Source organism: Scyliorhinus torazame, chromosome 14 (genome assembly GCF_047496885.1).
Source record: "Scyliorhinus torazame isolate Kashiwa2021f chromosome 14, sScyTor2.1, whole genome shotgun sequence".
In the NCBI taxonomy this organism is placed as follows: domain Eukaryota; kingdom Metazoa; phylum Chordata; class Chondrichthyes; order Carcharhiniformes; family Scyliorhinidae; genus Scyliorhinus; species Scyliorhinus torazame.
This window is the reverse complement of record NC_092720.1, coordinates 206,337,653-206,399,446: the sequence shown is the minus strand read 5'-3', so window position 1 is coordinate 206,399,446 and position 61,794 is coordinate 206,337,653. Positions and strand designations below refer to the sequence as shown.

The window sequence follows — 61,794 nt, the reverse complement described above, 5'->3', positions numbered from 1 at the left end:
CTAAATGACCCTCTTATGGACTGACCTCATCAACACTACACCCCTGTATGCTTCACCGATGCCGGTGCTTACGTAGTTACATTGTGTACCTTGTGTTGCCCTATTATGTATTTTCTTTTGTTTCCTTTTCTTTTCACTTAATGACCTGTTGAGCTGCTCGCAGAAAAATACTTTTCACTGTACCTCGGTACACGTGACAAGAAACAAATCCAATCCAATTGGAGGGACTTTCTGCAAGAAAAGCTAGTTAACAAGGAGAAGATAATGCCATGTAATTAACCGGAGTGCATTATTCTACCCTATCAGGCTCACTGTCCATATTTACATTTCATTGCAATTGCCTGTGAATTATCTCTTCCATTAGTAATGTCCGTCACGTTAAATAAATATTAATCAGCAAAACGGAATGATTCTGGGACATATTACTGTGAAGGGTATTCACGGAACCGGAATGGGCACACGGGTAACCATCAAAGGTGCGTTGCTCTTGTGCTAATGTCTGTGTTTCTTTCCATCTATTCTTCAAAAGCAGATCAAAGTACTTACTCCTCCAACATCCACTCTGTAATTCTGAAATAAGAGTTATGAAGAACATTTATAAATGTGTCTGATCGGCGGGAAATTTTTGATTGGCAGGGGCAGCACGGTAGCATAGTGGATAGCACAATTGCTTCACAGCTCCATGGTCCCAGGTTCGATTCCCGGCTTGGGTCACTGTCTGTGCGGAGTCTGCACGTCCTCCCCGTGTGTGCGTGGGTTTCCTCCGGGTGCTCCGGTTTCCTCCCACAGTCCAAAGATGTGCAGGTTAGGTGGATTGGCCATGTTAAATTGTCCTTAGTGTCCAAAATTGCCCTTAGTGTTGGGTGGGGTTACTGGGTTATGGGGATAGGGTGGAGGTGTGGGCTTGGGTGGGGTGCTCTTTCCAAGAGCCGGTGCAGACTCGATGGGCCGAATGGCCTCCTTCTGCACTGTAAATTCTATCTATCTATCTATGATTGGCCTTTTCAACTGGTTACACTTGCAGTTGTAAATATCAACAAGTCGAAGAATATTATAGAAATTTACTCGATGCAGACACGGCTTCCAGATATCTGAAAACATATCCATGTGCCTGTCTGTTATAACAATTTCCACGCGTTAGGTCCATAACTATGGACTATCAGGTGTTTTATAAGTCAGCCTCATCCAGGACGACTGAAAATACTTCAGAGGCCTCTATCTTATTTACAGTCCATACTTTTTGCAGAACTAGTAAACGTATGTCATTGCTACTTTGCAAGCTGTAGTTTTCCCATATTTTTCGATAAATATGTTCCCCGACTTAATGTGAGTGGATGTCTTTCTTCTCTGATTTACCAGCAGTAAACTGAATTACCGGACATGCATGTAGAGTCCTTGCGTGAAATACAACCTATATATTTTACATCATACAAGATAGCCTTTAAACAAAGTCTTTGGCTCTGAATAATAAGATTTTGTTATTATTAACCATAAGACCATAAGACATAGGAGCGGAAGTAAGGCCATACGGCCCATCGAGTCCACTCCGCCATTCAATCATGGCTGATTTCAACTCCATTTACCCACTCTCTCTCCATAGCCCTTAATTCCTCGAGAAATCAAGAATTTATCAACTTCTGTCTTAAAGACACTCAACGTCCCGGCCTCCACCGCCCTCTGTGGCAATGAATTCCACAGACCCACCACTCTCTGGCTGAAGAAATTTCTCCTCAACCGAGAAAAATGCTCTAGAAATTTCAATAAATCTTAATACAATTATTTCGCAATGTCACATAATAACATTTAATACGTGTCATTTTTGAACTTTACCGAAATGACGTGGATTTTGGTATCAGCAACGGACCAACTGCTCTCCGTTGGTTGCGCATTGAATCGCCCGAATGTATCCTGTGGGGCTCTGTGTTTGAAATTACAGTGATTAAAATTCGAAAAGAGTGACAGTTCTATTGACAGAGTGTAGCTCATTGTATTATTGCCTATCGACTACCCTCTCTGTTGGGAGGTTTAACTAAACTTCTCCAACATGGCTGCTGAAACTGACTCCACATTGTGAGACTTCCCTCCGTGGAGGGCTAGGGATATGGCCACTCTTGAAAATCGAAAACAATTGTCTATTTTCTTATTCAATCAATTTTAAGCATCATAACTGAGACATAATGGGCGGGATTCTCCGCCCCCCACCCCCCCCCCCCCCCCGCCGGTTTAGAGAATTGCCTGGGGTGTCGTGATTCCCTCCTACGCCGGCAGCCGAATTCTCCAGCACCAAAAATTCGGCGGGGGCGGGAATCGTGCCGCGCACGTCGGTGGGCACACCCGGCGATACTCCAGCCCGCGATGGGCCGAAGTCCCGCTGCCGTCATGCCAGTCCCGCTGACATAAATCACACCATCTACCTTATCGGCGGGACTGATGGCGCGGGCGGGCTCCGGGGTCCTGAGGGGGGCGCTGGGCGATCTGGCCCCAGGGGGTGCGCCCACGGTGGCCTGGCCTGCGATCTGGGCCCACCGATCTGTGGGCGGGCCTGTGCCGTGGGGGCACTCTTTTCCTTCCACCTCGGCCACAGTCTTCACCATGTCCGACGCGGAAGAGAGACCCCCGTGCGCATGGGCAGGGATGACTTCAGCACCCGCTGACGCTCCCGTGCATGCGTGGACTTCCACCGCCCGCAGTCCTTTCGGCCCCGGCTGGCGTAGTTCCAAACGCCTTTCTCGCCGGTCGGCGGCGCGCCAACCATTCTGGCGTGCCTAGCCCCTCACGTTGAGGGCTTGGCCCCTAAAGGTGCGGAGAAATCCGCAGCTTTGGGGCGGCCTGACGCTGGAGTGGGTCACGCCACTCCATCCCGCCGGGGGCTGCCATGAATGCCATCGGAATCGCGCCGCGCTGGTTGGCGAGTCCCCCTCTTTCCCCCCCCCCCCCCGCGTTATTCTCCGGCCGCGAAGGGCCGAAGTCCCGCTGCTGGAATGCCTGTCCCGCCGGCGAGTATAAAACCACCTCTCTTCCCGGCGGGATTAGGCGGCATGGGCGAGCTCCAGGGTCCTGGGGGGGGGCGATCTGGGCCCGGGGTGTGCCCCCACGGTGGCCTAGCCAGCGATCGGGGCCCACCGATCCGTGGGCGGGCCTGTACCGTGGGGGCACTCTGTTACTACGCGTCAGCCGTGTTGGTCTCCACGACGGCCGAAGCGTAGGTGAACCCCCCTGCGCATGCGCGGTGATGACGTCAGCAGCTGCTGACGCTCCCGCTCATGCGACTGGCGTGGTGCCAATGGCCTTTCCCGCCGGTCGGCGGCGCGGAAACCACTCCTGCGCGGAGCTAGCCCCTCAAGGTGAGGGCTTGGCCCCTAAAGGTGCGGAGAAATCTGCACCTTTGGGGCGGCCCAACGCCGGAATGGTTCACCCCATTCCATCCCGCCGGGACCACCCCCACCCCCCCGCCCCGCCAGGTAGGGGAGAATCCCGGCCAATGTGTCTGAAATTGGAAGCATGAAGTAGAATATTTAATTCAAAGCAAAAGCATGTACAGTAAAAAAAAACAGCAGAAACGGTTGGAATTTCGAGTGATGGAGTGATAAAGGAAAGGAAGGACAAGAATAAAAACTTTAACAAAAGAGGCAGCACGGTGGCTCAGTGTTGAGCACTGCTGCCTCACAGCGCCAGGGACTGAGTGTAATTCCGACCTTGGGTGACTGTGGGGAGTTTGCACTTTCTCCCCATGTGGTATTCCCCCGGGAGCCCCGGTATCCTCCCACGTTCCAAAGATGTGTAGGTTAGGTGGATTGGTCATGATAAAGTTGGTGGGGTTACGGAGATCGGTTTGGGCGTGGGCCGCGGTAGGGTGCTCTATCAAAGGGTTGATGCACATTAGTTGGAGCTAATGGCCATTTTCTGCATTGTAGGGATTCTATGACATGGAGTCGGTAATATATATCGTCCTCAGGCGGAACGGGATGTAAGTACGCAAATGTTTAATGGTTTTAGTATTTGTCCTTTCATTATGTTTACCTCGCATTTAATCATTAATTGTAAACACATGATATCTGTCATGATAAATGAAACAAAATACTGACAACAAAGAATACGATGATGACAGCTTTGTATAGATTGAACACAAGTTTATCGGAGATCAGAAAATGGACGAAACAGGAGCTCTGTGGTCGTGTGTGGCACAGAGTGGGATGTGTCTATGTTGAATTCTGCATGTAACTTGTTACAGCGGCAGGTCAACAAGGATATTGCTTGTGTGACAACACCAGCCATTTCCACACATGAACTACAGCAAGGTAACCCAACAATTATACTCCCCTTGCGCTAGTGAATGGCATTGCAGTTTCCAAGATGTGCAGCTGAGCTTCCTTTTGGAAGGCTAAACCGTAGTAGTCACATTGATCTAAAATGATTATGCATACAGTTAATTCAAATTTAGGAAGATGTGTTTCGGCCGAGAGCCTAGTGCTTGAACCTGCAACCAGCATTCTATTAAGCCTGTAAGCACAGTTTATGGATGTCACCATATACAGATCAGATACCTTGATTGACAACTTTATTGGGACTTTAAATTTGCAAGAATAGTCGATAGGGTCACGGGAAGAATTACAACAATTTGTTTTTCATCTCCTTTATAATGGTTACTATCTGTGTAAACCAAGTACGTTATAATTCAAATCTGCACCCATGTTGACAAGATATATGTGCAGACTTTTCCGCGTTTTTATTGGCCACCCAGTAACCGCCATTGAATTCCATCCAAGTGGCTCATACGGTTTTAAAATATCCCTTATTCCACTAATCTTGGGCCGGTCTGAGGATTGGTGCACTGGATTTTTTTAGTACAATTTACAGCGCAGAAGGAGGCCATTCAGCCCATCGAGTGTGCACCAGCCCTTGGAAAGATCACCCTACGTAAGGCCACACCTCCACCCTATCCCCGTAACCTCAGCTAACCTTTTTAGACACTAAGGTCAATCCATCTAACTTGCTCATCTTTGGACTGTGGGGGGCAACCGGAGCCCCCGTAGGAAACCCACGGAAACACGGGAGTACGTGCATACGTCGCACAGACAGGGTCCCAAGCTGGGAATCGAATCTGGGATTTCCCCGTGTCTGAGAGTAATGTTACATAGACAGCAGGAAGAAGCTCCCGGAATATAAGAAATTAATAATGAACCCTATCTATTCGAATTTAGAAGATTGAGAGGTGGCCTTATTGAAACTTATAAGGGGGACTTGACAGAATGGAGACGGAAGGGATATTTCACTTGTGGGAGAGACGGGAGCTAGGCGATAAATTTTAATAATTAAGGAGTATCGCAATCCAGCTGGAGAATATAAGTTTATTTTTTATCTCAGAGGGCTGTGAGTATTTGGAACTCTCTCAGAATCTCCCTGAAGAGGAGTGCAGGGAGGTTAATGAATATTCTCAAGTCTAATTCAGATGGATGATTGGCTAACGTGGAAGTCAACGGTATAAATGGTCGACAGAATGTGGAGTTCAGACCACAGACAGATCAGTCGTGATCTTATCGAATGGCAGAGCAGGCTCGAGGGGCGAATTGCCTCCTCCTCCTCCTCATTCGGATGATCGGAAACGTTGAGGTCTCACGTTTACCCATTTTCATAAACTATCCCCTGTTCCTGAAATACAAACAATCAGTGTCGCACTCTTTGTTTCTCGCGGTACCAGCAGTTTCAGAGGAAGTATCCGCCTACTTTGATCATTCCACGAGTATTTCATAAATCCATGAGTTAACAAAGTGGGGAAACGTGAAACAACGATTCGACAACTATATGGAGAGGGACATTTTAAAGGAGCAGCAATCATTATTATTACTCGACTTAATTTTCAAGTACATATACACCGAGCAATGACAGAAATGAAACAAAAGATCGCTCAGGTACCCAAAATAAGTACAATTACTTGGAATAAGCTTAACAGCTCTATGAGATTCGGTTCCTACTTTCTCATTGTCAGTAATCCTGAATATGGACATATGCTGCATGTAGGTTGCATAAGTAGTGACTTTCTGTTTCTAATCCTCGTTTCTTGTTCTTCAAGGAAATGTTGACGCGCCTCTTTGCTGTAAAAAAAATACGTTTGCGGCATGTGTTCCACACATAATTTTGTTGCTGCACAGGCGAACGGGAAGTGCAGAGGTTTATTGCATATTTCGCTGTGCAGTTCAAGTAAGTGGATTTTTATAGTTATTTTCTTTAGTAATGCAGAAGCCGTGTTCAGAGTTTATCTGGGCATTTGTTTTAACTGTTTTAATTGTTTAATGAGAAGAAACAATCATGGAGAATTGGAAGCTTGAACATTGTTTATTCATCCATGGCATGTGGGCAGCGCTGGCAAGGCCAGCAATTGTTGTGCACCCCGAATTTTCCTTGAAGTTAGAGGCTCCTGAGAGCACCTCAGAGATTCAGTTCCGAGTCAACCACAGTGCTGTGTGTATCGACTCACATGAAGGCTAGACAGGGTAAGGTTGGCAGATTTACTTCCCTAAAGGACACAAGTGAAACAGAAGGATGTTTACAACAATTGGACAGTATCCTGCTCTCCATTTCTGAGGCAAGCTTTATATTTCAGAATGTTCCAATTTATTAATTGCATTTAAGTTGAACCGATGTTCCCAGATCATTAATACTAAATCAAAATGCTACGGAGGCTGGTATTATAAAATAGAAGCAGAAAGTGCTTGAAAAACGGAGCAGGTCAGGCAGCTTCTCTGGCGAGAGAAACAGAGTTAATGTTTCGAGTCCAAGTGCCTCCTCTTCCGAGCGTTAAGCCTTTTTGTCTGGGATGTTAGCCTGGTCAGCTTATCACTTAGGCACTGTCCTGATTGATGTGTTTCTGTAAATAGTGCTTTCATTTATTAGACTATTAACGTGTGCGATATGACAACGGTAAATGCTCATGAGTATATGAGAGGACGTATCCTGCCACCCTTCCAAGACAAATTAGGAGTGGACAAGAATACCTACGACTCTCAAAGCCCATAAATTAATAACATATATATATTAAGCAACTATCATATTGACGCTCGATTCAGAAATGACTCAAGTAGGAAATTTGACTGCCTATTTCGAAATCTGTCCATTGCCCAACACCGCCTTACTACCGTTAAGCTCCACATGGCCAGCCTATCATTGCCTTGTCAATAATCAAGGGGTGCAATTGCCCATGAGAGACACAGAAGTGCACGGAATTACATTTCTCAACCAGTGTACCACATGTCTGACAGTTGGAAGACCAAACTGGTTGCAATATTCGAGGTAATTGCTCCAATGCAGTAACGAGGGTGAGCTTACTTGCCAGAGCTTCTATTTTGTGGATGGTAGGTAACCGGGATCTCTCGACCCTTTCAGGCGGACTTAAGAAATTCCGTGAAACTTATCGGAGGAATAGCTGGAGGAGCTATTCCTGATGCCCTGGCACTATGTACCTGAATCTGGCCATTGTCACAATGCTGAGCGTCCTACATTGCAACAGTCACTGTACTTGAAACGTACTTGAAAAGCTCAATGGGAATTTTTGTGGGCAATAAATGTGCTATGAAGTGCAAGCCATTTTTAACCGATGTTATGCCACCTGCTTTTCATGCCAGTTCATATTGAATTTCATCTCTACGCTATGGATACATGTTACTAATTTATTTCGCAGTACAAGGCAGACTAATAAACGTTACTTTGATTAGGTCAGTGATAATTTCAGAAAAACCTAATTGGACACACTCGGTGGCAAACAATACAAAATAAAAACCATTTGTACCCTGGGCTCTGACAGCAGAATAACACAGTTCTCAAGTGAAAGCTAATGACCGGTGAATATTGAAGTGAAATACTTCTACTTGGCAAAAACACCCCAAAAGCTCGGAATCTCTTGGAAATTATCGCTTCTATATGTAATGTCTGTCCAATTTATTAAGCATAAGAACATATGACTCACAAGTCGGAATAGACTATGCAGTACTTCGAACCTATTTTCCTATTCAATAAGATTATGACTGAACTTGTGGGCCCAACTCCTTGCCGCTCGTCCCCCAGAACTCTTGATTCCCTAAAACATGTCTAACTATGTCTTGAATAAATTCACGACCAGCCGCCACAGTTTTTGGAGGGAAGAAAATGTCACATGCCAACTGCACTCTGGGAAAAAACTGTCCCTTCATTTCCATCTTAAACAGTAGACACGTTATTCTTAAACGTGTCATCTGACTCTAATCTCTCCCAAAACTGAAAACATTCTCCTGGTAACAAACCTATTAAATCCTCTCAGGATCATTTTTGTATAAATACGACCACCTCGCATCCTTCCAAACTCCAATACGTATAGACTCCAACTATCCAACCTCATTACATTGAATTTTCAGGTCAACAACCTGATAGTATAGTGATATTGAAAATATATAGCTATGAAGTTAAGTTCATGGTCTCCCTTTCATCGTTGTAATTGTCTCTAGAATCCCTAAAGAGGCAGTTTATCGGCATAAACGGAGAAATTATGAGTAGGGCAAGAGTATGGATTTTAGTAAGGCATTTGATAAAGTTCCCCATGGTAGGCTTATGCAGAAAGTAAGGAGGCATGGGATAGTGGGAAATTTGGCCAGTTGGATAACGAACTGGCTAACCGATAGAAGTTAGAGAGTGGTGGTGGATGGCAAATATTCAGCCTGGATCCCAGTTACCAGTGGCGTACCGCAGGGATCAGTTCTGGGTCCTCTGCTGTTTGTGATTTTCATTAATGACTTGGATGAGGGAGTTGAAGGGTGGGTCAGTAAATTTGCAGACGATATGAAGATTGGTGGAGTTGTGGATAGTAAGGAGGGCTGTAGTCGGCTGCAAAGAGACATAGATAGGATGCAGAGCTGGGCTGAGAAGTGGCAGATGGAGTTTAACCCTGAAAAGTGTGAGGTTGTCCATTTTGGAAGGACAAATATGAATGCGGAATACACGGTTAACGGTAGAGTTCTTGGCAATGTGGAGGAGCAGAGAGATCTTGGGGTCTATGTTCATACATCTTTGAAAGTTGCCACTCAAGTGGATAGAGCTGTGAAGAAGGCCTATGGTGTGCTCGTGTTCATTAACAGAGGGATTGAATTTAAGAGCCGTGAGGTGATGATGCAGCTGTACAAAACTTTGGTAAGGCCACATTTGGAGTACTGTGTACAGTTCTGGTCGCCTCATTTTAGGAAGGATGTGGAAGCTTTGGAAAAGGTGCAAAGAAGATTTACCAGGATGTTGCCTGGAATGGAGAGTAGGTCTTACGAGGAAAGGTTGAGGGTGCTAGGCCTTTTCTCATTAGAACGGAGAAGGATGAGGGGCGACTTGATAGAGGTTTATAAGATGATCAGGGGAATAGATAGAGTAGACAGTCAGAGACTTTTTCCCCGGGTGGAACAAACCATTACAAGGAGACATAAATTTAAGGTGAAAGGTGGAAGATATAGGAGGGATATCAGAGGTAGGTTCTTTACCCAGAGAGTAGTGGGGGCATGGAATGCACTGCCTGTGGAAGTAGTTGAGTCGGAAACATTAGGGACCTTCAAGCAGCTATTGGATAGGTACATGGATTACGGTTAAATGATATAGTGTAGATTTATTTGTTCTCAAGGGCAGCACGGTAGCATTGTGGATAGCACAATTGCTTCACAGCTCCAGGGTCCCAGGTTCGATTCCGGCTTGGGTCACTGACTGTGCGGAGTCTGCACGTCCTCCCCGTGTCTGCGTGGGTTTCCTCCGGGTGCTCCGGTTTCCTCCCACAATCCAAAGATGTGCGGGTTAGGTGAATTGGCCAATGATAAATTGCCCTTAATGTCCAAATTGCCCTTGGTGTTGGGTGAAGGTGTTGAGTTTGGGTAGGGTGCTCTTTCCAAGAGCCAGCGCAGACTCAAAGGGCCAAATGGCCTCCTTCTGCACTGTAAATTCTATGATAATCTATGATTAATCTAGGACCAAGGTTCGGCACAACATCGTGGGCCGAAGGGCCTGTTCTGTGCTGTATTTTCTATGTTCTATGTACTAAACCCAACTAGTTCATGTTGGATTATATTTCCAGGGGTGGCTCCACCTTTATGCCCGAGTTTCTGCAGCTTTTCCCTTGACCTTTGGGTGTCTAGGGCGGGAAAGCCACGGAATGTCTCCTTCATCTAAGCAAAACAAATGAACAACCAAAGTCGAGAAAAATACATTGAACTGATGGTTGCCTTTTCAAGAAGGCAAAATGTCAGATGTGAAGAACTTTCAATTCAAGATGCGAGATTAAATGCAAATTAAATCTGTAGCTGCAAATCTCATCTTCATTATTTCATTCACAGGGCAAAGTAGGAACATGCATCTAAATATTATCATTGGCGTATTGTTAATTTCTGGTAAGTCTCCAATTTACTTGAAAGAAAACATTTATATTCGTTCATGGGATGTGGACCTCAGTGGCAAGGCCAGCATTTATTGCATACCTATTATTCCTTATAAAAAAACAAATTTAGAGTACGCAATTCGTTTTTTCCACTTAAGGGGCATTTTAGCGAGGCCAATCCACCGACCACATCTTTGGGTTGTGGGGCGAAACCCACGCAAACACGTGGAGAATGTGCAAACTCCACACGGACATTGTGGAGCCGGGATCGAAGCTGGGACCTCGGCGCCGTGAGGCAGCTGTGCAAACAATTGCGTCACTGTGCTGCCCATACCTATCATTCTTGAGAGGATGGCGGTGAGCCACCATGTCGAATTACTGCAGTCCTTGTAGGGGAGCTATCCCATAGTGTTGTTCGAAAGAGGTTCCAGGATTTCCACGCAGCCATATGATGGGATGGACATATAATTCCAAGTCAGGATGCAATGTATCCGGGAGGTGAAAATGTTGGTGCTGCTGTTACCGTGCATCTGGTGCTATTTTCTCTCGAGGCCTCAGAGGTCGCAAATTCGAAAGGTGCAGTTGACGGACGCTTGGAGAATTGCTGTAATTCATCTCAAGATAGTACTCAAAGCAGTACCTATGCACCAATGGTAGAGGAGTTCAATGTTGAAGGTGGTGGATGAGGGTGCCGATATAGCAGTCTACTTTGTCCTAGATCGATCCAATCAGCCAGAGAGTTGTTGACAGCTTTCATTTCAAGAAGTGGGGATTGTTCCATTTTTCATCTGACTTGGAAGTTCAGCTGTTAAAAACAATTTTGGGAGACAAGGGGTGACATATGCAGAGTAGAATTCCAAGCACTTGACACTATCTTGTAGGCGCAGCATTTCAGCAATCAGATTCCAGCATCTGCAGTAATTTGCTTTTGGCCACTGTTTAACTCACTGCCACTTCTTTTCCAAGAATGTCTACCCTGAAGAAGTACTACTCTTCTCTCTGACAGGATTTCCGTATGTCTCTCCCCCACTATCAACCTTCACTGCTTTCCATTTTTCTCTTAGTGTTGGACAAGGTATTCACCAAGACTCTCTCCCCACAGCCATATTGCCTTCCTCAGTGACTGTCTTCGTCTCCAACTTACCCCACGGGCATTTCAACTTAAATTCCACCCTGCATGTAACCTCCAGGATATACAACATTCTTCCAACTGCTGCTCCCGCCACACCCTGAAAGCCAAACTCAGTGCCATGAGCCGCCACATGAAGACAGTCGACATCTCTGTCCAGCAGAACCGTCTTACACTCTCTCAAAGCTGTCCCTGCCCCATTTACATTTCATCCTTTGCATCATTCGACACCTTAACAAGAATCTTTTCCTGTTTCTTGCAGATGTTAAGGAACGCAAGCTTCAACAACTCGTCAACACCACTGCCCATCCCAGGCCCTCCACCAGTCCAAATCCCTCGTACCCCATTTCTCCCAGCCCTTGCCACGTATTCGCCATACCCTCCAACCTTCTCCTCTCTGAGGCTGAGCGTGCTGTTCTCAGCAAAGGACTCAGCTTTGTACCCATACGTCCCCAACTTAATAAATTCCGGGCTCGACATGATGTTGAACACTTCTTTTGTCGCCATCGTCTCCGTGCCTACTTCTTTGGGCAAGAATACTCCCCCCGTTCCACTGATCCTTTCATGTGCCTCCAAGTGCTCCTAGCCCACCGAACTTATTTCCTCTTATCTTGACTCCATCCTCACTCCTCTGGTCCATTCCTTCCCCACCTACATCCGGGATTCCTCCGAGGCACTGCGTCATATTGTCAGCTTCCAGTTCGCGGGCCCTAACCGCACACTATTCACCATGGATGTGCAATCTCTCTTCACTTCTGTCCCACACCAGGGTGGCCTGAGAGCTCTTCGCTTCTTTCCCGAAAACAGGCCCGGACAATTCCCACCCACCACCACTCTCCTCCTCCTGGCTGAACTTGTTCTATCGCTCAACAACTTCTCCTCTAACTCATTCCATTTTCTCCAAATCAAAGGTGTAGCAATGGGACCTGCATGGCTCCTAGCTACGCTTGTCTTTTTATGGGGTATGTGGAACATTCCTTGTTCCAGGCCTACCCGGGTCCCCTCCCACAACTCCTTTACCGATACACTGATGACTATTTTGGTGCCGCTTATTGCTCTCCTCCGGACCTGGAAAAAATCATCAACTTCACTTCCAGTTTTCATCCCTCCATCACTTTCACCTGGTTCATCTCAGACACTTCCCTTCCTTGATCTTTCTGTCTCCATTTCCGGCATAGCCTATCGTGGGTTTCCTCCCGGTGCTCCGGTTTCCTCCCACAGTCCAAAGATGTGCAGGTTAGGTGGATTGGCCATGATAAATTGCCCTTAGTGTCCAAAATTACCTTTAGTGTTGGGTGGGGTTACTAGGTTATGGGGATAGGGTGGAGGTGTTGGCCTTGGGTGGGGTGCTCTTTCCAAGAGCCAGTGCAGACTCGATGGGCCAAATGGCCTCCTTCTGCACTGTAAATTCTATGAAATCTACTAATATCCACTACAAGCCCCTCTGACAGCTATCTGTGACGAATGTGATACAAAATAGTTACTTTAAATATATTAGTAACAGTAATGTAGATGTAGGCCGGTCTAATTCATGTTAGTTCACAGACAAAGGAGTTCAGAGAGCATGGCAAGGAAGCGGGGAGGGGTGTCTAGTTTATGAGGAGAAAAGGATGCTGGGTAACAAGAGGCCAGGGGAAGGAATGAGAAGTGAGCCAATTAGGATGTATGGCCAGGTCAGGAGGGGTATAGGATGACCTATGGGAATCGTGTATGTGAAACATGATGCCATTTGAATGTATTTGTAGAGATTTCTTTGTTTCCAACAGCTCTCGATTCTGGAGACCTAGGAGACTGGTTGTGTTCTGGGTTTTTGTAATACGAGTCAGACTTGCAAGTCGAATAAAAATAACTAATGCTGTGCCTACAAATCCATCTCGAGTTTTATTGAGGCCAGACTGACGGGTAAAGAATTTAATGTTTTGTCATCTGGACTACAGCTCTTCGCACCTTACACCCTATAAGGACTCTATCCCTTCCTCTCAACTCCTTTGCCTCCGTCGCATTTGTTCCAATGATGCCACTTTCCAAAATCGTGCTTCGAAAATGTTCCTTCTTCCTCAACCGCGATTTCCCACCTACAGTTGGTGACAGGGCTCTCAACAGTGTGCGGTCCATCTCCCGCGCCACTACCCTTGCCCCCTCCCCTCCGTCACAGAATAAGGATAGACACACCCTCGTTCTCACATTTCATCTCACCAGCCTCCATATGCAAAGCATAATCCTCCGCCATTTTCGCCAACTCCAGAGTGATACCACCACCAAACACATCTTCCCTTCACTCCGTCTGTTAGCATTCTGCAGAGACCATTCACTGTGAGATAATCTAGTCCACTCCTCCACCATACCCACCGCAGAGACCATTCACTCTGAGATAATCTAGTCCACTCCTCCACCATACCCAGTACCTCTCCCATCACCCATGGCACCTTCCCATGCAATCGCAGATGTAACACTTGTCCTGTTACTTCTTCCATGCTAACGTCCCAGGCCCAAAACACTCCTTCCAGGTTAAGCAGCGTTTCACTTGCATCTCTTCCAATTTTGTCTATTGCATTCGCTGTACCCAATGTGGTCTCCTCAAATCGGAGAGACCAGACGCAGACTGGGTGATTGCTTTGCTGAGCATCTTCGGTCTGTGCGCATTCAGGACCCTGACCTTCCCATTGTTTGCCATTTTAACAAACGACGCTGGTTCCGTGCCCACATGTCCAACCTTGGCCTGCTGCAATGTTCCAGTCAAGCTCAACGCAAACTGGAGGAACAAAATCTCATCTTCCGGTTAGGCACACTACAGCCTTCCGGTCTCAACATCGAATTCAACAACTTCAGATGATTAGCTCCAGCCCACCTCAACCCATTTGTTTTCATCCCATTTCATTTTAACTGTCTTTTACCATTTCTTTCATTCTTGTCATTCTAATTATATATTAACACCCCCACCCCCACTACCATATTATCCACCTTTCCATACCCTTTCTCCTCTTTGCTTCCCGCTTCCCCTCCCCCAAATCAACATCTGTCACTGTTCACCCTCTTCTGTTAGTTTCTCTGCTGTTTGGCCTTTCACATCTTTTGTTCTCTCTGGGGACTGCCTTTAGCACTCTTTCCCCTTGCTTTCTGTGGCTGTTAGCACCCGGTTTCCCTTGGTTTCTGTAGCTTTCATTCTCACTCCACAGTATAAATATTTCCCACTGTTTCTGTCAGCTTTGACAAAGAGTCATTGGACTCGAAACGTTAGCTCTTTTCTCTCCCTACATTTGCTGCCAGGTTTGCTGAGATTTTCCAGCATTTTCTCTTTCGTTGTAGACGCAGCATTGTTTTATGAATTCATTGGATGTGATTGTTGCTGGGAATGCCAACATTTACTGCCAATCCGTATTAGCATTTGGGAAGGTGATAATGAGCTATCTTCTTAATCTACTGCAGTCCATATGTGTGGGTATAACCAGAGTCCTGTTAGGGAGTGAGTTCCAGGACATCCACCCAGCGATAGTGAAGGAACAGCGATATGTTTCCAATTCAGAATCGGGAGTGACTTGGAGGGAAACCTCCACATGATGGTGTTCCATGTGTCTGCTGCCCTTGTCCTTTTATACGGTCGTTGTCGTGGATTTAGATGGGGCTGTCTGAGAAGCATTACTGAGTACCTGCAGTGCATCGAGCAGACGGTGCACACTGCTGCCACTGTGCGTCGGTTGTGCAGGGAGTGGACGTTTGAAGTGGGCTATCACTGGCTGGAGAAGCACTTTTGCACAGCGACTTTCCTTGAGAATGTTGTGCGCTGAAGCACCTTCTTGAATTTCAGAAGTTCCCGACGTGGTGGCACATCCATATTGCTGTTTATGTAGGTGATCCAGTTAGATTTCTAGACAAGTATGTTTTTAGTTTGAGATTGTCCGATGGTAATACTGTCGAATACTCAGGGGAGATTTTTAGAGTCTGTCTTTTTGAATCAGGTTTCAGCAGAGTTAGAATGTTAGCCAGGCATTGCTGCAAGCTGGCAGGGACCATTTTATTATCTACGTTAGGAGAGGGAGGGAGTAAAGTGCAATAATCGACATGTATCTGAACATATGATATAGAGAAGGGCAGTCATGAAGCGAATGAAGGTTGCGCCAAAGACACTGTGTCGAGGAACACATGCAATGATGTATTTGGACTGAGATTGAACTCAAACAACAACAACCATGTTTCTTTGAGGTGGATATGACTCCAGCCAGTGAAGAATGTCTCCGGGGTTTCAGTTGACTTCAATTTGTCAAGCTTTTTGATCAGGGGCAATCTCCCTCACTTCCCGCCTGGGATTTAATTCTGTTGAGACCGAGGCTGCAATGATGCTGTGGACAACTGATCCTGGTAAAAGGCAAACGTGTTAGCAGGTAATTGCTGATCAACGTCGCCTTTATATAATTGCCAAAAGATGTGCCTTCCACCCTATTATTGATAATTGCGTATACATCTGTGGCCATAGTTCACTGGATTATAATTGTCCTGCCTTCAATGGACATGTTTCACGGGAAAAGTTTCCGCAGCGTCAGGCAGAAAACCGTTTCCTAGCTGTACGAGCACAGTTTGGCTAAGAGCAGCTTAAGAAAACGGGGTGCAAGTTGGACCTATAGCCGTTGGGGTGTTCAAGAATGATCGTCCTTAAACAGGGTGGGTACTGAGCGGATGTCTCCATTTGTGGGGGAGTCTAGAACCAATAGACAGTTTAAAATGCATGGGACTCCAATTTAAGACTGCATTAGGGAGAATTTTTATTTTTCTCTCAGAAGTTCGATTATCTGTGGAACTCTTTTCTCCAAAGAGCAGTGGATTCAAAGTCATTGATTATGTTTAAGACTCATTTAGGTGCATTTTTGATCAGCAAGTGAGTCATGGGCTACGTCGGAGAGACGCAAAGTGCAGTTGCGCCCACCATCAGATCCACCATGATATAATCTTACGGTGGATTTTCGTGATTTCGAAAGGCCTCTTGTTCCTAATTTCGATCTCCTTGAAGTACGGTCAGGTCTGGAGTCGAAGTAATCAGCACGAAAGCCTGAATGCCTACTGATCCCACACCCCTTCCCCATTGAAGGCTTTCAGTAATTCCTTGATAAATATGTGGATTCAACCCTGTTAGCTGAAGTAACATCTGCGATTGTGCGGTCAGGGAGATGCAAAGATGGATCGTCCAGTCTGCTTATCTGGCAGAAGATGGTTAGAAATGCCTCCACCTTACACTCACTGGATTCCCCGTTGTTGCCGATGATGGACACTTATAGAGCTTCCTTCTGCATTACATTGCTCGATTACCCACAAACATTAATGGATGGTTTTGGCAGGACTGCAAAGGGCTTTTGTGATCCCATGGTTTTGGGTGGCTAATTATTATTAACAGTTTGCTTTTATCATTCAGCTTCCACGTGTTGTATCGACACCAGGTTGGTACCGAAACTTTAGGCTTGTTGCTATCCATAGCATGTGCTCTGCCACTTCGCGTTGAATGGGTAACGAAATGCCAGAACGTTTCTGTGGACACTGGCAGTCATTGCACTTTAACGGCCTGTTGACCGACTCTGTGGGCATCAAGGAGATGGCAATTTCCATGTGCGACTTATATGTGAAATTGGATAGGATGCTGATCCAATGAAATTGTTGCTCAGGGTCAATGGCTCCAAGGGAAGAAAGAACCACGCCAAAATAATTCATGGCAGGAAACTCGATGGTTATCTTGTACACGGACGTTCAGGGGTTGTAAATGGCTTTTCGTTTTTGGACTTTGAAATTAGTTGCATTTGAATTGTTTGCAAGGTGTCAGGGCAAGTAGTCTGAAAGTGGGTATTCGTTGTTCGACTTTGAATTATTTGCATGGTGCCAGGACAAGTAGTCTGAAATTCCGAGTAGATTGGACTGACAAATATAATTGGTGTCTCTGTTTTGCAGGTGTTGTTATTGCGTACGTCAATGTAACTCAACGTCCAGAAAGTCTCAAAATAACCGAAGGAGAGGGGTTTCAACTCTTCTGCAAGTTTACTGCGTCTAATATGATCAGACTTTATGGAATCACCTGGTACAAGCAAGTATTAGGCTGTGAAAACTGTACAGTTACTATGAAGTCTGAGGAATATATTGGTCGAGAATTGGAGAAATACGATAACTATTCAAAAACCTATTGCATTAACGTCATGAACGCAACGCAGAATGATTCTGGGATATATTATTGTGACGTAGATGTCATGAGTGTTGGCAAAGGAACAGGAATGGGCACACGGGTAACAGTCAACGGTACGTGTCCATTCTGTTAATATCTGAGTTTCTTTACATCTATTCTTTTCAGTAAAAGATCAAACTACGTCCTCTTCCACATCCACCCTGCAATTCTGAAATAAGAATTATGAAGAGAATTTGTAAATGATGAATCCATGGAGATTAATATTAATTTAATCTATTATAAAACCTAATAATCTGCTCAGCATGAACTCGACAGAAGGGTAAAGTTCAATGTTGAATATATTTTTATCTGGACCATCGGGTTGAATATGCAAATCGATTAATTATATTTGAAACTTCCTGAGACTTTTAATGCACCTGGACAGATTGCCACTTTTAAATGAATAATAGAGCCCAACTCTTTTTAGTTAACTTATATCGCTCTGAATTGTATTCTACCTGCAACCTAAATTCAGTTAGATCATCCGAAAATACAATAATATGTTACACCTGCATGCGGATGACACAGCGGAATTTGGCGTGTCCCGCCATACTGCAATAACCAATTAACCGATTGGGCTTGTTACAGAAACATAGAAACACATGAGATAGGAGCAGGAGGAAGTCGTTCGGCCCTTGAGCCTGCTCCGCCATTCATTATGATCATGGCTGATCATCCAACTCAATAGCCTATTCCAGCTTTCCCCCCACATTCTTTGATCCCTTTCCCCCTAATAGCTATATCTAACTGCTTCTCCTGAATCCGATTAACGCAAATATCGGCCGAAGCACGAATATCCGCCCCAATGAGTGGCGGAAATACTACCCATCTCCAGTTGTTGAGCTCCACAGAACTTTATGGCGGCGGGGCTGGTCGGCATGAAATGACATGGTTTCAAGGGGACATTGCATCGCCTCGAGTATTAGTCAGCTCATTGGTTCTAATTCCTCAACTTCGATAAGCAGACACTCGGTGCAAGGAAACGTTGGGAAGACTGAAGCCATCTCGATTGCCGTCACAAACACTATGTCATGACCATTGTCTCAGTTGATGGTAATTGTCTTAAACTGAGTAAAACATTTCTCAATCTTGATGCCTTCCACGACAATTTTAATTTCCGTTTCAACATTCGTGCTATCACCAATATTGCTTATTTCTACCCCCTTTATATCCCTTTACTCTACCTTAACTTCTCTGCCACGAGATTCCCATCCACGATCTCATTACGTGTGAATTCGATTATCCCAATCCATGCAATTGTTCATTCTACACAATCGTGTGTTCACCTGAAACATGAATTACTTTTAATAACTTAACCTGCTCGCCATCTTATTCGGCAATCATTCGTGTACTTGCCAAGGTTCATTGGCATCCACCTATTCGGATTTTAAAATCCTATTTCTTGCATTCAAATCCTTCTATGATTTTTTTCCCCCTCCAGATCTATGTTGATCCTTCCAGCCCAACAACCTCTGAGAACTGTGTTCCCCTGCATCTCCCGCCTTCCGATCTTAATCGGTCCTCTATTGGAAGCCCTGCCTTAATCAGCCAAGGCCATAAACTGCGACATTACTCCCTCAATCATTCTACCTCCCTTTCATGGTGCGAAGCCCACTTTAGATACATAGCTCTTTGATCAGGTTTTGTGTCATCTTTCCTTAGCAGAGACATAAGAGAGGGAAGCAAAGATGGAAAAGAAAGACAGAAAAATGGAAAGAAAAATTGGAAGGCAGAGGAAACGTGGGCCAGAGAACAAATTATATGTAAAGATGTTAAGAAGACAAGTCTCAAGTCACAGTATCTGAATGAACGTATCATTCACAATATGGTAGATGAATTAACAACGGAAATTGGCACAGACAGGAATGATATTATTGTAATTACGAAGACATGGCTGCAAGGTTGGGTACTGAGTATCCAATGGTATTCATGAAAAACTGACAAAAAGGGAAAGGAGGTGGTGTAATGTGTTAGTTTTGGATCAAATCATTGCAATAGTGCGAGAAGACTTTGGCTTAGAAAATCTAGATGTAGATTCGTCTGGGTGGAGCTGAGAAGCAACAAAGGGCGGGAAATATTCGCGGAAGTTACCTATATATCTCCAAACAGTAGTGGCAAGGTAGGTAATAGCATTAAGCGGAAATTACCAGATGCATGCAACAAGGGTGCTACAGTAAGCATGCATGACTTTAATTTACAGATAGATTGGGAATGCCAAATTAGCAGCAGTATTGTGTCAGATGAATTCCTGGAGTTTGTACGAGATGATTTTTTTAAAAATAGGTGCATTGAGCAACCAACTAGGGAACATGCTATGCATGAATTGGTATGGTGCAATGAGAAGGAATAATTCATAATCTTCATAGGATTAGTAGAAGGTCAATATTTTGTAAATGAGGACAAAGAGATCAATTAAGAGGGGGAAATAGAGAATGAGAATAAACTTTCAAGGAACATAAACGTGCCATGTTAAATATATAAGCAGAAAAAGATGTATGAAGACAAATGCAAGTCTTACATTCCATAACAGGAGACTTTATATCCTTCAGAGGATGGTAAAACTGTGGAATATCTAACACAGATGCTGTGGGGACCAAGCCACAGAATATATTATGACGGAAGTAAATATAAATCTAGACTATAAGGATGTCCAGGGATATGCGGAGACTGCTGGACTATGATGTTGAGATAGAGGATCAGCCATGACCATGTGTAGGCTTCAAGGGCCTACTCCTGTTGCTATGTTCTATGCTTCTATGCTCCTTTAATAATAATAATCTTTATTATTGTCACAAGTAGCCTTACATTAACATTACAATGAGGTTGACCGTGCGCAAATGACAGAAAGGTTCTTCTGTCATCATTGTTCTTCTTCATGCTGGTCAATGTCTATGTGACTTCTCTGTTTTATTCCATACCGATAACGATTAAAGGTGTTACCTTGACTTGCTGTTGATACGCAAATATGCGTGCACACGCGTCTGTTCATCGGCAAATATATTAGAAAATCAACACATAGGAATGCAGTTATATTTCTATCACAGCTTCATCGATTATTCCAAGATCATGGAATTAGGGCTGATGTCGTGATTTATCATCAGTGCACACCCGAAATCTCCCTGAGGTGTGTGGATAACTCCACGCACAGGTTGTTATAGGCACCCTCCGGTACATTTATTTGCACAATCGTATGTAACTTAGCGGAACGCAAAAGGACCCCAACAAATAAAATGTAACTGAAAGGTAAACTAAATACTTAAAAATAATTTATTTTAATGATTTTACAATGATCCAAGGATTAAGTGCTCAGTTCATTAAAACAAACGAGTGGATGTCATTATTAGCAATCGTTTCTTAATCCGCAGGTGTGAACGACAGCAAGAAGGAAGTGTCTGCTGCAAAGCGCAAATTGGTTGCTTTATATTCATCGCTGGTGTTAATTATATTGCTGCTACTCCTAATCACAATTCTTATTGTTTTGCGCCGCCGAAAGAGTCAAGGTAACTGTTATATGCATTATGGTGGCGATAAGTGTACGGATATGTTTAGGATTAAAAGCATCATTGGATGGAAACGCGTGAGTTCTGCTAGGTATTAACTGCCTAGTATCACAAAGAAAGAGAGAGTTTGTCTCATTCGAACCAAATGGTCTGTGACCATGCCAGAGGTACAACTTTGTACTGGACGCTCAGGAGCTGTTGATTTCTTAAGTCCACTTTCAAATAATGAAATGGTTTTAAAGCGCAATGCACTGTCAGGCGGTCGGCAAGGCAAGCTGCAAAAGCAAGAATGCGATCACGATCAGAACATTTATTTCCGGGCTGTTGCCTCATTGATCAATATTGTCTGCGGCACGAGTGGGGTGGAGGGCGCGGGATTCCCCTGGTCGTTCGCGTTGTATTGATGATTGATCGTTTACTTTCAGATTCAAATCTCCTAGCCTTAAACGGAGTTTCTAGAGTCCGATTCACCCCTCTTCCGAAATGCAGCGCCTGCGTCATTGGAGCGCCCCTTCTGCAGCGTCAGACATTGTGTTCAAAGTTGTGGAGTGGGGCTTGAGCTCCAAAGCTTCTTACTCGGAGGCAAATATGATTTCATCGACAAATGGCCTAAGGAGGCAGCTAGCCGAATATGATACAAGCTGACAGCAGTGCAACCCTTGCAGACAGCCCCCAAAATAAGGAGCAACTAATTTGTTTACAAATGTGCGGAATGTTTGGCTATAAGCTTACGGAGCACTGCTGTTCTAATTATAGACATACATAAAGCTGAGTGTTTTGTAGAATGTCATGCACCGTGAAGCGCCATAATATCTTTAGAGCTAATAAGTAGATGGTAACTGATTAGTCTATTTAGCATAGGAATGCACTTAAAATTGTGTTTCTTTCATGTTTTATATATACTTTTATTGGATGCGGCTGTCACTAGTAAGGCCATCATTTGCTGCTCATCCGGATTGCCTTTGGGGAGGTGGTAACGAACCAATATCGTCCATCGCCTTTTCCGCACCTGTTTGGTCCAACTGAACAGGGTAGCAGGCCATTTTTGGTGATAGTTCACAGTCAAGCACATTGCTATGGGCCCGGGGCCACCTGAGGAGAGAACATAGAGTAAGACCGATCCCAAGAGACATTATTGCACCAGACGGGCCTTGGCCACCATCGGTGGTTTCATGGCCACCATTATTCAGACAAGCTTTCAATTCCGGAATTATTTAATAATTCAATTGCATTATACCAGCTGCCTCATTGGAAAGTGGACGCATGTCCCCAGAGTAATAAGCCCCGCCTGTGGGTTGCAAGGCCAGTATAATGTCCAGTAATCCAGCATTACGTCCAGGTTGTCTGTGGCTCACGTGATGGCCCAAAGGTTAGCCATTCAAGTCCGACTATATATCATATGTTTTGGCTTCCTACCTTTATTCGGCGATAAATTGATGTAACTGAAAAGCTGATTTCTTCATTCCATTTACTTTATTCACCGCATAAATCTTTATCTCAAACATTTTCCAGGTAGAACATCAAGAACTGGAAATGAAGAACAGGTAAGAATGATAGACCACGTTAGAAGAGACATATTTATTGTTTTAACAAACTGTTGCTCTTGATGAAAGTCAGGGACGAAATGTCAACACAAAAGACATTGGGTTAAAACCGCAGATTACTATCTCCGTAGCCCAATCATCTGAATTATCATTCTTCGTGGCTTTCAGAAGATGTTCATTCTAAAAGATGCGGCATCCTCTTTATAATGTCCAGTGTCTGGTCCCCTCCAAGTGATTATTTGATCCGGCAAAATTAACACATGCACTTAATCGATAATCACATTTTCTTCCGATCGCTAATTGGTCCCTTTATTCTAAATACATTCCCGCGATATTTTTGAATTCTGGAATAAGAAGCGTTATCAGCACTGAGGAGGTTAGTCTTACGGTTCAAGTGAACGTGTTTGGAGCCTGGTGGAATATGTGGACACATGGTAGATGGAAATTATTTCAGTAAAGAGTCAGTCTATGCCATTCGATTGGAAATTGGAGGAGACGCCTACAAGCTTAAAAGCTGGGCGGTACGGTAGCACAGTGATTAGCACTGTTGCTTCACAGTGCCAGGGACCTGTGTTCGATTCCCGGCTAGGGACACTCTGTGCGGAGTCTGCATTTTCTCTCCATGTCTGTGTGGGTTCCCTCCAGGCGCTCCGGTTTCCTCCCACAACTCCCGAAAAGTGCTGATAAGTGGATTGGACATTCTGAATTCTGCAACTGTGTACCCGAACAGGCGCTGGAGTGTGGCGACTAGGGGATTTTCACAGTAATTTCATTGCCGTGTTTATGCAAGCCTACCTGTGACGATAAAGATTTTTTTTTAAAATAGTGCAGTTTTGGAAGGGTAATGCAGTAATAGGTAGGCGATTTACGAAAGGATGAGAGGGGTTTATTCACTCAGAGAGTGCTAAATCTTTGGAGTTATCGACCCCAGAAGGCCGTGGAGTCTCGGTCATTCAGTATGTCAAAGCAGAGGTTGTTAGATTCTACACATTAAAGACATCAAGAGACGTGGGTGATAATGCGGGAAAATAGCTCTGAAAGAGATCAATTTTGACCTAATTGAATGGCGCATCAGGCTCTAGTGGTCGAATGTTCTATCCCTGCTAATAGTTCTTACGTTTGCATGCAAGGACAGATCTATGGCTATAAAAGCATGAAAAGGCAGGTGATCCAGCAGTTGCAATATTGAGTATTGTAAATAGAGACATGCAATACTAAAGGCAGACAGTTGTGTTAAACTCGTGTTCTATACAGCATACCGAGCAGGAAAAAAAGCAAACAAACACTAATGTCAGGTGTCAATGACTCAATACAGCACAAAACCCACAGGAATATGGAAAGTGCAGGGTGAAATTAAAAACAAATGAATACACATTAAGTACAATACTACGAAGTATAGAGGCCATAATGACTTGCAGGTTCACGGATATGGACGTCTGAATTTGAGAGGAGAAGGTATCAAGGCAATGCGACTTTGCGTTTCCTATATAGCTGCATTAACTTTGAAAGCAGGAAGGTCATGCTGTATAAAGCAATCATTATGCTACAGCTGAAGGACTGCGCCAGTTCTGGTCATTATATTTCGGAAGACGGAAAGGATGATTGGAAATGCGTAGAGGAGATTTACCAGAATGGTTCCAGCGATGAATGAATATAGCTACAGGGTTAGGTTGTAGAATTTGGGGTTGTTCTCCTTGGAGCAATCGTGACTGCGCGGATTTGCCAGGTTTAGATAAGAGGGACAAAAAAAAAACCTGTCCCTGTCAGCTGATGGTACAATGACTTGGGGAGAGGGTGGGTGGGGGCAGCGGGGCAGGGTTAAAGTTTTGGGCAAGAGAGGGACAAGGAGCTATAAGACAGAACTTCCTTAGGCAGTGAGTGGTTGTGATCTAGAAATTGTGAGGAAAGGAAATAACAAGACCAATTAGAGACCAAGAAGTTAACATGCACCTGGAGGTAAAAGACATGGACATAGATGTTAATGCACACTTTCCAGCTGTATTTATCTGAGAAATAAAGTAGACAATGGAGGTAAGGAGGCAAACCCGAACAATGTCATGATATGAACGTAGTGAGGAAGAGAAATGTAACCTATTTATCGGATACATCAGCAGGCCCATGTGAAACGTATCCCTGGGTTATAATGAACACTAGGAACAAATAGAGGCTGGAAAATCAATTTCCAGCATTGAATGGGTATCGGAGCGATGCTGCAGAAGAAAAGCACTGTTAGCATGCACCGTTGTTTCAAAAGGAAGGATGGGGTGGACCAATTACTTCCAGAAAACTAAGCCTAAACACACTGCTTAGCAAATTACTCGAAACATTTCTGAGAGATGATATATATCTTCATTTAAGAAAGGCTGGGATCAATAAAGGACTGTCAACGTGGACGTTCAGTCTCTATACATCGCTAACGCCCAGGCCGGCCTGAGGGTATCCTTGATTTGGATTTATTTGGATTTGGGTTTATTGTCACGTGTACTGAGATACCGTTAAAAGTATTGTGCTGTGTACAGTCCAGACAGATCGTTTCATACTTGGAAAGCATAGGGCATACAATAAATACACAATGTAAATACGTAGACATAGACATCGAATGAAGCATCCGGAGAGTAGTGCTACTCAGTAGAGAAGGTACGTGAAGAGATCAGTTCAACTAATTCCATCCAGCAGCACCCCCTCTGCTTGACTGAACATTATCCTGCTATCGCCCTGAAATGGAAAAACTTCAACAACATTGTTTTAAAAATTCATCCTTCTTCAGTTCTGACGTACAGTCACGGTGGCCTGCCAGCTGCAGCAGTCCTCAACCCAGTAGTGACGGGTTTCAAATTAAAGCCCGTTAAAGATCAATAAGACCCTATTTATAGATACAACTGGAATCTTGTGAGTCTTGAAAGTGCAAGGGAGCGCCACTGTGTCACCGCCCCCTGCAGGTGAGAGGGGATAGCCTCTCGGTAGGATATCAGAACCTGTTATATTTCAGGCCCCTGAATAGCTCATTGGCTGCAACTGGCAAGGCTCCTGCCTTCCAATGTCGCATTGAAGAGATCTTGGATACAGATATCACTAATGGCCGCATGCAATGAACCTATTTCACTGACTCATGAGAGACACGAAAGTGTCCCACTGCCTCTTCATTAATATGTCGCTCTGCCACACTGCTACGAGTCTCAACGTGGGTCCTACTGGTCTTCCGTTACCAAGGGATATAGAATGAATGAAAAATGCTATAAGATATCAATTTCAAACAACAATTTCTTAAATCTGGGGTCGATCATTCTTTCAAATTTCTCCACTTGCTAATAATATGTCCCATAGAATTTCTGTTTTCCACATTATTGGATCATTTTCGAATTGAATTCAATACGTTTTATGTTGTATTCAGTTCACTAATACACGGCAGCTCTTGAAGTCTTTCTATCTCTGTACAGTCGGTTAAATGAAACCCTAAGTGGATGGACGTTTTTCAAGTAGAGCCTACCAGTTCTATGTAAGAAGTGGGCAGAGACTCGTTAGCATTTACTTTGTGATTTGCAGCATTGTCGCTGTTCTTTGTATGTAATAAAATCTTTATTGCAATGAAATTACAATGAAGTTTATTGCAATGAAGTTACTGTGAAAATCCCCGAGTCGCCACATTCCGGCCTCTGTTCGGGTACACGGAGGGAGAATTTAGAATGTCCAAATTACCTGGCAGCACACCTTTCGTTACTTGTGCGAGGAAACCTGAGCACCCGGAGGAAACCCACGCAGACACGGGGAGAACGTGCAGACTCCGTACAGTCGCCGTGATCCAATACTAGAACGATGGAAACCTATGGAAAATGTCAGAAGGTTCCAAGTTATAGTTCATTATGGAATCAAAAGTAGTAGAGTACGAAATGTTTAAGAATGCTTAGAACTAATAATAATTGTCCAAGGTCTAACGACCGATGAATGAAAACATCAAAGCATACTGTGTCTCAATTTCTGCCAACGGCATTTGAATAGCATAGGAACATAATAAACGAGTAGGCCATTTCGCACCTCAAGTCTGCCCCGCCATTCAATTATATCATGGCTGATCTATGGCCCAACTCCATATACCTTCTCTTGGTCCATGTCCCTGCTGACCAAAAATCTATCCATCTCAGATGTAACGTTAACAGCTGTTCTCGCTTCAACTGTTGTTTGTGGGAGAGATTTCCAAACTTCTACCAACCTCCAGTGAATAAGTGCTTCCTAACATCTTTCCTGAACGCTCTGGCCCTAATTTTTTGAAAATTTCAAAAAGTTTTAAAATTCGATGTTGTACGGCAGTGTACAGTAGAATGGTGGACGCAAAAACAAATTCCCGCGGTGTTACATTAACACAGGAATAGCACGCTTTTAATAAACAACTGCAGCGTCAACTGTTCCTGGTCCTTTGTTCATTTTCAAATTTCGTTTAGTTTCAGGGGGATACGTCGAACACTGTTGTTTATACCGACCTGCGCATCGTCAAACCCAAAAAGCATCGTCCGGGAAATCACATGAACGATCAAATCGCGGGGCCCCCCTTACGGGCATATCACCGGGACGAAGGCACCGTTGTGTACGCACCCATCCGTCCACCTCGTGGAAGACCAAATTGAAGGAATGGGCGCCAGTGAGAATTCCTAATAAGATGTAAGAACCGGTAATTTCCGGTAAGATGTAAGATCCGCATTCTGTTGCACCAATGATGTCTCAGACATAGACTCCGCAGTGATCAAGGCTGACTTCAATGGAAAGCGTAGAGTTCAATAATCCTTTCATTTTTATCCTGAAAGTTAAGGAGCACCGCAGTCAGCAATACCTTGTAAATAATTTTTGCACTCAAAAGTTGATAACTTGCGGTCCTTTTTATTACTTTGCATTACATTTTAAGCATTATTTTAAGCATTACAACTATAATACAAATAATGATCACTTGTTTCATTTATATCGCCTTCCTAATTTCGCCCCCTCACTCTAATCATCCCCCGCCGCCCCCCCCCCCCCCCCCACCCCTCCCAATGAACCAATCATCTAATTATCATGAGCTGTCCTGGAGATATCCTTCACATCGCTCTCTCGGGTGAGAAGGCGGTTGAATATGTCTGTGTTTGGTTTGAAATATGATGTTGGCTCAGCTATAGTCCTTCAATCGGAATATTTCACTTAAGAAATATTGGCAGATTTGCGTGGTTCAGCTGGACCAAGAATATCTTCTGCCTCAATTCAAACAAAATTTGACCTGGAGCATTGCGCAGGTCAAGGAGACACAGCCTGAGTGAGTGAAATACAGACAGAGTGAGAATTTGGTAATTTGGTGCAGTGAGGTAATTCGGTGAAGAGTGGGAGAAGGTGCTTTTTCCCGACTGTTTTGTTATCTCTTTCTTCGGGCCTAATTTCGGGAGCCGTTCGGAGGAGGAGGAGCAGTCTCTGTGAGTATAAAAACCTAACGGTAACTTCCTGTTTTCCAGTTTTTCCCCCCAAAAGTGACGTCAGAGGGAAGCTGTGAACTGATTGGTTGATAGCAAATCTGCCCCAAATTAAAAAAAAAACACAGCTAAACTCGTAAACTTAAATTAAACTAATTAATTAATTAGTGATGGCTGGTCAGGTGATGTGCTTGAGCTGCTTGATGTGGGAGCTGGCAGATCCTATTGCGAGCTGCAGCGACCACATCTGCAGTAAGTGTTGGCTGCTCGAAGAGCTCCGGCTCAGAGTTGATGAGCTGGAGCCTGTGCTTCAAACACTGAGGCACATCCGGGAGGGGGAGACTTACCTGGACACTGTGTTTCAGGAGGCAGTCACACCTGTCAGAGTAAGTAGTTTAAATCCTGCCAGTGGCCAGGGACAGCAGGGTGTGACTGCAAGTCAGGCAGGTAAAGGGAACCAGCAGTCAGGAACTCAGGAGCCTCAGCCCTTGACCCTGTCCAACAGGTATGAGGCACTTGCTCCCTGTGTGGATGGCGAACAGGGCTGCAGGAAGGATGAGTCAGCTGACCAAGGCACCATGGTTCAGCAGGCCATTCAAGGGGAGGGAGTAAATAGGCAAGTTGTAGTTGTAGGCGATTCTATTATCAGGGGGATAGGTAGTATCCTTTGTGAGCAGGATAAAGAGTCCCGCATGGTATGTTGCCTGCCCGGTGCTAGGGTGCGGGACATCTCTGACCAGCTTGAAAGGATACTGGAGAGGGAGGGGGAGGATCCAGTTGTTGTGGTCCATGTCGGTACCAACAACATAGGCAAGTCTAGGAAAGAGGACCTGTTTAGAGATTATAAAGAGCTAGGATTCAAATTAAAAAACAGGTCCTCAAGGGTCATAATCTCTGGATTACTGCCCGAGCCACGTGTAAATTGGGATAGGGAGGCAAGAATAAGGGAAGTTAACACGTGGCTGAAAGAGTGGTGTGGGAAAGAGGGGTTCCTTTTCATGGGACACTGGCATCAGTTTTGGGACAGGGGGGACCTATGCCGTTGGGATGGTCTCCACCTGAACCGAGCTGGGATCCAGTGTTCTGGCGAAAAGAATAAATAGGGTGGTCAATAGGACTTTAAACTAGAGATTGGGGGGGAAGGGAAAGTCAGGGAACCAAGAGGTGAAGTAATCAGTGGGAAGCGTAGCTGCTTAGGAATACAACAAAGCACGAAAAGACAAAACTCAGGAGAGGTTACGATAGTCCCCATCCCACAAAATATGACACAGTGTGTGGAAAGGCTCAGTAAACCAAGGTCCACCACACTAAGAAAACAAAAGGGGACGGTCAATAGAGAATTAAAGGTGCTACATTTAAATGCGTGCAGTGTACGGAACAAGGTAGATGAGCTTGTGGCCCAGATTGTGACTGGCAGGTATGATGTGGTAGGCATCACAGAGACGTGGTTTCAGGGGGTTCAGGACTGGCATTTAAACATCCAGGGATTCACAACCTATCGAAAAGACAGAGAGATGGGCAGAAGGGGCAGGGTTGCCTTGTTAATTAGGAATGAAATTAAATCTCTAGCGCTAAACGACATAGGGTCAGATGATGTGGAGTCTGTTGGATAGAGTTGAGGAACCACAAAGGCAAAAAAAACATAATGGGAGTTATGTACAGGCCTCCTAACAGTGGTCAGGACCGGGGGCACAAAATGCACCACGAAATAGAAAGTGCATGTCAGAAAGGCAAGGTCACAGTGATCATGGGGGACTTCAATATGCAGGTGGACTGGGTAAATAATGCTGCCAGTGGACCCAAGGAAAGGGAATTCATTGAATGTTTACAGGAGGGCTTTTTGGAACAGCTTGTGATGGAGCCCACGAGGGAACAGGCCATTCTGGACTTTGTGTTATGTAATGAGCCAGACTTGATTAAAGATCTTAAAGTAAGGGAACACTTAGGAGGCAGTGATCATAATATGGCAGAATTCAATCTCCAATTTGAAAGAAAGAAGGTAGAATCAGATGTAAAGGGGTTACAGTTAAATAAAGGTAACTACAGGGGCATGAGGGAGGAACTGACGAAAATCGACTGGGAGCAGAGCCTAGTGGGAAAGACAGTAGAACAGCAATGGCAGGAGTTTCTGGGAGTAATTGAGGACACAGTACAGAGGTTCATCCCAAAGAAAAGAAAGGTATCAGAGGGGGGATTAGGCAGCCATGGCTGACAAAGGAAGTTAGGGAATGCATCAAAGCAAAAGAGAAAGCCTATAATGTGGCAAAGAGTAGTGGGAAGTCAGAAGGTTGGGAAGGCTACAAAGACAAACAGAGGGACTTCCGGTGGGGTGGGCGAGCAAGGCGGCCACAAAAAAACGAGCTCCTGCCGGTGGCCGCGATTCGCGGCAATTTTGGGGAAATCCCCGCGACCCCGCGCACTCCCCGACTATCGTCGGTCTTTGGGGCCGCCACGAGCAGCCAGCGGGGCCGGCTTAAAAGCCGGCGAAGAACCCCGCGCAGGTGTCGGGCGACGGAGGCAGAGGCGCCGGGCCCGGCAGGTCAGAGTAGCGGGGCGGAGCTACGAAGAGGTCGAGGCGGCAGGCCCGAGGCCCGAGCGCCATGTAGGGAGGGTGCTCCACATCGGATGGCTCCCACCTAGGAAGAAGAAGGTTGAAGCCTGGTCCCAGGTGAATGTAGAGGAGAAAGAAGAAGATTTATGGAAGTTTGGTAAAAGTTTTTTTTTCTCTCAAAAAAGAAGAATGTCAGTTTGATGAAGGGCAGGAGGGTGAAGGGGGAGAGAGGAGAAAGGAAAGAAGATAAAAAAACAATAAGCCGCTAAAAGATGCGAAAAGCAGCGTCAAAGAAAGGAGGAAACGCGGGTTCACCGCCGAAGGAGAAGATGAGCAAAAGCAAAAGTGTTGACAGGATGGCGGAAGCCGAACTGCTAGGCGGACCGCACTACTTACGGTGGAGAAGATGAATGAGGTGATGGTGGTGGAGCTGGAAAAACGTTTGGTGAGGCACATGGAGATCCTGAAGAAAGAGATGGTGGTCGTGGTGAGGTCATTGTTGGAGGAGGCACTCGGCCCGATCAGGGTGGAGGTGGCAAAGGCATCGGCCGAGGTGATAGAGCAGGGTGAGAAGATGAAGGAGGTGGAGGAGGCCGTGACACGACAGAGCGACCAGGTCACCTCGATGGGAGACGAGCTGCAGAGGGTGGTGGAGGTTATGAGAGGGCTCCGAGCAAAGCTGGAAGACTTGGAAAACCGCTCAAGGCAGCACAATTTGAGAATTGTGGGCTTGCCTGAAGGGACAGAGGGCCCAAGGCCAACGCAATACTTCGCTGAGAAGTTGGCAGAGCTGATGGGGGAGGGAGAGAACCCCACCCGGTACGAGCTAGACCGAGCTCATCGGTCATTAAGGCCGAAGCCCAAAGTGAACGAGCCGCCAAGGGCAGTAATTATCTGCTTCCATAAGTTTTGCATGAAGGAGAAAGTATTAAGCTGGGCGAAGCAGAAGCGTGAGGTGCTGTGGGACGGTACTGCGGTTCGGATCTACCAGGACTGGACGGTGGAGTTGGCAAAAAGACGAGCGGCGTTTGGGCGAGTGAAGGCGGCTTTGTACAAGAAGGGGGTGCGATTTGGTGTGGTGTACCCGGCGAAGTTGAGAGTAACATATAAAGCCAAAGACTTTTATTTTGAGACAGCGGAGGTGGCTGAGGCGTTCGTGAGGGCAGAAGGCTTGAGACAGACGTGAAGAGCGGAACTGGAAGAAAGACTGTGGACTGTGTTTGAGCGGCTGGAAAATGTACAAATGTTACAACTTTCTTTTTACTGATTTGTATTGAAATTTGTAATTTACTTCTCTTTTCATTGTTACAGAGTTCAAGTTTATGGCGTTCTGTGTTGCGATGGTTAAATGTTATGTTAGTGAATTGTAGGGGTTGGATTGTTGGGTTTGTTTTTGGTGTTTCTTTCTCTGGGACTGGGTGGAAGGGGGCGAGAGGTATTGGCGGGGTGGAGCCACCCGCGCTAGCTAACTAGTGTCAGTTAGTGAACGGGGGTGAGGTGAGACTGCGGACGTTCGAGCCTGGATAGCAGGCTTCAATGGGCCTACGAGGCGAGCAAGAGGGGTTGGAGGGAGGGATGTTGGGGGATGTTTTTGTAGGGGGGTTCTTGGGAGGGGGGGAAGGGGTTCGATGTTAACAATGGACAGGGGCGGGTCAGGCTTATGGTCGAGGGCCCGGTGGTATGGTGATGGTGGATAAGAATGGGGGGGGGGGTGGTGGTGGTGAGAGACCCCCAGTAAGGATAATCACGTGGAACGTGAGAGGGCTAGGAGGTCCGGTGAAGAGGTCAAGGGTGCTTGCACATCTTAAAAGTTTGAAAGCCGATGTAGCAATGCTGCAGGAGACTCACTTGAGGGTGAAGGACCAGGTGAGACTTAAAAAGGGCTGGGTTAGCCAAGTGTTTTACTCCGGATTTGATGGAAGGGATCGAGGGGTAGCGGTGCTGGTCAGCAAAAGGGTACGCTTCCAGATGGAGAAGGTGGTGGCAGATCAGGGGGGTAGATATGTGATTGTGTCAGGGGCATTGGAGGGGAGATTAGTGGTGCTGTTAAGTGTATATGGTCCCAATTGGGACGATGTGGGATTCGCGAGGAAGGTGGTTGGGGCTATTCCCGACTTAGACACGCATGAGCTGATTGTGGGGGGGGGGACTGGAACCTGGTGCAGGGGCCAAGGTTGGACAGATCACGGCCGCGCTCACTGGTCCCATCAGGGGGGCGAAGGCGCTGGCTGGGCTAATGGTGGAAATGGGAGGAGTGGACCCTTGGAGGTTCCTGCACCCAAGGGAACGGGAGTATTCGTTTTTTTCAGCGGTCCATAAGGTATACTCGCGGATTGACTTTTTTGTGGTGGGGAAGGCTTTGCTGGCTGGAGTCAAGGGGTCGGAATACTCTGCAATTGCAGTGTCAGATCACGCTCCACATTGGGTGGATATGGTGCCAGAGAAGGGGGCAGCGCAGAGGCCGGGGTGGAAACTGGATGTGGGGCTTTTGGGGAACCAAGTATTCTCTGAGAAAACTGAAAAGGTAATTAAGGAATATGTAGGTTTCAATTGTACGGGTGAATGTTGAAGGCAGTCGTCTGGGAGGCTCTAAAGGTGGTGGTGAGAGGTGAGGTAATTTTGTTTAAGGCTAGGGTGGATAAGGTGGAGAGGTTGGAGCGGCAGAGGGTGATAGATGAGATGTTGGAGGTAGGCAGGAGGTATGCCGAGGATGGGGACCCGGCGAAGCTGGAAAAGAGGAAGGAACTGCAGGCGAGCTTCGACCGACTGTCCACCAGGAAGGCGGTGCGCCAACTGAGACGAGCAAGGGGTGCAGTTTATGAACATGGAGATAAGGGCGTATGTTAGCTGGTCAGCTCCGGAGGGAGTCAGCGGCAAGGGAAATTCTTCAGGTGAAGGATAGGGCAGGGAAGTTGGTGGTGGCCCCAGTGCTGATTAACAAGGTTTTTGAGGAGCTTTATGAGAGGTTGTACAAGTCAGAGCCACTCGGAGGAGACCGTGAGATGCAGGAATTTCTCGATGGGTTGGAGTACACAAGGCTAGGGGAGGGGGACAGGGCTACATTAGAAGGAGCAATAGTGGAGCAGGAGATAAAGGATGCGATTGGGAGGATGCAGTCGGGGAAGGTGGCAGGGCCGGATGGGTTTCCAGTGGAATATTATAAAAAATTTAAGGATAGGTTGGTACCCCTGATGGTGGGGATGTTGGAGGAGGCGATAGGGAAGGGGGTGTTGCCGCAAACCTTGGGGCAGGCATCGATTTCCCTGTTACTAAAAAAAGATAAGGATCCGACGGAGTGTGGGTCCTATCGGCCCATATCACTTCTGAATGTGGACGTAAAAGTGTTGGCGAAGGTACTGGCAGGTAGGCTGGAGGAGTGCCTTCCGAACGTAATAGGGGAGGGTCAGACGGGGTTCGTGAAAGGGGGGCAGCTGTTTTCGAACATTAGGAGGGTTTTGAATGTTGTTATGGCCCCGGCGGAAAGAAAGGAAACAGAGGTAGTTGTGGCATTGGACGCCGAGAAGGCATTTGATCGGGTAGAATGGGGGTACCTGATGGCAGTGCTGGAGCGGTTTGGGATTGGACCAAGGTTTGTGAACTGGGTAAAGCTATTATATAAGGAACCAAAGGCGGGCGTCCGCACAAATAATATCAGTTCGAGATATTTCTCTCTCCACCGTGGGACGAGACAGGAATGTCCTATGTCCCCCCTGCTGTTTGCACTTGCGATTGAGCCGTTGGCCATCGCATTGAGAAGTTCGGGAGCATGGAAAGGAACAGTGCGGGGGGGGGGGGGGAATAGAGCATAGGGTGTCCTTATATGCCGACGACTTGCTGCTGTATGTGTCAGAGCCGAGTGCGTCGATCGGAGGAATATTGGAGCTACTGCGGGTATTTGGGTCTTTCTCGGGGTACAAGTTGAACCTGGACAAGAGTGAGTACTTTGTGGTGTCTCGGCCGGGGGTGGGGGCAGGGGTGGGGGGGCTGCCATTACGTAGAGCAGGGACTTATTTTAGGTATCTGGGGGTGCAGGTTGCCCAGGAGTGGGGGAGGCTTCGCAGGTACAACATCACTAGGTTGGTGGGGAGAGTGAAAGCCGATCTGGCAAGGTGGGACGGCCTTCCTCTGTCACTGGCAGGTCGGGTACAGGCGGTTAAAATGAATGTGTTGCCGCGATTCCTGTTTATTTTTCAATGCCTACCGATTTTCCTGCCAAAGACTTTTTTCAGGGAGATTGTGGGAAGGATTACCTCATTCATATGGGGAGGGAAGGTGGCCAGAGTGAGAAAGGTGCTGCTACAGAGGGGAAGGCAGGCAGGGGGTTTGGGTCTCCCGAACTTGTTGTACCACTACTGGGCGGCGGATGTGGAGAAAGTACGGGGCTGGGTCAGAGGGGTGGATTCTCAGTGGGTCAGAATGGAGGAGAGTTTGTGCAGGGGGCCGGGGCTGAAGGCACTTGCAACAGCGCCGCTCGCGATAGCTCCGGGGAAATATTCAGGGAGTCCGGTAATAATAGCTTCATTGAAAATCTGGAGGCAGTTTTGCCAACACTCCGGGTTGGGTTTAGGGTCAAGGGAAATGCCGATTCGGGGGAACCACAGATTTGAGCCAGGGAGGTGGGATGGAAGTTTTCGGAAATGGGAAGAGAAGGGGATTAAGACACTAAAAGATTTGTTTCTTCGGGGTCGGTTTGCAGGATTGAGGAAGCTGGAAGCGAAGTATGGGCTAGAGCAGGGAGAAGGGTTTAGGTACACGCAGGTTCGGGATTTTGCCAGGAAGGAGATACAGAGCTTCCCAGAGGAACCAGCCTCCACATTGCTGGAGGAGGTGTTGACGACAAGAGGACTGGAGAAGGGGGCAGTGTCAGCGGTGTACGGAGCTATTCTGGAAGAGGATAAGGCACCACTGGAAGGAATCAAAGCAAAGTGGGAGGAAGAGCTGGGAGAGGTTATAGAGGAGGGGGTCTGGTGTGAGGTGCTCCGGAGAGTGAATGCCTCCACCTCATGTGCGAGGTTGGGGCTGATACAGCTGAAGGTAGTATATAGAGCGCACCTCACGAGGGCGAGGAAGAGCCAATTCTTTGAAGGACTAGAGGATGTGTGTGAGCGTTGCGGGGGGGGGGGGGGGCGTGAATCACCTTCATATGTTTTGGTCCTGTCCAAAGCTAGGGGAGTACTGGAAAGAGGTGTTTCGGGTAATTTGCGTGTGAAACTAGACCCGGGTCCCCAGGAGGCCATATTCGGGGTGTCGGACCAGCCAGGGTTGGAAACGGGAGCGGAGGCAGATATCATAGCCTTCGCCTCGTTGATCGCCCGAAGGCGGTTCCTGCTGAGATGGAGAGCAGCCACCCACCCAGTGCCCTGGCGTGGCGGGGGGACCTGTTGGAATACTTGACCCTTGAGAAGGTTAAGTTCGAACTGAGGGGAAGCTCGGAGGGGTTCTACAAGTCATGGGCACTATTGATTATGCACTTTCAAGGACTGGATAACATCGAACATTAGTTGGGGGGGGGCTGTGTAGATTAAGGGTGACTATGGCACCTCACACCAGACCCCCTCCTCTATAACCTCTCCCAGCTCTTCCTCCCACTTTGCTTTGATTCCTTTTTGTCATTTGTTTATGTAAACATGTGGGCTGAGGTTTGGGGGTTGGTGGGCGGATGGGATTGTTGTTATTATGGGGATTGACATATCTTGCTGATTATTGTTTATTGTTGATGGGTGTAAATGTGGGAGAAAATGTGAAAAAGGAGGAGAATAAAATTTTAAAAAAAACAGAGGATAACAAAGAGAGAAATAAGGAAAGAGAGGATCAATTATGAAAGTAGGCTAGCCAGTAACATTAGGACTGATAGTAAAAGTTTATTTAAATCCATTAAAAACATACGGGAGGCAAAAGCTGACATTGGGCCGCTCCAAAATGACACTAGTAATCTAGTGATGGGAGACAAGGAAATAGCTGAGGAACTAAATAAGTACTTTGCGTCAGTCTTCACAGTAGAAGACATGAGTAATATCCCAACAATTCCGGAGAGTCAGGGGGCAGAGTTGAATATGGTAGCCATCACAAAGGAGAAAGTGCTAGAGAAACTAAGAGGTCTAAAAATTGATAAATCTCCGGGCCCAGATGGGCTACATCCTAGAGTTCTAAAGGAGATAGCTGAAGAAATAGTGGAGGCGTTAGTTATGATCTTTCAAAAGTCACTGGAGTCAGGGAAAGTCCCAGAGGATTGGAAAATCGCTGTTGTAACCCCCTGTTCAAGAAGGGAACAAGGAAAAAGATGGAAAATTATAGGCCAATTAGCCTAACCTTGGTTGTTGGCAAAATTCTAGAATCCATTGTTAAGGATGAGATTTCTAAATTCTTGGAAGTGCAGGGTCAGATTAGGACATGCAGAATGGATTTAGTAAGGGGAGGTCGTGCCTGACAAACCTGTTAGAGTTCTTTGAAGAGATAACAAATAGGTTAGACCAAGGAGAACCAATGGATGTTATCTATCTTGACTTCCAAAAGGCCTTTGATAAGGTGCCTCACGGGAGACTGCTGAGTAAAATAAGGGCCCATGGTATTCGAGGCAAGGTACTAACATGGATTGATGATTGGCCGTCAGGCAGATGGCAGAGAGTTGGGATAAAAGGTTCTTTTTCGGAATGGCAACCGGTGACGAGTGGTGTCCCACAGGCTTCAGTGTTGGGGCCACAGCTGTTCTCTTTATATATTAACGATCTAGATGATGGGACTGGGGGCATTCTGGCTAAGTTTGCCGATGATACAAAGATAGGTGGAGGGGCAGGTAGTATGGAGGAGGTGGGGAGGCTGCAGAAAGATTTAGACAGTTTAGGAGAGTGATCCAAGAAATGGCTGATGAAATTCAACGTGGGCAAGTGCGAGTCTTGCACTTTGGAAAAAAGAATAGAGGCATGGACTACTTTCTAAACGGTGACAAAATTCATAATGCTGAAGTGCAAAGGGACTTGGGAATCCTAGTCCAGGATTCTCTCAAGGTAAACTTGCAGGTTAAGTCCGTAATTAAGAAAGCAAATGCAATGTTGTCATTCATCTCAAGAGGCTTGGAATATAAAAGCAGGGATATACTTCTGAAGCTTTATAAAGCATTAGTTAGACCCCATTTAGAATACTGTGAGCAATTTTGGGCCCCACACCTCAGGAAGGACATACTGGCACTGGAGCGGGTCCAGCGGAGATTCACACGGATGATCCCAGGAATGGTAGGCCTAACAGACGATGAACGTCTGAGGATCCTGGGATTATATTAATTGGAGTTTAGGAGGTTGAGGGGAGATCTAATAGAAACTTATAAGATAATGAATGGCTTAGATAGGGTGGACGTAGGGAAGTTGTTTCCATTAGCAGGGGAGACTAGGACCCGGGGGCACAGCCTTAGAATAAAAGGGAGTCACTTTAGAACAGAGATGAGGAGAAATTTCTTCAGCCAGAGAGTGGTGGGTCTGTGGAATTCATTGCCACAGAGGGCGGTGTAGGCCGGGACGTTGAGTGTCTTTAAGATAGAAGTTGATAAATTCTTGATTTCTCAAGGAATTAAGGGCTATGGAGAGAGAAGGGGTAAATGAAGTTGAAATCAGCCATGATTGAATGGTGGAGTGGACTCGATGGGCTGAATGGCCTTACTTCCGCTCCTATGTCTTATGGTCTTATGGTCTTAAAGGACCTTTCGTCTCAGTGCCCTGGCCAATGTGCTACAGTGATATTCTCTATTAAATATAGATTTGCATTGGAAGCAATTTGTTGGGCAAATTACTTTGGAAAATCGGCGTGATGATACCGTAAACGGTGCCCGACATCATCACGCCCCAAAATCCGGTTGGCAAAGGAGGAAACGCTCCCGGTTAGTATAATACATCACTTGGTATTTCATCCCATTTTGACGAAGGAAAATGCATGATAAAGTCTGTTGACTGCCCCGGGTCAAATAGCAGTGAAATCATCAGATCAGACGGCAAGAATGCACCCTTAGAGGAGCAGATGTCTGGGCAAATCACCGAAAGGTATGTGAGGAATCGGATTATAGTCGTCCGCGATTTCAACTTCGCCAGTAATAACTGAGAATTGCCTTAGCGTGAAATGATCATATAGATTGGAATCTATAAATTGCATCAAGGAGAGCTTTTTCTGCCAGCAGATAGATAGTTCCCCTAGGGGTGGGGCAGGGCTAGACCTAATCCCAGAAAATTAAAATCCGGGCAAGTGTCGGTGGACGAGCATTATGGAGATAGTGACCGCAGTTCTGTACGTTTCTAAGTAATTATGGAAAGCGTTGAGCATCGTCCAGCAAGCAAGTGTCTGAATTGGGGGTAGGTCGATTTCGACATCATTAGACAGGAGCTGACAAACGTGCACTGGGACTAGCTACTTGCAGGTTGATCTACATTTGGAAAGTGGGAGTCTTTTAAAAGTGAAATAGTGAGCCTTCAGGGCCAACGTGTTTCTTTAAGAGAGAAGGGCAAGGGTGGCAAGTCCAAGAAACCCTGAATGTATGGGATATCGAGAGTTTGATTTAAAAAAAGGAAGCATATGGTAGGTACAGAGGACTAAAAACGGGAGAGGATCCTTCAAGACAACAGAGAGTGTAGTGGGGTGGTTAAAAACAAATTAGGAGGGCAAAGAGGGGCAACGAAATATCAGTGGCAGATAGCATTAAGGAAAGCATCAAGGCATTCTATAAGTATATTAAGAGAAAGAGGCTGACAATTTACCAGAAACTGAACTGGACTAGCCATATGAATACTGTGGCTACAAGAGCAGGTTTGAGGCTAGGAATTCTGTATCGAGTAACTCAACTCCAGATTTCCCAAAGTCTGTCCAACATCCATAAGGTACAAGTCAGGAACGCAATAGCATACTCCCCACTTGTCTGGATGACAACTCCAATAACAATAAAAACGCTCGACATCATCCAGGACAAAGCAGCCTGCTTGATTGCTACCCCGTCGACAAACACTCACCCCTTCCAGCACCGACGCATAGCAGCAGCAGTATGTATGATCTACAAGATGCACTGCAGAACCTCACCAAAGTTCCTTAGGCAGCACCTTCAAACCAACGACCACTACCATATAGAAGGACAAGAGTTACAGATACCTGGGAACACCGCGACCTGTGGGTTTCCTGCAAGTTGCTCACCGTCTTGACTTGAAACTACAACAGCCATTCTTTAACTGTGACTGGCTCAAAATCCTGAAACTCCCTCCCTAACGGCATTGTGGGAGTGTCTACACCTGATGCACTGCAGCTGTTCAAGAAGGCAGCTCACCACCAACTTCACAAGGTCAATTCGGGATGTAGCTGCTGGCCTATCCAGAGACACCCACAACCCGTATTTTGTTTGTAAATGCAGCGTCATTTTCCAGGTCGTGTCAACACGCACTGTGACGTGAGAAATGCAGGGTTCCATCCCAGGGATTCAGCAGAGGTATTCTCAACTTTAAATCACTCCTCTCTCTCCTGGTTACCCGCGCACCTCCCCCCCCCCCCCCCCCCCCCCACCCACACCCAACAATCCCCAACCCCAGGTCAAAGCGTGCCCGCTTGATGGGCAATCCATCAGATTCACTCCCTCTGCCACCGACGAACCGTGGCCGCAATGTGTACCATGTACAAGATGCACTGTAGGAATTGTCCTCAGTCAGAACCACTTAAACACACGTCCCGGGAAAGGAGATCCACGTTTTGGCTGAAACTACCTCCTGCCAATGTCATGGATCAGGCAAACTGAGCAGATGTAATTCTTCTATTGCCAGTAGGTCAGATGCGCAGGTTTTTCCTTCTTTTCTTTCTTAAAAATAAATTTAAAGTGACCAATTCATTTTTTTTTTTCAATAAGGGGCAATTTAGCGTGGCCAATCCACCTACCCTGCACATCTTTGGGTTGTGGGGGCGAGGCCCACGCAGACACGGGGAGAATGTGCAAACTACACATGGACAGTGACCCGGGCCGGGATCGAACCCGGGCCTCTGCGCCGTGAGGCAGCAGCGCTAACCACTGCACCACGGTGCCACCCTTCCTGGTTTGTACTGAATTATTGCTCAGGGCCCGTAACAAGATCCGTATTGCGTACCCAAAGCAAAACTAATAAAGCATACGTGTATTGTTGCATAACCCATGTTTATACCGAGGTAGAATGTGTGTGCTCTGTTACAAAACGTTTCGAAATTTTAACAAGACAGAGTAGACTCAAACGCCAAAAACGTGAAAATAACTTTCAATAGGATGCATTTAAAGCACCCATTCGAAGGCTAGCATTCTATTCGCAAATCAAATGGGATCACTTGCCTATAGTTTCCGTAATTCTGCCAACAAGTAAGTCGCCGAATGAAAAAAGTCAACCAGTTAGATATCTGTGAGCCAAAACAAACACGAACGAATCCAATTGTTTTCATGCTGTGAGAAACGATAGAAAAACACCAACGCAGGCAACTAAAATAGGACAGTGGTTACCACTAAACGTTTTATCGCTACAGCCAACCGGTTTCACTCATAATAAATAAAACAAAAAATCATTAATCAGCGACATATCCTTTCGAGCAACTCACATGGTAACTCATGTCGTTTCAGATAGCATTTCTTGGATGAGAAAATAGACATAGATGGACGCAACGAATGTCTAGTCCAAGAAGGTGGAAAGCGTTCTCCAAGTGATGACTACAGATATAGGGAAACGAATGGACTGATACCTTCTGAAACATTAACGATATTTTTCACACCTACTTTGGATAGAGAACTATGAATCAAAGCTCCATAACGTAATCCCCACGCATGTCATTAAGTAAATCCTACTAAGAGAGAGATACTTATAGATTGTCGTTTACCGTTTGGTGTATGCTATGCTTATAATATACACTCTCCGGAGGAATACTTAATTATGGGGGAGTTCCTAGTCAACGAGAAAATGTGTGCACCGATAGCGCCAAAGAAAGCCGAACTGTGTACATTAAAAAACGGATCTTGCAAACCTACGAGAAGCAATTATCAACTCAATTTATTTAGAAAAATTTTACATGGAAATTAAAATGCTGCCAGTGACCAATGGATAATGAGCTGCAAATTCGCTTTGGGCAATAAGCATTAAAACCATTCAGTGGTTAAAACAATGTGGTGCTTTCTGATCTGACCATTCTCCGTGGATGGGAGAAAGTAAAACATACATATTACTGAGAAAAGGGCATCTAAATTTGGGTCATGCGTTGAGATTAATTTGAAAATCCAGTAGATTATCGGAATATGGAAAAACCAGAAGTGGTATTAATGCGATCACTTTATGGTAATTGCAAAGATCAGAAGAAATTTGTTTGCACAGTCAATACTTTGTTCCCAGCGGGCGACAGCCCATCGCACAAACGTGCCTGTACTTCTTAACCTCATTGACAATAAACATGTAACGCTCCTTAAGTAAAAGGACAAGGTTCGTGACGATGCGGATTAAATTGTTACACTTGATACTTCTGGTGCCAGGACTGGGGTTTAGCATTAAGGAAGTGCTATAATCAACCCACGAGGTTGCTGCTCGTATCATGTCCATTGTTGCCACTGGGTCCTGAAACTTCAACGTTTCTATTCCCCAGAAATACATTTTGACCTTGAGGAAAACATGTACACCTTTAATTAAAAGTAAATGAGCATCTAGTAGCAATGGATAACAAGACAGCCGCCCTCTAAAAATGAAAAACAGAACACTATATATCGGAACTTAAATTTAACAGTGGATAGATGGATGGATGGCTGGATGAATGGATGAATGGATGGATGGATCTTTGAATAGATGGATTGGCCTGTCGACAGATGGATGGATCGCTGGACGGTTAGATGGATGGATGGAAGGGTGGATGGATGGATGAATGGATGGATGCACGTGTGCATGCATAGATGGATGGACGGATGGATGGAAGGAAGGGTGGATGGATGGATGGATAGATGGATGGACGGACGGATGGATGGATGGAAGGATGGATGGAAGGATGGATGGATGGATGGATGTTCGGGCGCACAGATGGATGGACGGATGGATGGATAATGGATGGATATGGACATAGATCGATGGATAGATGGACGGACTGAAGGACGGGTGGGCCGACGGATAGACGATTGGGTGGATCGATAGACAGATTGGGGGATGTACGGTTAGACTAAGGGTGAATGGTGGGTGGATGGACGGATGGACAGACTCACAGACGCGTGGCGGATGGATGGACGGATGGAAGGAGGGACTGAATCGATAACTATCCAGCTGGACGTTTTGGCGGGCGGACAGACGGGTGGAGAACATGATGGATGGAAGGACGTACGGTTGAAGGGGCGGATGGATGGGTGGGCAGACGGCCGGACGGACGGATGAATGAGTGGATGGATTGATGGACAGGGGTCCAGTGGACGGACGGGCGGACTGACTGATGGACGTGCGGATTGATGGAAGGATGAATTGATGGATAGGATTGATGGATCGATAGATGATGAATGGATGGATAAATGACGGATAGATTGACGGATGGATGGGCTGGACGGACGGTGGGACAGATCGGCGGTCGGATGGGCGGATGGGCAGATGAATCGGTCATTGGATAGACGGACAGACGGACGGCTGTCTGGCCGACGGACGGATGAATGTTCGGTTGGACCGATGCACGGATGAACGGGTGGATGGACGGATGGACGAAAGGACGGATAAATGATTGGATGGATGGAATGACGGATGTATGTATGGACGGACAGAAGGACGGATGGTTCTGTGGTTGGATAGATGGATAGATCATCATCAGCATCATAGTTTTCACAATAAGGAGTTTGAACGTTTGGTCTCTACGCCCGGACCAGCAAGTCATACTGGTGACCCACTCCACCATGTTTCATTAATCTCAGGAACAGAAAATGAGTCCTGGTGGAAAGTTTTCAGGTCATGATTCAGAGTATTCTACATACATAGAAGAAGAAGATAGGAGCAGGAGTCGGTCTGTTGGCCTTTCGAGCCTGCTCCGCCATTCATCAGGATCATGGCTGATCATCAAACTCAATATCATTCTGATATGTCTATGCTGTCTAAACTTGAACCAGGTTTTTCAGGACGTTTTAGCCTGGAGATCCCATGATATCTCCCACACAGCGAAAACACAATGCTTACTGTTGGAAGTCTGGGGTCCAGACAAGTCCTCTCCCAGAGTATTTTGCACGGAGAGACTGGTTGGGTATGTTACTGATGCTGACACCTGTTGCACTGCTTTTGAGAACTTAGAATCCCCTTGCGATGTTGTTGTTTTACATCACAGCGTACCATGTGGACGTATTAATGAAAAAGGCTTTGCTACTACTGATAATCGCACATCAGTCAAATATCCTCCTTTTGTTTAAGTAGCAGAAGTTTCTTTATCATTCCCCATGTTAAGTCACACTCGAGTCACACTCAACCCCGGTTCTCCCTGCAGCTGCTGTTGGATCCACTAACATCTCAGACTTGCTTTGTTCCAGATAATAGATTGTCGCTCTGAACACTTGATTTGACCATGTTAGCTTTTTGCAACGGATTCGGAACTCAGTACAACAGGCTTTTATAATTTGAATTTTTATCACACAACAGTAATCAACACATTACAATATCTAGACACTGGCATTGATTGTAAACCGATCTTATTTTAGCTATCCCGTTACTGGTCAGAGTAATGCGTGCCCTGCCATTTGCTTTGCCTTCTCTGAAACTATAGCATAAAATACTTCCGTCCTATAACTGCAATCAGGCGATAACTAGGATATCAGACGACAACTGATGACCTAAATAATACCATTGAAGTCACAATTACATTTTAAGGTCACATAGTAGTTAATTTTAGGTTACCGCAATTGCACAGGGCGACACTGCTACCTGTCAGCTGGCGAGGTAGCTACAACCCATAATAAAAGAGGGTTTCACTTGTCACATTCCTTTCGTCGACGTTGTTCCTCTTCGTGAGTTATTCATGCGTAAACAATAAATGCTTCTTGTCAAAGTTGACGAACATAAAACAAACCAATGCATGATGTCTACGAGTTTTATATGGAGTCAGCTAACTGCTGGAAGACATCAACATGCAGCCTGCCGAGTTTTCCTTCGACTGGTTTAACATGCTAGTGCAAAATAACGGCTAGTTGATTCTCTATTGCCCCAAATTAAAACTATCCCAGACAACACGGTTCAACTTCGAGTGGGATTGTGGACAGGTGGTATGGGATCATCGGACCTTCATAAAAGTGACCTTATTTTGCTTCTGCTCCGCCAGATACAGTTTTCTGAAATATTCTTCGGCGACAGGCAAAGGATAGACTATAGAAATTGGGAGAACTTCTCCACTGAATAATTCAGCAATAGCTTCAGAGGGTCATACTCACCGAATCAAACATAAAAGCCACATATTTCCGTCTCCTCCATCTCCATTCGACAACGACGTGCAAACTTCATGAAGCCGCAACGCAGGACTGCGTGAATGTTTTTATTAGCAGAAGCAACGTCGAGTTAATTGATTGAACAAGCAACGGATCAGTCATAAGATCGACAGTACTGCCACATCGAGTTACGAACGATGGTGGACCTCTAAAGTTCTAATCGGGGAGAACGGTGACAAAATCATCCCGATCTTGAACCGTGCAGAAGCCCAGCACGTCAATGCAAAGGCCAAGGGTGAATGACTTGCAGCCATCTTTGACCAGATGTGACAAGTGGATATCAATTTCGGCCTCCTCCAAGATCCACAGTAACAGAGATGGCACTCTTCATATATTTAGTTAATTCCTCCGGATCTCGGACAACACAGAATATGAACATAGAAACATACAAAATAGGAGCAAAAGGGGGCCATTCGGCCCTTTAATCATGCTCCACCATTCATTCTGATCATGGCTGATAATCCAACTGATCCCACTTTCCCCTCATATCCTTTGAACCACTTTGTCCTAAGTGCTAATATAAATGCTTCTTCGATAACCTTTATCGTCATAAGTAGGCATACATTGACAATGGATTGAAATTACTGTGAAAAGCCCCTAGGCACCACATTCCGGCGCCTGTTCGGGTACACAGAGGGCGAATTCAGAATGTCCAAATTACCTAACAGCACGTCTTTCGGGACTTGTGGGAGGAAATCGGAGCACTCGGAGGAAACCCACGCAGACACCGGGAGAACGTGCAGACTCCACACAGACAGTGACCAAGCCTGGAATCACACCTGGGATCCTGGCGCTGTGAAGCAACAGTGCCAACCACCGTGGTGCCGTGCCGCTCAATATTTTGGCCCCAAGTATCACATTCCTCGACCACTCTCTAAGTGAAGAAATTTCTCCTCATCTCGGTCCTAAATGGTCTACCCCCGTATCCTGAGATTGTAACCCATGGTTCTGGACACACCCATCATCAGGAACTGCACATGATATTCCGCGTGGCCTCACCACAGCCCTGTATAATTGCAGAAAGAATGCTTCGTATGCAAACATTTAACAAGGGCTACGGACAATGGCAACATTACCGTTATAGTACCGAAGACCGGAGCTTCAGAACAAGCTGACTATTAGCCAAATTGTTACAATATGGGTGCAACTTAGATAACAACCTGACAATGTGGAAGATTGCCCAAGTATTTCATGAGCGTAAAAGTCAGGATAAATCCAGTGTGAAATGTGACTGACACATCAGTCTACTCTTGAACATAAGAAAAGTGATGTTTGATGTGATATCAAGCGACACTTACTAGCAATGACCTGCTGGTGGTAATCAGTTTGGGTTTCGTGAGGACCACCACGTTACTGAACTCTTCTTCTAAACATGGTCAAAATAACTGAACTCATGCTGTGTGGTGAGATTGACTGCCCTTGACATAAGGCAGCATTTGATCAAGTATAGCATCAAGGAACCCCAGTTAAGCTGGAATCAATGGGAATCAGGGGTGGAACTCCCCGATGGTTGCAGTCAAATCTACTACAGACCTGTGGTTTTTGGAGGTCAATTATCTCAATCCCAGGGCATCATTCCAGGGTTTCCTTCCAGGTAGTGTCCTAGGCCCAACTATCTTTTCAGCTACCTCATCAAGACCATCCCTCCAATATAGGTTCAGGTGTGGGGATGTTCGCGAATGATTGTGAATGATAATAATGATTAATGAGAGTTCTGTAAAATTCAAGGGTTGTCAGATGCTTAAGAGGTCTGTATTTATATACAGAAAGACCTGTCTTGAGGTGATAGATGGCAAGTAATCTGCATGCAATACAAGACCCACGTAATGATCGTCTCCAAAAGGAGTTAATCTAACTCCCTGCCTTGACATTTAATGGAATTGTCATCGCTGATTAATCCAACATCGACTTTCTGGACATTACCATTGGCGAGGAACGTAACTGGATCAGCTGTATAAATATCATGGCGACAAGAGCATGCCAGAGATTAGGAATTCGAAGATAACTACATAAGAAGTCAATGTAGGTCAATTGATTCCTCAAGGCCCCACCGCCATATATAGGATCACGGCTACCCTAATTGTAGCCTTAACTCCACTGTCCCGAATAACCCAATCTCCCCTTAACTATAGACACCTTTCTGAACAAATAACTGTAGACTCCTTTCCGACTAATCTCTGCCATGAACTTTTCAAAGATCCAGCTTCTACTGCTCTCTGAGATTGTAAATTCCACTTTCTGAAAGAATAAATCCCTCTTAATTTCCATCATTGAATGGTGGTGCAGACTCAATGGGTCTAATGGACTACTGTTGTTCCTACCAACTTATGGTCCTATGGAAGAATTGAATGGAAGGTCCTGCATATTGAAGCTGTACCCCAGTTTTAGATTCTCCCAACATGTTGAAACATCCACTCTGCATTTATCCTGACAAAAGCCCTCAGAATCATATATGCTTCAAATCTTCCCCTAAATGAATATGCGTATAGGCCCAAATAACTCCATCCTTCCTCATGAGTGAAATCCTTCATCCTAAAAATGAACCTAGTGAACCTTCTCTCCACAGCCTCTGTAGAAGGAACTTTAGTTGGCGGATTAGTTGCCTTAATACCCTGTATTCCTTCTTAACTGGCTGCTTGACTATATTTCATGGCAATAGGCACTTGGCAAAGCATGATGGATATATTAGCTTTATTTCAGTCAAGAAGTTCTGCATGTAATAGGCAGAAGGTCAGGCTATGTAAACTGACATTTTGCTGAGAGTAGACAATTCTTCTTCTTCTTAGGCTGGGAATTCAAGGCCTGTTGTTTACCCCGCTCGCTTTTCTGTGTCTGGGCTTATCAAAGGAATGCCTCGTTTTTTCTAAATATTGCTTATTAAACCATATAAAGTACTGCTATACTCTTGTAAGGTGGGGACAATTAGAAGGACGGTGGTCACTCTAACTCCCTCCACGAACTTCGTGTTATAATAAAAGACTTTTGCGAAACCTCGAAGTGCTGGCTAGTTTTTTCCACAACAGCCTCCTTACATAAGGAGACCAAAATAGTTCACAGTCCAGTCGAGGTCATAGTACTGCTCTGCATTGTTGCAACACTTGTATTATTATACTCTACACACCCGTTAAATAAGTATCAACAACATATGTATCTTCCTAATTGCTTGCTGTGCCTGTGATTCATGTACTAGGACACTCAAACCCCACTGCAGCATAACATTCTTCAGTCTATTTCCATTTCAACAATATTCGGGATTTCCATTCTTCTCACCCAAGTAAACAAACTCACATTTTCCCACATTCTACTCCTGCCAAATTTTTGACTACTCGCTTTCCATTTCACTTTTCAGACACCTCGTGTCTTCGTTACAACTTGCATGCCAACCCATCTTTGTATCATCAACAATTTTGGCTAAAATACGTCCAGTCCCTTCATCCAAGTCATTTATATAGATTGTAAGCAATTCAGGCCCCGGTCCTGTTCCCTGCGATACCCCGCTCATTCCAGTTTGTCAATCTGAAAATTACGAATTTATCCCAACTCTTTTTGCTGTTAATTAGCAAGTCTTCTATCCATGCTAACACATTCCCCCCCCCCCCCCCAACAACATGAAATCTAACCTTCTAATATTGCACCTTATAGAAAGACTTTTGGAAATCTATTAATATTATATTCACTTGTTCCTTTTGTCTACCTGCTTATTTACCTTAACAAGCTATTTATTTTGTTAAGCAGAGTTTCCCATTTCAAAACACCGTGTTGACTCTACTATATCCATTATGATTTTCTAATTGTCCTGTCATTACGTCCTTAAAGATTATCCCAGCATTTTCCAACATTAGTGTGAGGCAAACTCTGCCATGGTTTCTTGTTTTCTGTCTGTCTCTGTTCTTGAATATAGGTGCTATATTTTCTTTCCTCCTATCCGCAGATAGATTTCCAGAATCTGGGGAATTTTCAATGATAACAACCAATATATCTAGCATCTCTGCAGTCACTTCTTTTAATAGTCTCGCATACATTTCATGAGATCCAACGTATTTGTAAGTCGCTAGTTCGATTACTTCACCTTGCATTTTGTTCCCTAATGGTAGTCGTTGTTTTGGGTTCCTCGTTCCCGTTTGCCCCGATTTTCTTCTATACTTGGGATGTTTGTGTCTTCTTCCGTGAAGACAGATTTAAAAATACTGATTCAAAGTTTCTGCCATTCCTTTATTTCCCATTGTTAATTTTCCAACCTCATTTCCCCAGGAACTAACGTTTGTTTCAGCTATTCTCTTCCGCCGATACATTTGCAGAAGTTCTTTTTGTCAGTTTCTATATTTCTTGCTGATTTACTCTCTTATCCTAACCTCTCTCCCGTTGATTATATTTTCGTCACCCTTTTCTTGTTTTCAATATGTTCTCAGTTGTCTGGTCTTCCACTCATCATTGCGCTTTATACATATTTTCTTTCAATGGTATACTGCCCTAAACTTAAAAGAACTCTGTCTAAGTTCTGGGTACCATTTGAACTCCAACTTTAATTTTCTCCTTTCAATTTAGACATACAAGCAACAGGGGACAGTTTGGTTAATTAACTCTGGATATTTTAATATGATGGAAATTAATAGTTATTAAAACGGAGCAACGACTTCACAGGTTTAATACTGCTTTTGCTTCCCGATTTAGTTTGGGTGCAGGTCGACACTCGGCCTGTTCTCTCGCCATTACATCTGCTTCTGCTTCCATTACACCTGCTTCCCTGTGGACAGCAGAATCCGTAAACCTCAAACTTGGTGCGCGCCTTGGTCAGTGATAGCTAACTAGAACTCTCAGCCTGATGAATTATAGCAATGCATTCTGATTGGCTTAAACCCAGGCAAGGCTAACCTCTAATTGGCTTAAGGGGTGTGTTATTAATCTGTGATTGGTCTACGTGGCGCATTATCAGTTCCTGATTGGTTTCTCGATTTTGATGGGCATACACTGATGCAATTTCCTATTGTCCGGTGACTGGCGCTCGAAGGTGTCAATTAGTCCTAAGAGCATCCTCTCATTATAATGTATAAAAGCAAATTACTGCGGATGCTGGAATCTGAAACGACCTTGTCCAACATTAAGAGAGAAATGGAATGCAGTGAAGGTGGATAGTGGGGAAGGGACGTACTAAAATCCTGTCGGAGAAGAGCAGTACTTCTTCAGGGTAGGCATTCCTGGAAGAGAAGCGGCAGTCAGTTAAACACTGGATTAAAGCAAATCACTGCGGATGCTGGAATCTGAAACGATTCCCTAGGTTTCCCCTTGGTTTCTGTGGCTATTAGGACTCCGTTTCCCTGGGTTCCAGTGGCTATGACATATCTTTCATGCTCACTCCACAGTATAAATATTAATCACGTTCTCTGACTCTTAGCTTTGACAAAGAGTCATTGGACTAGAAACGTTAGCTCTTTCCTCTCGCTACAGATGCTGCCAGACCTGCTGAGATTCTCCAGCATTTTCTCTTTCCTCTCATTATAAAGAGTCTTTTAAGACTTCGTGCTGAGGTAACAATTCCTTGCCCTCTGTCCTGGATAGAGAACAGTAAGAAGTCTTACAACAACAGGTTAAAGTCCAACAGGTTTGTTTCGAATCACTAACTTTCGGAGCACTGCTCCTTCCTCAAGTGAATGACGAGGATAGAGAAGTATACTGTAAATCCCTCATGATTTATATGCTGAGCCCATCGTCACAAATCTTTCATAATTGGTGTAAATTGTGCATTCAGTCATATGAGAAGCTATTTGTTTTACAGGCCATTAGTTGGGGACGTTCCTATTCTCTGTGGTTCTTGGAAATAGTTAATTTACTTTTAGAACAAAGGATGGAGTGGTAAATTGCTTATAGCCTTAAAACCATTAAAGGAAAATACAAAATGGTTATTATTTAAACGCTATCCACAGTGTATATGGAATTTCGTTGCATAGCCATAATCAGTGTTTAATGTCTTCCAAATGGATTCGATATCTGCTTTATTTGCAGTAAGGCAGCATTCGATCTCAGGGAACATGAATTTGCCTGCCTGGATGTCTATTTCATCGAGAGCTCCCGTGTAACTTCATTAAAACAGGTAATTATCGAAGTGTTTTTGTTGAGAGAACTGCATCCGCAGAGTGCGTTTTTGTTGTGTCTGTCAGTATTTGGCATAAGTCAATGAAAGACAGAGTATTTTTACAAGACTGTAAAACTTACCAAAAAGTACACAAAGTCTGTATAAAATATGTGCTTGAACGTGATTGCTGTGGTGAACATAACACGGCACAGCCAAGTATTACAAATACTTAATTACTGAATGTTTGAAAAACATACATAGTTATAAAAGATAATTAGAGTACTTATTTCTAAACTTACGAAATCAAGAATCATTACACACAGTGAAAGAAAATGACTTTAAAAAAAATATCACAATTTGAACAGCACTAATTTAGTGTACACAGTTTAATGTTTTGACACTTGTTTTCTTTGCACAATAGATCTCTGAATTTTGGCAACGCAACTGCTAAGTTTTAATTTCTAGGGCGGTTGAAGATCTCATGCCAGAACCATTTAACAATGACGTCTTGCAGCATTGGCTTGGGTCATATGATTTTTCTCCCTGGAAAAGGGTGAGTGTGAGGCTAGCGAAGAGCAGGTTAGATCATGAGCTGATGTCCCAAAAATCAGCGCAAACCTATATTGGGTTGACTTAATTCAATTATTTGATTAATGCATATAACTAAACAACAAAATAATTGTAAGTAATTATCAAATCTAAACTTTTATGTAAGTCCACAACTTGAGGTGAATATATACTGTCTCACAAAACACTTCTTCCACTGTTTTCTTTTTCAAATGCCTCCTATTACGTTTCCTCCTATACGTGTCGGGTACTAGACTCCGGTACATTTGCCTCCCCTTTACTAAGTATGATAGCTTTTGGGCGGGAGTCGAGGTTGGCTGCCTCTGAAATCGGGAAACGTGATTGGGCAGAAAATAGGCTCCAACTCCAAAATCTCAGTGGGCGCCGATTTGATGCCAAATCACAATTCCTCACCTCTACAGCGGCCTCATTGCGGTCTGGGCCACACAGACAGTGGCTGCATTCTCCGCACCCCAACGCCTAAAATCTTGTCCAGCCCCTGGGTGGAGGCTCAGGTTTCATGACGGAATCGGGACCGGCGCCGGCTCCTTGATTCTCCGCCCCCAGGAAGGCGTAGAGGGGCAGTATGTCGCGCCGCATATGCACCGAAAAGCGGCGTATCTGGGCAGTGCACCGCGCCACGGATCCACCACTGGGGGCCATTGCTAGAGGCCCGACCAGTTTTTCTCCGCCCCAGACAGGCCGAAGTCCCAATGGCGTATTTCTGATAAGGACCCAGCCGTTCGGGAAACTCACCGCTGCAGACTCAGTCTGCGGCGGCATGGTCGGGGGCGGGCCGATCGGAGGGTAGGAGGGCCTCATACGGGACTGGGCCTTATGGTGCAGGCGGTCCCGGTCAGGCAAGCAACCAATCGGGGCACTATTTCCGCGGTTTGAATCCGCCATGGAGAGGGCGCGGCCACTGGAAGCCATCGCCATGCACATGCGCGGCTCTGACCCGGAAGTGCGGGGGGCCGTATCTGCAGCTAGATATGCGAGCTCCACGATGGCTCCCTGCTAGCCCCCTGCCGGGCTATGAATCTGTGATGTTTTGACGCCAGGTTTCTGGCATAAAAGACCACAATTTACATGACGCCGAAACCACGTCTGGCAAAGAGGCGGAGAATCCATTTCCTCGCAAGAAATTGGTGGTACCGGAGCCAGTTCCTCGATTCTCCAGCTCCCAAAATGTGGCGTATTCAGGGCGCGCGTATCCCCCACCTGCGGCCATTGCCACAGGCCCGCGCCGCTATTCTCTGCCACCGACCAGCCGATGTCCTGATGGCGTGGAGCTAACCTGGTCCTGCCGTTCAGGATACTGGCCTGGCGGCTGTGGGCTTAGCTCTCGGCCGCTGGGGTCGGGGGCGTGCCGGTCGGAGTGAGGCTGGGCCTCATATGGGTATTTTTGAGCAGGCGGTCCGGGTTGGGCGAGCAGCTGATCGGGGCAGTATTTCCGTGGTCCAGCTTCGTGGTCTGAGCCCACCATGGAGCACAGCACTACCGCTGGAGGCCGCCGCAGTGCGCATGCGCGGCTCTGGCCAGGAAGTGCGGGAGTCCGTATCTGCAGCTGCAGTTAAGAGCATCACAATGGCTCATTACTGGCCCCCTACAGAACTGCGAATATGATGCATTTTGACGCCAGTTATACTGGCCTAAAAGGCCACAGTTGTCCCACCGACGTGGGGACATATTCCCAGAAAGAGAGGGGGCAATTCTCCGAGCCCCGCGCCGGGCCGGAGAATCGCCGCAACCACGCCCCGACACTGTAGCGCAATCCTCCGAGGTGCGGAGAATCGGCGCCATTTGCACCAGCGCATTTCGAGCGGCGCGGGCCGCTGGAATCGACAGGAGCACCGATTCTCCAGCCCAGACAGGCCGAGCGACTGCGCCAATACGACAGAGGCCCGCCGGCGCCGTTCAACCCTGGTCGCTGCCTGCGGGAACTCTGCGGGAAGGGTCGGGGGGCGGCCGGTTGGGGTGGGAGAGGGGCTCCATCACCGATCGGCGGGCCGGCCTCTCCCACCCCCCCCCCCAGGGCCTACATTATGGCGCGGCAGGCCCCTGAACACCGACGCCATGTTGATTGGGGCCAGCGTGCTAAAGAAGTCCCCCGCGCATGCGCAGATTGGCGCCGCCCACTTGGTGCCAGGAACGGAGGCTGGTGTGACGTGAACCACTCCAGCGCCATGCTGGCCCCCTGTGGGGGCCAGAATCAGTCATGCCAGGGCCCGGTTCGTGTGTCGTGACTCGCTACTGCGTTCCTGACGGCGTGAACACTTGGGCTCCTTATCGGAGAATCGCCCCCAGGAACTCCCGAGCTGCAGGCACAATGGAGCATCCCACCGGCGGAGAATCCAGCCCAATTTGTATACCATTAGTGGGCCAGACCCGGTAATCTTTGGGGCCCCCGCGATTCTTCGCCTCCGATGGGCCTAATCACCAATGGTTCAGTTCACTTGTGCTTTAAAAATCATTAAAGTGCCGTTATGGCTGATGAGGCAGAGAAAGGGGGTAGGACAAAGTGAAGCACAACCATGAGCTGTTCAGTTGGGCACTGGCCAGGCAAGCTGGGGTGGGAAGGGGACCTGCCTTGTCCCGTGGGGAATGGGGTGACGGGGGAACACGCTGTGTGGCCGGGGTGGCGCTCCCATAGGACTGTGGCGGCCCAGGCAGAGACCACTATTTCCACAGCCAGTGAGGCAGCCATCTTGCTGCACACCACACTGACCACACATTTTGGCCCTGGTTCTGCAGTGACACCAGCTGTGTGGGTGCCCCCACCCTTGCCCAGCCTCGCATCCCACCGTCCGCCATACTCCTTCCAAAACAGAGCCACCCACCGGCAGGGTAGCAGGTGGCCCACCCAGGTCAACTCCCACTGTAGCCCCTACAGGGGGCGCCAGAAGGGGATGGCGGAGCACACCACTGGCAAGTGCACTGACAGCTGACAATATCCTTGGTATCAAGGAAAGGTGCCAGGCCAGATACCCCTGCAGGGCTGGGCACCGACGGAGCCAGGGGTACGGGTGTTGGGGGGGGGGGGGTAATGCATGGGCAGAGCCCGCAGTGTCAACCGGAGCCAACATGTATTCCATTGGACCTGGTTGAGCACCGGGGTTCGCACCATGCTAACGTGTCGACCTTTCACCTTCTGCATACAAAGGATATTGGAATTCAACCAGCAATCGTGGCCTTCCTGCTATTCGCCAAAACCCTGGGGCATGCTCTGCTGCTTATCAGCTGGAGCTGCTCGAAGAGAAATAAGAAGCTGGCAGCCCTATATGCCCAGGTGGCACAATATACATACACTTCAATGTGGACCGAGCCCACCACGATGCCCGAGCAGCGGGGTTTACCACATTCGCCAACATGCCCTGTGTCCAGAGGGTGACAATCGCCAGGCAGAAATGTTCCCTTCCAGTCGGGGAACACTTCAGCAGTCAAGGGCATTCAGCCTCTGATCTTAGGGTAAGCGTTCTCCAAGGCAGCCTTCAGGACGCGCAACAATGCAGAATCGCTGAGCAGAAACTTATAGCCTAGTTCCGCACACATGAGGATGGCCTCAACCGGCATCTTGGATTCATGTCGCATTACATTCAACCCCCACCACCACCACCGCCACTACCATTAGGCCTGGGCTGGCGAAGTCCTACTAACTGTCCTAGATTGAAGCAATTCACACTTTTTTAACCTGTGCTTATCCCTCTCCCACGTTACTCCATCTGGACCTGTAAAGACTTAATTACCTGCACGACTCGATTTCAAAGTATTGTTTTGCATCATTGACTGTCTATATATATTTTTCTGGAACCTACCTCTTCATTCACCTGAGAAAGGAGCTGTGCCTCCGAAAGCTAGTGATTCGAAACAAACCTGTTGACCTTAACCTGGTGTTGTAAGACTTCTCACTGTGTCACTCCAGTCTAATGCCGGCATCTCCACAACATAATTACAAGATCGGGAAGAAAAATATTAAAGCTTGAAGCAGAGAATTAGCATTTACCCACAATCAGAGAACTTGTTTTAAAGCAAGGTAACTGGATTGCATTACCTCAACTTTCTGTGATGCTTTATTTAAACTTCTGAAATGACTGTAGTTACAAACTCAAGGCAAGGTTAATTACACCCCCCCCCCCCCCCCCCAAAAAGAAAAGCACCATATTTAGCCCACAACAATAACAAAACAAATCAATCAACACCCACAGAAAACAAAAGCAATAACGTGGCTGCTCTCAGATCACAATTTCAAACATAACTCTCAGCATCCTCTCGCAGCTACAGGTTAGTAAAGAGCCAAAACATTACAACTTCACAATTCCTTCATGAAAATAAGGACCCTTTATTCTCTTTCATTCATTACAGCTTAACCTAATTTTCTTACGCCAACTTCGAGTTCCTGATGATATTTGCATTACTTATTATGCATTGGTTCAATTCTCAAACTCATTTCGCCCGAACTCATTACCTCCTGCAAAATCTTTTTTTATAATCTGGGAGAGATGTGACTACACAAAATGCACGCACCATTTCTAAATTTTCCTAGACCAAGCCTAAAATTTCCGCATTTAACTGGGTCATTGGGCTTCCACAAACACATTTTCATTTTCATTTTGGTGTAATTTTGTAGATTTATCTGGAGTCCCATAAGAAACATGTTCCTCCTAACAGCAATTTCGGGACAGCAAGTCCCATTGATGAGCCGGGAGGCATTGCTAGTTGTGAAGGGAGCCACAGTGTGCCTGTGCAAAGTTTGAACTGGAGGAGGGCCACATTTGGAAAAGCATGTAGCTCATGTAGATTTAAATCGAAGATTCGTAGGCAAAGGAGCAATTGTGCAATGGTGAGCCTTCAAATGAGCGATTGTCGAGTAAAGTGTCGAGGAAGGCTAAAGAACGAGCCATGCAAATCTAGATCCCAATGGAAAATGGAAGTTAGAACATTAATTGAAGAACGTTTATGTTAAAACTCAGAGTTCATAATTCATGAAAGAAGTAATATATTCAATAGAGAGAGGAAGAACGGAAAATAATATAAAAGGAGTAAATGAGCTGTATGGAACAGATCAACATGCACTATAAAAGGGAACCAATAAATAAATAAGCGATAACAAGTAGTTAAATCAATTATGTGGACAGTTACGGATCAGAAAAAATATAGCTCTTGGAGGCAATGGACATGGCGAGGCACTCAATTAATATTTTGCAAATGCAAACCTTCAAGGAGGAAATACAGTCAAGGACATTTTAAAGGTAGAAATAGCAGAGATATTCAATAGAATACAATTAGATAAAGATAAGGCACTTCAAACACTTAACACCACTTCTGTCGTGTCCAAAGTAGGTAAGTAACTTTATCCGTTTGGAAACCATTATCTTCTGCTGAGGAAAATCATGTTAGCAAATGTAGACTGTCTAGGACACGATCTTGCTATTTTCCTTAACTATGGGGTGCTGCCAGAGGAGCGGGAAATTGTTTTTTTAAATACAGGCCTGTTCAAAACGGTATAAACATTACAATTAGAGATAAATTAGATTAATTCATAGTAACATAAAAAATAAGAGTAGGCCATTCAGTCCATCTAGACTGTTCAATAACATCATGGCTGATCTTCTTGCGCGCTAAATTTTTCAGCGCCCCATAATCTTTGGTTCCCTTTCAAATCATAAATCTGTCTAATTCAGCCTTGTATATATTCAATGATCTGGACAACGCTGCTGAGTGAACAAGAACGTTTCAAAGACGACCAACCATCTGTGAGAAGGAGTCCATATTGCCAACCCTCTTAAATGGGAGACCACGAATTTGAAATATGTGTTCCCTCAGGAGAGAAAACATCACCTCAGTGTGCATCCTGTCAATCCCATTCAGAATCGTATACGGTCACCTTTCTTTGATAGAATTTACAGTGCAGAAGGAGGCCACTTGGCCCATCGAGTCTGCACCGGCCCTTGGAAAGAGCACCCTACTTAAATCCACACCTCCACAGCAACCCCGCCTAACCTTTTTTTGGACACTAAGGGCAATTCACCATGGCCAATCTACCTAACCCGCACATCTTTGGACTGTGGGAGGAAACTAGAGCACCCGGAGGAAACCCACGCAGATACAGGGGGAAAGTGCAGACTCCGCACAGACAGTGACCCAAGCCGGGAATCGAACCTGGGACCCTGGAGCTGTGAAGAAACTGTGCTAACCACTGCAACCGTGCTGCCAATTCTTTCAAATTCAAATGAGTATAATTCGGTGAAGTGGACGTTTTTGGAATCTGTGAGCCAGGATCAAATAGCTCACGGACAATGTTTGGATCGATGAAAATTCTAGAAACAGTGAGGCTCCGTGGTGGCGCAGTGGTTCGCACTGCTGCCTCATTCGATTCCAGCCCCGGGTCAGTGTCCATGTGAAGTTTGCACATTATCGTCGTGTCTGCGTGTGTCTCATCCCCACAACCCAAAGATGTGCAGGGGAGGTGAATTGGCCACGCTAAATTGTGCCTTAATTGGAAAAGCCAAAAATATGTTTTTTAATGTTCTAGACATAGTAGTTAATGTACAACTATACCAATTGGTGGGAGGGCCGAGAATTATAGAACACGGAGGCAGCGAAATCAGTAAATCTAAATCTGAAATCAGAAGTCTAATGACTGGTTTAGCACACTGGGCTAAATCGCTGTCTTTGCAAGCAGACTAAGACAGGCCAGCAGCACGGTTCATACTCCCGTACCAGCCTCCCTGAACAGGCGCCGGAATGTGGCGACTAGGGGCTTTTCACAGTAACTTCATTGAAGCCTACTTGTGACAATAAGCGATTTTCATTTCTTGACCATGAAGCCATTCCCAATTGTCATAGGAACCCATTTGGTTCACCAATGTCCTTGAGGGACGGCGGTCTGTCATCCTTACCTGGTCTGGCCTATATCTGACTCCAGACTCACAGCAATGTGGCTGACTCTTAAATGCCCTCAGAGATGGACAATAAACGCTGGCCCAACCAGCGATGCCCACATCCCATGAACGAATAAAGAAAAGAAAAGAATGTGAATTGGAAAAGTGCAACAGGCAAGTTGGGAGTCTAGTAAGGGCAGTGGAAGGGAAAATAATTCAACGGAAGGAAGGGATTTTCAAAATAGCTTAATTTCTCTTGTAGACATGGGTCGAATGGCCCTCTTCTTTGCTGTATGCATTCACTGACTCTACGATGCAAATTGCATCAATAAATTAGAGGGAACACCTATTTATCAAAATTAGGTCTGACTAACGAATGAGTTATTTGATGGAATGGCAGAAAATGTAGATAAGGGTACCGTACTTGATTTTGTGTACGATGCCTCTTTAATATTGATAAAGCACCACACCAAAGACCAGGCAAGAAAGCGTTGGAACGGTCGAATCGAGAGGTAACGTAGACATGGCGCAGAGTTTCAACAGCAGATGAGTTGAGACATGTGCGAGGTCGAGCGATGTTATGCAGGTAGAGTAAGGTCGTTTCATTGATGTTGCAAATGAAAGACCAAATGCTAATCTCTGGATTAATTGTGACACAAAGCTTCTGATCAGACTAACGCAATGTCAGACTTTAGCCACAAAGAGGGAAGGAGTCGGTAGGTAGGTAATAGAGATGGAGAAAGGACCTAAAACAATGGATTCCGTCTTCTCAATATTTAATTTAAAGGTAATTATGTTCAGCCAGTCCTGGATGTCGAAATAGCAGTCTGATAAATAAGCAAAGGTTGTGGTGTCGATGGAAATGCTGTTGAGTTGGAGATGGGTGTCAATAACAACTATATAAAAATGAATGTTGTGCCTTCTGACGATGTTGGAAGTGATGAGGCTAAGAATTGTTCCTGCGAAACGGCGGGGGAAGCATGAAAATAATTCTGCATGTGATTCGTAGGTTAAACTCGGTTAGATACGAATTGAACTATATGAGACCAGCCCCACCCCGTTGGACGGCAGTGAAAAGTCATAGGAGAAGAATAGCGCGGTCAACCATGTGAAGTTGAGCAGTTCGAGGAGGCACGGTTTACTTTTGTCACAGTCACAAGGGATGTAATTTGTGCAATTCATACCAGGCATAGGAGTAGAACTCTGATTGGTGGGTTTCAAACAAGGAATTCTGGGAAATATTGAGATGGATTCAGAATTTTGGAGAGGAAAGGGAAATTAGATTTGGGACAATAGATTGTGAAAGGCCTTAATTCACCATTAATATATATATGCTTCTCCTTAGGATTAGCATTGCTGAACTTGAAGACATAATTTAGACATATTTAATTGAAGACTCATGGCATAATTAAGGTATGACACAACGAACAAGTTTCCAACAGCGAGTTATGGTGACTTTTCTCTAACTGGGTTAAGCATTATTTTTCCACTTGCATTTTATTCAAATTTGCTGACATGTGCTGGGAAACAGTCAATAAAAGGGAACTGGAAAGTTGGGAGGGTCAGAATATATGCACTTACGGGTTGAGGAGAGGGGATTAATAGGGGAACTAGAGAATTATAAAAGTACTATCACTTTTACATAGACAGAATTGTACAAGATCGAAAGCATAAACAAGGGCACATGATGTGTTCTGTTAACATGATTAATGATATAATGATACAAAAATGCTAGAAATGTACTGAAGAAATCTTGAATCATAGAGATTTATGTCTCACGTAAATGCACATTCGTCAGCCAATAAACTTGCTTGATTTATCTTGCAATTGGGTTGGGTTGAGTCTCTCTGAGGCACACTGAGATACAATTGCAAGCACGGGGGCGGGGTTCAAGTGTAGTTGTTTGTGTTTGCAGGACAAGTGTGAAGCAGAGTATGGAGTCATAGAGGTCGACATCACAGAAAAGGCCTTCGGCCCATCACACCTGCGCCGTTGAAAAACAACTGCCTCAGTATTCTAATCACATTTTCCAGTACGTGACACACAGCTTTGCATGCTTCGGCATGGCAAGTACACATCAAAATACTTCTTAAATGGTTTGAAAGTCTTTGCCTCCATCATCTTGACAGGCAGTGTGTTCCAGACTCCAACCACGCTCCGGGTGAAAAAGCTTTTCCACATATCCACATATCCTCTCTAAACTTCCTACCCTTTTATATAGTTGTTGGTGACACCCATCTCCACCTCAACAGCATTTCCCTCGACTCCGCAACGTTTGCTAATTTCAACAATTTATTATGCAAGATAACTAAATGATAGACAGCCCTAATTTTAAATCTATGCCCCTTGGTCATTGATCCCTCTCCCAGGGGGAAACGTTTCTTCCTGTCGACTCTATTTATGCCCCTCATAATTTTATATATCTCAATCATATGCCCACTCAGTTTTCTCTGCTCCAAAGAAAACAACCCAAATCTGTCCAATCTCTCTCCATAGTTAAAACTCTCCCTGGGAAAACTCCTCTATGCCCTTTCCAGTGCTTTCAGATCCCTATTATAATGTAGATTCCTGTAACATGCAAAGAAAAGCCAGGCAAAGTCTGGAAAGAGACACACACTTATACCAGCTAACAAAGGGACCGGTGTGGTGGGAGTGGGGTAAATTGAGTGATCAGCAAGTGAAGGATCGCGGGAACAGCAGGTGGCTCGGCTTGACATGACGCGATCAGAGAAGGCAAGAGGGGAGATACGAGAGAAATGGGAGAAAGACGCCAATTCGCGCCTGCGGCAGGGAGGATTACTGCAAGCAATTTGATCAGGTAATCCGTTGAAGGGCGGGATAAACAGTCTTTTTTGACGAATAAGTGAATGAAATTTTCACATTTTTTTGTTGGAGCTGAGGTTTGAGTACAAGGGACAGGAGTTTAAGAAGACGGTTTGTAGTAGAGCAAAGACGTTTTGACGGTTATCCTTGCAATCCAGCATAATCCAGAATTAGTAAGTAGTTTTAGAAGAGGGAATCAGCCTTTCATGAAGCCGAGCAAGTCCACCATTGGATGACCAGGCCAGTTGCCCATCATATCCTATCTAGTCGCATTCTTAGGACTTTAGGGAAT

At 45.6% G+C, this 61,794-nt stretch overlaps 1 protein-coding gene across 1 annotated transcript; it reads left to right on the top strand.

The window, feature by feature from the left end:
- Nucleotides 1–6,162: 6,162 nt before the first annotated feature.
- On the top strand, nucleotides 6,163–27,644 carry LOC140389420 (uncharacterized). Its single transcript, XM_072473564.1, has 6 exons — nucleotides 6,163–6,198; nucleotides 10,329–10,382; nucleotides 17,427–17,768; nucleotides 21,060–21,194; nucleotides 22,707–22,738; nucleotides 27,175–27,644. Exons 2-6 carry the CDS (start codon nucleotides 10,343–10,345, stop codon nucleotides 27,355–27,357), a joined length of 732 nt encoding a protein of 243 aa, XP_072329665.1. The 5' UTR covers nucleotides 6,163–6,198; nucleotides 10,329–10,342; the 3' UTR covers nucleotides 27,358–27,644.
- The last annotated feature ends 34,150 nt before the right edge of the window (nucleotides 27,645–61,794 follow it).

Excerpts from the sequence above, each read along its gene's own strand:
- LOC140389420 (XM_072473564.1), top strand. The coding sequence starts at position 10,343 with ATGCATCTAAATATTATCATTGGCGTATTGTTAATTTCTG. Across the intron at positions 17,769-21,059 it reads CACACGGGTAACAGTCAACG|GTGTGAACGACAGCAAGAAG; the intron begins GTACGTGTCCAT and ends CTTAATCCGCAG. Across the intron at positions 22,739-27,174 it reads GAACTGGAAATGAAGAACAG|TTTCAGGGGGATACGTCGAA; the intron begins GTAAGAATGATA and ends AATTTCGTTTAG.